We start from the raw sequence: 69,679 nt of genomic DNA on the forward strand, positions 1-69,679 counted from the left end.
TGGTCAAGATTTTGCCAGCATTTACAGAAATTCCAGTCAGTTCAGGTAATTTTTTGGGGTTGCTTTCTTTGTTTTGAAATAAGGTTGCTTCTTCCATATTTGTGTTCTCAATAACGTTTTTGTTTTATGTTCATTGTGTATCAACTACAGAGAGGTAGAAGCTCTCATAGAGCAAATGAGTATACCACCACCTGGATCAGAACCATTACGATTTGATACGACATTCTCTCAAGATATCATATCACAGTTTTGGCTTTGTCTTAAGAAGCAATTTCTTGTGTATTGGAGATCTCCTCAATATAATGCTGTGAGATTCCTATTCACTACATTTTGTGCCTTGGTACTTGGCTCTATATTTTGGGATGCTGGCTCAAAAAGGTAAGATACCTCTCTTGCTATAACATCTTTTCATAATAATAAATTTCCTCTTCTTGTATCTGATTTCTGCTGATTTTCTGATTCCAAAGAGTTCCTTATCCTTTATATAAACTACCAAAGTTTCTGTATCAGTAATGATGATTCCTTTTTCACGTGGAATAAATTCAATCTATTACATTGAACCAATTTTTTACAATATGGATACCTATGTTGATTCCTTTTGAACCTGTTCTAATTTTAAGGGATTCAATCATTAACCTGATTACAATCATGGGAGCCCTTCATTCTGCATGTTTGTTCTTGGGCGTCAGCAATGCTTCTTCTGTACAACCAGTAGTTTCCACTGAGAGAACAGTTTTCTACAGAGAAAAGGCAGCTGGAATGTACACTCCACTTGCTTATGCAGCTGCTCAGGTCACAATACTTTTCAATCATTATCTCTATTCTTTCATAAATGATATACTCATGTTCAGTCAGGTGCACAAGTATCAAACAACTGAACATTAGTATCAAACATATCAGGGAATATATCTATTTACATGTTGCTTCCATTTATTTCGAATCAGGCTCTTGTTGAAGTTCCATATATTGCTGCACAGACATTGGCGTATGGCATCATCACTTACTTCATGATTGGTTTTGAAAGGACATTAAGTAAGTTGACTGTTTTTGCATCATATAATTTTTTTTTTTTATTTTTTTTTTTAATTGTTCACTGAATTTTAGCATTTGGTAAATGGCCTAAATATGCAGAGATTTAATATTTTGGTGATGTCTTCCTATGAATCTGTTCCATCTTTTAACAACTCAGCTATTGCAATCTTATTAGCATTTATTTGGAACTATTATATTTCTTAACAACTGAAATCCTTCAGTTATAACTACAATTCATTGTTTGTTATGCAGGGAAATTTGTGCTCTATCTTCTCTTCACTTTCCTTACTTTCACTTACTTTACCTTTTATGGAATGATGTGTGTTGGCTTAACGCCAACACAGAGTATGTCAGCCGTCATATCTTCATCATTTTACTCACTTTGGAATCTGTATTCAGGATTCCTCATTCCCAAAAGAGTAAGTTCTGTTTCCCTTTTTTGCTTGAATCATAATGTTCATGGAATCTAGAAAAATTTCCCAGTCAAGCTGGTTAGACGGATTCTGTTAGTAAACTAAATACAACTTGCACTTACCGTCTTTTGTTTCTCTATCTGTAGTTTATCCCTGGGTGGTGGATTTGGTTTTATTACATCTGTCCTGTAGCGTGGACACTGCGTGGAATTATATCTTCACAGCTTGGTGATGTTGAGACTATCATTGTTGGAGATGGGTTTCAGGGTTCAATTAAGGAGTATTTGGATGTTCATTATGGCTATGGCCCTGGAATGATTGGTGTCTCAGCTGTTGTACTTCTTGGCTTTACGCTCCTGTTTGCTGGTGCCTTCATTGCTTCTATCAGATTCCTCAATTTTCAGAGAAGATGAGATGATAGTACTGGTATTTCTGGCAATCAGATATATATTAGAAAGAGATCTCTTCGAATTGATTATAGTTGGATTATGTAGGATCCAATTCCAATTTTGTTTTTTCAACTGTTGTATAGTTTAAGACTAGGAGCTTTTTTCTGAAATTATAAGTAAGCATTTTTAGGATTCAGGTGAATAATGTGATTATGAGAAGTGTACTGACAGTGTTCATTTCTTATGCACGACTCAGTTTTTCATCATTTCTTAAGCAAGTTAATCAATGCTAATTGCTAGCGTTTTCACTCTAAGTAGTCCAGATTGGACAGAAATAATGTTCTAATTTGAAGGACTTTGAAACCTAAGTTATTTCAAGACTTGAGCAATCATCCCTTTAAAAGAGTACTCCGTATGAAGTATCACCTGTTTTACCATCTCATATGTCAACTAGCTGTTTATTTTTCAATTACATTTCAGATCTTTAGCATTTGTTGCAATAAAACAAGATGATTTACGGAATTTGTTTGAATGCAAGTATGCTAAAGACATTTGGAGTCAATGTGATTTAACTGGGTGTCTCCTTGATGTTCCCTCTTCTTCTTTTGCCGAGAGATGGGTGTGGATGGCAAGAAAATTTTAAACACCAAGGGTCTGCGCAAGATTGTACCTTTGTTATGGGCTGCGTGGAGGTGTCGAAATCTATTTAACTGCTGGTTTTACCAGGTTCATGGAGGAACATAGCGAATACACAGAGCACGTCTTTGGCTCGGTAACAACAGCACCCAATCCATCCCCTGCATCATGGCTTTGTCCCACTGTGGGCGTGGTGAAATCAACACTGATGCCCACGTCCCTACTGGTGGCGTCGTCAGACTGGGAGCTGTGAATCTGTGATCAGGATCAGGATCAGTGGGTAAAGCTGCTTGTCAGCTTGTGGTTGCTGTAAGGGTTCACTTAAACGATATAGGTTGAAAGTACACTTGGCGAAAAGGCTCGGGAATGTTCGTATATAGGTTGAAAGTGATGCCTCCAATGCTGTCCAAGCAGTTAACAATCCGTGCAATGGAGTTACACCAACTCACTTAAACGATATTAGGAAAGATAGTTTATTGATAGTTATATTTTGATTTCTTTTAAGTTGTCGGGCTAATAAGTGGGAAATTAATGGAATTTCGGAGTTAGTTTATATTGGATCATTTCCGCTGAGTTTCTTGACATTACCGGAACTTAAATGCTCCTGCTATCTTGGACTAATGAAAAACAGGTTGCAGGTCACCTTGGCTGATAATCTGAGACACCCCCCAAGCTTGGATTATTGTAGAATAATCAAAAGGTTGGATTATTAAAAATAAATACGTCAAAGGTTGGATTATTTAAATCAAATTTTCCTATAAAATATTGCAAAGTTGAAACTAATATGAAACAGGTCAGGTAATAAGTAAATGAATAACTTTTGTATACATCCGATGTACAGTAATTTACTGTACACCGGGAGTCACTTTTTATCAGATTTAGGGTCACTTTTACAATTTTTTGGGTAACTTTTATCAATAAAGCATAAATACTTCGTAACTTTTATTTATGTCAAGGTAACTTTTATTCATATTAGGGTATAACTTCTGCTCATTTTAGGGGTACATCCGATTTATTTAGACGTTTGTCTTAATAAATTAACAGCAAAAAATTGCACATCAAAACTCTAAGAAATTCATACCCTAACTCAATTTTCGTAAATTAAAAGGGGCATACTGAAAAAATTAAAATTGAGGATAAATTTACCTTCACATGATGTTAGCTTTATCAGATTTTCCTTTCCTTTGATCAATGATCGTCCCAAATCCCACCATAACTTATCAATGGAGATCACTTTTTTTTTTTTTTTTTTTTTTTCGAGAGAGAGGGTGAATTGGTGAAAGGTTACTTAAGTTAAATAGTCCCAACTCCCAAATACTCCACTATTTCTCTCGTAAAAATAAGGATTTTTTTGAAAATAACACCACAAATTTTAGAAAATTTTGATTATAACACCACATTTTCTAAACTTTAATTATAACACCACAAAAAAATCAAAAAATTTGATTCCACCACCATCTAACGATTTTTTGGATAGAATCCGTTAAAGGGACCCACAATGGACACATGTCAATAAACAATTTGTTAAAAAAAATAAAAAAAATAAAAAACAAAAAATAAAAAAGAAAAAAGAAAAATAACACAAACCCTAACCCAACCCAGCCCACCACCAGAACCACCTGCCCCAGCGGCCGACAACCCAAACACACTGGCCAGAACCTTCTAACTCCACCAAAATCGCCGGAACCTTCTGAACCCACCGAAACGCCGGCTCCACCATCTTCCCTCCTCCTCGAAAACCACTCCAGTAGCCTCCGCAACAACCTCACGTCCGCACCAACGGAAAACAGCCGCCGAACCTACCTTATGCACCGCACTGACCCTAGTTAACTCACGTACTCTCTCCGTCCTTGAATCGGCAAATCTGGGTTTAAGTTTGTCGATTCCGGTCGTTTTACGTGTGGAGGTGGTGGCTAGGGTGGTTTTCGGGGAGGAAGAAATGGGTAGGATCGGGTTTTCGGTGGTTGCGGCGGCTGCTTTCTGTTGGTGGGTTGGTGCCGATGTAGGGCTGGGGTGGTTTTAGGGGAGGGGGAAGGGGGAAGGTGGTGGAGCCGGCGGTTTTGGTGGGGTCAGGATGTTCCGGCGGCTGGCAGGTGGTTCTGGTGGTGGGGCTGGGTTGGGTTAGAATTTTGGGTTTTTTTTTATTTTTTTATTTATTTAATTTTTTAAACAAATCGCTGAGTGACACGTGTCAATAGTAAGCCCCACTAACGGATTCCATCCGAGAATCCGTTAGGTTGGTGGTGAAATCAAATTTTTTGATTTTTTCGTGGTGTTATAATAAAATTTTGAGATTTTGTGGTGTTATAATCCATTTTTTTAAAAATTTGTGGTGTTATTTTCAAAAAAATCCTAAAAATAAGTTCAATTGTCTTTTTATTTTATTTTATTTTTATTTTATTTTATTTTTTATTTTTACAAGTCATTAAACTAGTATAATAAAATAATAATTAAATTTTGCCACTTTGTCAAAAAAATAATAAATAATTGCCACATAATTTTAAATAGTCCTAAACTATTGATGACTAGGCAAGGTACTTAAACTATTTGGTCGGATATAGTACTCCTCGATGGTTGAGAGACCAATTTACCTCACTCAATAATTGAAAGACTAAAATACTACAAATACGTAAGTTTAAGGACCGTATTACGTATTTGATCTTAACTCAAAAAAATAATAGAGCACACATCAACATCCCAAGAATTCATTTAACTCCATTTTTTTGTCTAAAAAAAAAAAATTGCATTTTCCGGTTTTTTCCCTATAAAACCCCGGTTTTTCATTTAATTCTCCTACTTATTTTACTACAGTATTTGTTTCCCACGTTTCTTCTTCAATATAATCGTCTCCTTCATCTCTTCACTCGTTCCTAATCTTCATCTCTCGCTCCATTTTTTCTCTTAAATTTAATCTTCATCTCTCACTCCATTTTTTTCTCTTAAATTTTCTTTTCTTGTTCTTTTCTTTTCTTTGATACTAATTTCTCTCTTTTAAAATGACAGGAATTGAAAATTATAGAGTAAATTTGATGATTTCGGTTGAAGAAATAAGTCAGACTATCGATTTGAGTTCAACCCTTACAAAGGTGGATTAATGTTGGATTTGTTGTGAAGGTCTGTTTAACTACAATTTTTTTTTCTGATTTGTTTATTTGATGCAAATTTTGATAAAGATTTTCTTTCTTACTTGTAGTTGAATTGTTCGATTTGCCGTAACTCAATTTATGGGATATTTAATCCAAATGCACCAGTTGTTCCAAGAGAAATTGGAATAAAATCTCCATTTTATATTGAATGTTCTTGTGGTGTAAACTCGGGTGCGGGAGCAATTGCAATGGATTCTGTGCATGAAGAGGGTGTTGGGTATGACTCAAATTTTATAAGCCCATTATTTTCCACTTGTTAGGGTTGGTGAGTGCACAGCGGAAGTGAAGATGTGTTTGATTAAGAAGTATAAATTGAATTGGTAATTGGCAAGATAATTAATGTTTGGGTCAAGTCCATTGTCCTAAGCCCATTGACCTAGAATTACGAAAATACCCCTCCATAATCTAGTCCATCATTAGTGAGAGAAAAGTACGGATTTACCCCTAATCTGTCCAACTAAGTACAACTTCTGCCACTTGAAATTCAACTATGAATAGCTCTCCAATCATTAATGATGGTAACTTTTTCCTAATTCTCTAACCTTCTCTCTCTACTTTCTCTCTCTAAAGTACTCTCTCTCTACTTTTTCTCTCTAGTAAGTACATTCGCTGACTTAAGCATCGGAGGGGCCTTCCCGGCTCACACCCCCGGGGCAGTTAACCTTCTCTCTTTTGCAGGCCGAGCTCTCGGACAGCAAGGCGGAGCCGAAGGACGTTTGAACAGTTATTGGACTTAGCCTTAGGACATCTTGATATTATTACCCTAACATCCCGAGGAGAGTTCTGTTTCCAGAAACAATTAATATAAATGAGCACACGATGTTATGTAACAACGAGCACTTTTATTCTACTATTTGAAATTAGGAGAGTACAAGTATCCCTTAAAGGGTTTATATTACAATATGAATCTCTCTATATTACTCTCTAAGGAGTATTATAAAATAGGAATAGTGGATTCGTAAAAAAAAGTAAATAGTACAAGGAGGTGTAGTATGTAGGAAGACTTGTGTATGGTATGGCTTCTTACGTTGTGTTGTATTCAATGATTGAATGCCCATGACCTATATTTATAGGTGTAGATGGAGCTTGGAAGAAAGGGCCGGAATATTCTAGAAATTCCTCCATCATTCTTGTATCCATAACGTTCTAGAAAATTCACGAACCATGTATTATATTCTAGCTAATAGCTTCCAATGTCAATAATGCTCTAGAACATTCAAGTAGAATATTATTCTAGAGATTCCGAAAGCCTCAAAAATACGCACAATACTCTACCAAAATAATGGGCTTATAAAATTTGGGTCATACCCAACAATCTCCACCTTGGACCAAATTTTATATGTGCGTTCATTGTATGTTACCCGATTGACATTAAGTGAATATGTCACATGCTAAACCCGATTGAAACTTAGTAAGAAAGTGACTTACTTGGACCCTTATTATGAGGGCATTGTTGTTGAGTCGGGATTGAGTATGATGAAGCCATAATTGAAGATCCTTGTAATACATAGAGATTTCTATGTTTGATGGCCTTCAATATTTCTTGAGCACCTTTGGAGACTTTGAATACTCCACCTTGAGCCGAAATCTTATATCCTTTTGAGTCCAGAATGCCAAGAGAGATGATATTTTTTTCAGATTAGGAACATGATGAACATTAGACAAAGTCCTGATCACACCATCTTGCATCTTGATCCGTATGGAGCCAAAACCACAAACTTTGCAATGATAACTGTTACCCATTGTAACAACTTTATTCTTCACCGGCTGATAGTCGGTAAAGTGAGGCTTTGAGAAAAAATATGGTTGGCAGAACTCGAATCAAGTCCCCAGTCAGAATTTTTATTTCTTCTTGGTGAAGAAGCTAAGAGAACTTCATCATCGGACTCTATTTCTCCAAATCGGCTTCTGCATAGATGTTCATATACATACCTTCATTGTATGCGTGGGTCATTTTATCTATTTCCTCAATTACCTTCTCTAAAGAAGCATATGTTTCACTGAGTTTTTCTTTACTTCTTTTTCCTTCTTATCCTTCACTTCCTTTGTCTGGCTGAGGTTTAAACTAGGCAGTTTCCCTTCCTTTGTTCTTCGGCAACAAGGTCAGCCAAAGTCTTGAGGTCTCCATTGTCACGCAGATGCTTCCCAATCAGATCAGTGTACCTATTTTGAATGCTGATTCTCCTATGAATGAATGATTTGCCCGGTTGAAAGGCTTGTTTCAAAAAAAATAAAAAAAAGGGGCTTGCCCAGTTAATCTTCATGATTGACATAATTTGTCAATCATATTTTCCACCTCAGCTTTTGTGAACCCCACTTGGATGAATCAGCAAGATGAAGCATCATTTTATTTGACGTAACTGCAATTGGGTTAATAGACATTAACCATTGAAACTTCCTACTCTTTCTTGCTCCATTAAAGCTTCACCAACCTCCATTCCACCATTGAAGCTAGCTTCCCCATCTCCACCACCATTGAAGCTTTCCCGACACCACCATTGAAGATTCCCCGAAATCCACCCACCTTCCCTAATCTAAACGAAAACCCTATGAATTAAGGGTGAAATTAATGGCATGAACAACCCCTAAGGGTAAGAGTGAGTCGGTGACCATGTCCTCCATTCAAGCTCCCTCCATTGAGCTTGATTTTCGAAGATGGGTCGTTAATGGTAGAAGTGAGGTCGTCGATGGCGAAGAGAGGAGATCAAATATATATGACGGTGGTTATGATGATGGTTGTGGTTGTGATGGTGGTGGAGTGTTTTCACGTTTTACATCAATCGCCGATTGAGTGACCTCTTCTCTTGGAAGTTACCTCCATTGTTGAGAGATTGAGAAGAGTGAGGAGAGAAAAAGTTAGATGGAAAATGTTTTGTTAACAGCGTGAATTGTGTAACTATGAGCTGGAGTAGTGATATGGCAAGAATGCCAATTGTCAATGGCAAGAATGCCAATTGTCAATGGCAAATTTACCATACCATCCCTAATTAAATGATGGAAATCTCATTTACACCCTTATGATTGACAATTTTTGTTGATCATGAAGATCAACTAGTATTTCCTCAAAAAAAAAAAATATCACACAAACTTAAAAATAAATATTGATAAGTTCGAGTAAGCAAACACATATAAACATAAAAGTTCGTAAAAAATAGTTGAAAGTTTCATATGTGGCTGGCCACACCATGTGGCCAGCCATAATTTTTTTAAATTCTTTTTCTCTCTCTTCTCTCTCCTCTTTTCTTCTTCTTCAAGCCAGACATCTCATTTTCTCAGAGAACACAAAGTTCACAACCGTCGTCAATAGTCGTCTTCGTGGTTCGTTCGTCGGTGGTTCGTTCGTTGGAGGTGGTGGTTTTGCTGGGAGAGTAGTGGTGGTTTGGTGACTCCGTCACCGGAAACGAAGAAGAGATTTAGCCGGAAGCCTTTCGAGAATGTTATATTCAAGCTCAAAAGGAAGGCGTCTAGTATTGCAATAAGATGTTACTGTATTCTTCTTCTTACTTTTCGATTTTAGCGGCTTAATTTTTGTGAATAATTTGAGGAACATTTGTGAACAGGATGATGATGCGCTTTTAGAAGATTTGTCGTCCACCATAATTTGTCAAATCAAGGAACAGAAAGAAACTTGGAAATAGATAAAACTGTGATTATTAAGTTTAATATAATATCAATTTCTTAGGGTTAGATGATGATGGTGGTGTTCTGGGTGGGTGGTAGTTTCCCGTTGGCGGTGGGTTAGGAATTACTAGATCCGGTCAAGGGTTACTTAAAAGGGTTACTTAAGTGGCATTACTTAAGGGGTTACTAGATGAGTTACTGGAGGGGTTACTTAAGTGGGGTTATTACTTACTAGAGGGGTTACTTGGGGGGGGGGGGGTACTAGATGGGTTATTGAGGGTTATTTGGGGGATTACTAGAGGGGTTACTTAAGTGGGGTTACTTGAGGGGTTATTAGAGAGGTTACTTGAGGGGTTATTGATGTGGCACATTGCCGCACCAGAAACGTGCTGAAGATATATATTCACCCATGTCATGATTTTTTTCACCGAGTTGTTGATATCATTATGTATCTTGCAATGTAAAAGATTGAATTAGAGGTAGTGATTTTTTTTTCTTAATTAGGTTATAAGGTAGTGATTACTAGATTCGGTCAAGGGTTACTTAAGTATTCATTTAACTCCATTGTTTTTTGGCTTGTTACAAAAAAAAGTTGCATTTTCCGGTTTTTTTCCCTATAAAACCCGTCTTTTATTACTCATTTTTGCTATTTTTTCCCACGTTTCTTCTCAATATAATAATCGTCTCCTTCATCTCTTCGTTCCTAAAATCTTCAATCTTCAATCTTCATCTCCTCGTTCCTAAAATCTTCAATCTTCATCTCTTCTTTTCTTGCTATTTTCTTTTTCTTTCATACTAATTTGTTTCTTGTAAAATGGCAGGAATTGTCGAATAATTACAGGGTGAATTTAATGGTTTTGGTGGATGAAATCAGTCAAACCATTGATATGTTGCAACCATTATTAGGATGACATAATCTTGAATTTGTGGTTAAGGTTTGATCTATTTATTTTTTTACCCTAAACCCTTAGTTAGCGTGAATTAACTACAATTTTTTTCTTTTTACAATATTTATTTTAATGCGAAATTTAATACGATTTTGTTTAAAAAAAATAAATTTAATACAGACTTTGTTTGTTAATACATCTGAGATGTTTGGTTTGTGGTAACAAGATTTTCGAAACATTTGATCCTAACGCACCAATTGTGCCCAGTCGGAATCAACTCTCCATTCTTTATTTGGTGTCCTTGCGGGGTTAACAGTGGTGCTGGAGCAATCACCGTGCATTCCGTACACGAAGAGGACTTATAAATATGACACAGGTAATTTCGTCGAGAAGATTTGTGTATAAATACACAAATCGCCAACAGAACGCTTGGATTAAGGGAATACAGGTTACTGAAGGGAAAAAAATCATGATGTAGGTTTTGGACTATTACATGTCACATGCTAACTCTTTGCCCCAAGTTCTTGCACGCGTCCTACTAAAATTACTCCTGCAACTCTAGTCAAGGATCCGCAAAGCACCTTAGCAAAGCTAAATACGATGCTCAAAGTTAAGTGAGTGAAGCTTGGAAATGGCTAAGTAAGCAAGCAATAGAGAGAACAAGGAAGATTGCTTAAGAATGCTTTGTATTGCTTGAGAGACTTTACAATTGTGTGGATGGATCTACAAACGAGGGGGAAGCTCCCTATTTATAGTGCTCCCCAAGACCTAGAGACTTCTACTCTAGAATGTTCTAACCTCCTCAAATGGAGGGTCCTAGAACAAGGTCAATCTAGAGAGTTCTACACGATTCTAATCTACTCCTCTCTATGTACACTGTCCTGGAATGATCTAGACTTCTCTAGTCTACAAAGAATATACAACAAGATTGCCCCAGTATACTGTCCTCGAAGGTGTTTTTTATTTTTTTCCAGAAAATGAAAAGGGACAATTTAATTCTGACACGTGTAATAGCGCCAGCTTTTAAATCACGTCCATTGTTCTAACCCACGCCCCCTTAAAGTGAATGTTGTGTGTGAGAATCGAATTTCCCGAATTGTATTCTACCTATTTTGAATGCTGATTCTCCTATGAATGAATGATTTGCCCGGTTGAGGGGCTTGTTTTTTGTTTTTTGTTTTTTTTTTTTAAACCAATATCACACAAACTTAAAAGTTTACTATTACATTTTCTTTAAAAAAAAAAAAAAAAGTAGTTCACTATTACATTTGAAATACAATTTCTAATTATTACGTGTACAATTTAAGTTTTATAATCCACATATCAATCTATATTCTATCATAGCCGGCATAAACATGATTAAGATCAATAAGACGAGCGAGCTGTGGTCAAAGCATTACAATGTTGATTTTCATTAAGAATTTATCTTTTTTTATTCAAATATTGAATTTTCTGTTTATTATATAATCAGAATCTTTGTTTGACACTCTCCAGAAAGTCTAAAGGACATACAAAACTTAAGACCAAAACTAAAGAAAATTATGCCATCCTGGAAACAAGGCTCGTAACAACGTGCACCACAGCTTATATCCTTTACAACTTACTCCTCGACAGCAAGAGGGACTGATTCCACCTGAAGAAGTGCAAAGAGAAAACATCAAAAAGTGTTCGGATCATGATGAAGGTAATTTAGGTGCTATTAGATACTAGAAATTGTAAGACACCCTGAAAATAAAACTAAAGAGTGCCATTACGATTTGCTATACTAGTGCTGAAAACGGATTATAACTGTCATTAATTCTAATTTGGTGTATGTTTGTACGGAGTAATAAAAATTAATGACAGGTTTAGATCCCATATAGATGAGCATAATCAACTTACCAACTTTTTATACCCAATGGCCATCAACATCTCAATGTAGCGATTAGCCTTGCTCTTATCAGGCTTAGAAGTATACTTCGAAAAGCCATAAACCCCAGCCAGTGTAAGCAGCTTCTTTGAGTAAATTTTCCATGTATATCTGCATAATTTCGAGCAAATTAGATGCAAAATGAAAGTAGGCATAGAACAATCAAAGTAGGGAACGAGAACAATTAACAAACTGCATTGTGCATAAATATTGGGCTTACTTCTCCTGGATTCGTTCTAGTCCACCCTTTGAGATAAGCTCCCAATGGGTAGGATCAACCTTGCACTTCTCAAAGAAATCAACTATTAGTTCAGCTGCTTTACCACCTTGGTATGGATCAATATGAAACCCGGACTTGCCATGAGTTATAATCTCGGCAGGACCGCCATTGCAAGTTGCAAAAGTTGGCAATCCTGAGGTCATTGCTTCAATGACAGTTAACCCAAAGGCTTCGTAGAGAGCAGGCTGAACAAACGCCCCCTTTGTATCTGCTACGTACCTGTAAAGTTCCCCATTTTTCTTCCTGCTCATCTGAACAGAAATCCACCTAAACTGCCCATTCAAGTTGTATTTTTCTATGAGTTCATTCATCTTCTTTAGCTCCTCCCTTTCCTCATGGTCCTGAGACTCTTTACTCCGGTCTCCAGCCACTATTACAAGGTTAACCAATTCCTGAAGCCTCTTGTTTTTTCCATACCACTCTACAAGTCCTGTGATGTTCTTCACTCGATCAAGTCTTGCCATAGAGAATATGATTGGCTTGTTTCGGTCCTTGAGCACACCCCTGTGTCAGATTATGACTGTTTCAGAATCTAAATACGTAATAAGATAAGTTTTGTTAAGTGTGGGGGGAAAGATTATTTTACATGTATTCCTTGTTCTCAACAGAGCCATATAGCATTTCTTCAAGTCCAGGGTGTAGTTGGGTAAATCTCAACTCCTTTTCTGTGTATGGAAAGTAAATTGACACATCAGCTCCTGGTGACACGATATTGAATTTGGGATCAAAGACATTAATTCCATTGACAACTCGGAACAATCCAGGAAGAGTGAACGCCATGTGAGACTCATACTGTCCTACTTTGTTCTTACTGCGAAATAAAGGGGCATAAATATTATGACATAGCTAGAGTAAAAAAAAAAATTGGTGCAGAAAAACTCAAAAAATTGCTTAGCAATGATAGAAATGAGGGCATTTACTTTCCAGCAATTTCTTGAAATGAACTAGTAATGATGAAATCTGTGTAGTTCATGGCTATAAGATCAGCTGTGAACTGACAGGAAAAGTGGTACTTGTCCTCGAATTCCTTCCAATACACGTCTGAATTTGGATACTTTGTCTTCTCCAGAGCATGAGCAATCGTGCACTTAAAAAATAACAATGATAGATGAGAGAAAATATTCCAACAATAAGTCTATAAACAAAGACGGGATTATATAATCAAGGGAACACACCATTGTAACTCCTAGTTTATGTGCCAAAAGCATGGCGACCATGTTCCCATCACTGTAGTTTCCAATTATCAAATCAGGCGTGGTTTGCAGCTCCTTGGAAAGTTCATCTGCCACTTCCTAAGGTTAAAAAATATGATTCTATCATTAAAGTTTCTAAATTTGTAGGGTGTAAAGAGTAAAAATAATATGAATGATTCATATATGCTATTTACCTCAGTAAATGTCTCTAGGTAAGGCCATACTTCAAATCTTGATATCCATTTCTTAACCATTCCTTTCTTGGTTCTGAATGGCACACGGATGATGTCAGAGTTCTGAGTTCCATAAACCCTCTCAAGGCGCTGCCCACAGGTGGTACCAGCCACATCTGGTAGCAGACGAGTGACCTTGTATATATGTAAAATTTAGCAGATAGGAAAAATGAGCAAGTAGTTGTATATATTAGGCCAAGAAATACAGGAAATAAAACATGAACGTACAATAAGGATTCGCGGGATTATGTCAAGTCCTTGCTGCTTAATACGTAGTATCATTTCAGCCTCTAATGCACGAACTTGATCCAAGATATATACCACCTACAGATCATACATAAGAAATACATGAACTGAATAAAAAGAAGAAAATGTAATACAAAGTATTTATCAGTTGCTTCTAAGTTATGATGATGAACCTGGCCACCAGTGTCAGGATAACCTAAGACGTTTTCCTGGGCAAAGTAACCATGAGGAGATAGAATTACGAGGTTGAAAACCAAAGGGATTCTGCTAAGAAACCTCTCGAGAGTGGATGGATCAGGAGCATTAATAAGGTCTAGAAGCAGGCTGATCATGCCCAAAGATCGCTCAGCATTGTTACCCCATCCTCTCTCAAATCCAATCTCCTGGAGCTTCCGCTCAAAGTCAGAGTATGGAGTAGAAGGAGGTCGGGCGAGTAGATATTCCTGTACGTTAAGTAATGCAGACTTAAGAGCATTCAGGTCCTCAATTTTGTCATTCAACATCAAAGACTGCACCCAAAAGAAGAAAAAATTAATCAAACTTTGAGTAGCCATTAATTAATGAAGTAGTGGGCTTCATTGTTACCTTCTCTTTGTAGTGATGAGCTCGGAGAAAATCAAGAAGATTAACCATGCCTTTTCCGCCTTGGGACATCTTAGCAGAAAGGTTGCAGTTGAGGAACTCAGCGCCATTCCCAATTGACTGGGGAAGAGAGGGAAGGTTTAATGATCCACAGGATGGTTCGAAATCCAGTTCGAGTACAAACTTTCCCTTCAAGCTGCATCATATTAAACCAAAATTAACAAAACAATCCTTGTTGAGGAGGAGGTTATAAATAGTGGGTGTATTTGTCTGTTAAAAATAATAATGTTTACTTCTCATCGATCACCATCTCTTTGAGTCTTAGAAACTCTGCCGTTGTCAGTTCCTTAAACACACGATTCTTGATGTCAAAAGAGATGTAGTTCCAGACACCCAGATTCTGACGAATAACAAGAGCAATTGATGGAAGGAAAATTATTGCTTCCTGCAAAGAAAAAAAAAAGAAGATCAGAAAAGCAGTATTGCTTTCAGCATGAAAAAAAAAAGGGATCAGTGAGGTTGTAGCACCTGAGTAGACCTAATAACTTCAGCAAAAAACCCATCAGCAAGATTCAGATCTTCAAATTCAGCAAGCAGTTGCTGACGCTGAAGGATTGCTTTTCCGTGGGTCTCAACTCTGCATCAAAGTTCATAGATTAATAAGCATTATTAAGCATCAAATTTAAACTCATATTATATGCATTAGCATCACAATTATGTAAGTACTAAGTTGATACAATGTATGCCACCAGTCTACCCCCTCATCCCCTTCCACCTCCGTAACAAGATGTGCAAAGCAAGGAAAAATCACCTCGAGAAGAACATGAGAATCTCATTTTGGTGAGTAGATAATGCTTCATCTAAACGAGCCTTAAGATTAGCAGCCATTTTATTGACTGAAGAAGGGAAAAATAATAGACAATTGAAATTATAAGCAGCTAAAAAATATGTATGAACAAGGATGAAAGATTCTAGAATTTATAGCTGATGAGTCCTTTGTCCGAAGAAAATCATCAGAAGTATTTTTGGTAAATTTCTTACCTTCATGCTGACATGCTCTGTATGTGATATTTTAAAGATATTTTATCTACACTGCAAGAAAACTATACGTGTAAATTTTCTACCAAAAAGCTAAATCCTAGTCGGATAATAATATGAAAGTTTCCATATATGCATATATTCCTTTGAATATATTGCCCAAGGAGGATTCACTGCTATAGTGCTATCCAAGAAAGAGATAATAAGTCGTGCAAATCTCAATAATTTTTCTATTATTTCTGTCAAAAACTACTTTCCTGTCGTGGAGATTTTGCCCTATGTTACTCGAACCAATCCTACACCTGAGTGTAATATCACACCTCTCACATTCTCAAGCTCACATGCATTGTACATGAGCAAGTGAGCTTTTTAGTTTGGACATACCTTTTGGGAGGGCCAAGGATTCAATGGTAATTTTGCCTTCACTGGTAAACTGCTTGGCTGCTCACAGATAGCTGACATGTTTTATAAAGTAACTTATCAAAAATGATCAGCATAAATTAGTAAATTTTGACTAAGAGAGGCGGTTTCAGATTTATACCAACAGCTTGACAGAGTTTTAGAAGCTAACCAATGATAAAACAGAATGCAACTTTTGACTCAGAAAATCAGTGCACTTCTGATTCATAGCAACTTTACATACCTGGAGAATCTATGCAATTGATCATTGTCATTTGCATTTTTCACGCAACTTCGAGCAAAATGCTTTCTACAAACGAGCTGCATTCTGAAATTGAAATATGAACATCCTGTCATAGGATTAGCACTGAAAGGTGCATATACTGCAATGGTGTACCACTAACTAGTAATCACATAGAATGTTTTAGCAGACTTATCAAAGATTTCATTACCTCACATAAAAAATGTGACATAAATGCCCAGAAAAATCTTTTCTGCTAGCTTGTCTTAGATCAGTTAGATATCGGCAGAACCACCAGGACTGAATGCACTCTGGAAGATCCACATAAGATGGCAGCGTCGGGAAACCAAAAGATAAAAAGATAAAAATTGATCTAGGCACAGGAATCACCAGGTACCTATCAAAGTCACCAATAATCCTATAAACCAAATAAAAAGACAGCATTGAATTGTCAACCATTTTGAAAGAGAAAAGCTGAAAAGGTCTGTATCTTATAGAATTGAATTTAGATTTACCAGCACCAATACATGACTTTGAAATTACTACAAAAAGTTTTGAGTAATTTTGATTTCAGCTACTACTCCTATATTCATTTCTGATGCAGCAGAATGATTAACATATTTTTGGCATTGAATCACAACAGAATAAAATAACATGTTAATGTTCACTTTGATCATTTAAGTAGGTTTCCAACAGGATATGGCAAACAAAATCCTTCCTTTCCAACCCTGAACCAACCAATGCCTGTCTTGCTCCACCATAAAATCCTTCTGGTAATTTGCTCTTACCATTGCCCTTGCTTTATTTACAATTCCTTGATCCAGTGATATCTGCATGAATCCAGCCCTCTTGTGGCGCACCTGCCACTGCTTGTAAGTCTCTGGTCTCTCAATTCTCTCACTCCCCTCGCACGCTACTATGTTCATGGCATCTTTACCATATAAGTAATTTTCGATCAGTTGCCTTTGCTGATCTTCACGAAGCATGGTAGCTTCAAACACATCGAACAAAGAAGAGTAGTGGTAAAGTGCTTCCCTGAACCGAGTGATGAAGAAGGGAGCATTGAATGTTCCATTGACAACACCATTGATGAATAGATCAGGATTTAAGCTCCTTACCAACTTCAAGAAAGTATCCCGCGGGCTGCCAGCATCAACAGTCTCATCAGGCAGCCTTCTTGACTTATAAAGACAGGAAACTACAACAAGCTCATCCTTTTCGATGTTGAAATCTTCTGGCTTTATGGTATGCCACCGCTGTGCAATGGCCTGAAACTCGAAAGGCACCCCAAATCTCTCACAGTAACCTGCTAATCTTCTACCTGTCTCTTCAACTGTCTGTGCAGGTTTGAAACCACTCTTGGGATTATCTACTCCCGTAATTTTTAGCCTTGGAGGGCCAAGAGGTCTTCTTGAGAGAGTTTGGATTAGGCAGGGCCATTGGAAGCCCATAAAGATGCCAAAATCAATAATGTGTATTTTCGGTGCTTTTTCAGCCAACTTTGCTATTGTCTGATTGGCTACATAATGAGTGGTCCGTTGGAAAGGGAGAGCAGAAACATATAATCTGTAGCCTCTCAAGATATCATAGGATGAAAATCGCTTCCAATCAGAAGCTTTGTATAGCTCTGAGCCTGTACCGGTCATACGTGCTTCAAGGCCATTTGCAAAATAATGTGCTATCCTCTGTACACTATCACCAAATGGCGTAGCATACTGCCTAATTTGCTTGAGTAGCTCATTTGCAGTTCTAAGCTCAGCGCATGATACAGCTTCTGCACACTGAATGAGGAGAGTCCTAAGATCCACTACTTCTGTACTAGTCTTTTTCTTACCACGCTTTGCTCTACGCTTACTCTTGGACCCTTTTGGTTCTTCGTCCTGCTCTGAATCCTGACTGGCATCCTTAACTGCGTTATTGCTGATACAGGTTAATATATCATTGTTTTCTTCCTTACTAATCATCAACGCGTCATCAAACTTCTCCATTTCCGAATATTCCTCATTATTAGTAGCTAGTTGTTTTGCACTCCTTTCTTCCACCTGACCAGTACTTTCTCTATGAAGATTCTTCCTTCCTCTAGATCCATAACCCAGTTCTTCCCTACTATCTCCAATACGCTCATAATTCTTCTCCTTATATGCCCGACTAATCCCGGAATTGACTACAGAACTCAACTCATTGACAAATAGTGTGCTGACAGGAGAGTCTGCAACCCCATCTTTCAAACAATTAAAGCTACTGCTAGAGCCAGATCCCTCTGAAGTTGACTCCAACACATGATGAGTATCATCAATGTGTTGAAATCCTTCTGACAGACTTTGATGGATCAGCCAGTTGGATTCGACACCGACACCATAGCAACCACTACTCCCTTGATTGCTGCAGTTTGTGTTGAGATCATCTGACAACGGCCTTTGATCGGGACAAAGCGGGTATGTCTCCCCTGCAAGAACATCATAGAATGACTTCTCAGTGGCTTGGAGTGCATGATAATCCTGCAAAGTAGCAGGGTTATCATCCATTTCCTCTTCCATGAGAATATCATTCATGTACTTAAGACATGCATCAGAAAAATCGGGTATCTCTGAATTTTTTTCATGGGTTTGATAGTATTGATCATATAGTGGGTCATTTACAGAGATGGGTTCTTCATATAAACCATAGTTTTGAAAAGACCCATTTCCATTGATACATCTTTCAGAGCTTGAAAAGCTTGGATACCCTTCTTCAGGAACAAAATACATTTTTTTAAAAAACCAAAAAAAAATCAATACTTTTCACAAAAACAGGGAGTTTCTTACAGACAAAATATCAAACAGTTGGTGTGCAATGAAATAACAAAACCAAAATCCAAACTAACATAAACATCAACAAGTAAAATCAATTAAGAAGATGTTTAAATCGATAAAAGGGGGGAAATTGAATAAAGTCAAAAGACTAACAACAAAAGATAAAGGTAGAAATCTCAACAGAAATTTGAAGAAAAGTCAAAGGATAGACATTTGTGGAAGTGTTGACTTTTAACTCATAGATTCAGGTATCTAAAATCTAATCATGCGAAAGAAATGTTGATGTGATTATATACATAGGATTAAAAATCCTTAAGGGTGGAAATTCAAGAATTCATAGTATGACATAATTTAATACAGAGTATTATTAATATTAACCAAATAACCAAGAAACTTCCTAGAACATGCTTACTTAAACAAGAACAACGACTCAACAACATTAAGTTGACTGCTACTCCGTACGCCACTTTTGGTTGCATGACATTTTTTAATGAGGAATTTAATTTGATTGATTTAGCTAAATTTGTGATCGATTTAGGGTATGTTCTGTTCAGTTTAGTTCAGCTCAGCTCCAATCAATTCAGATAAGTTTCTTATTTCCTTCTCTCATAAACAATTTAGTTTAGCTCATCTTAGTTCAGTTCAGTTCAGTTCAACTTCAATCAGTTTAGTCAGATTAATAAATCAGAACAGGCTCTTAGTCTTACATTTACGTTAATGTTAGTGATTCTGTTATACAAATGTAATATGAACAAAAGAAGCTAGAGATTAGGTATGATTCGAACAAAATAGGCTCTTAGTCTTACATTTACGTTAGAGTCATGTTTGTATTAATTATGGTTTAAAATGGATAGAATAATTTCAATTATTTGATTTAAGTCTGTGTTTTTAGATGTTTATTGAGTTTGGAGTTGCCTCCTACGGTTCCTATCAAGTTCATAATATAGATGATATGAAATTGCTAATACTCGGTAATATATTCGTCTTTGAATTTTGACTTTTTTCAAAGTTGTCAGTATCAAAATTGTTATAAACTTAGGAACAGTAACACGCATTTGATTATCCAAACCTTTTTACTAACATAATATACCACATTTCAAGTTTTTTTTTTTTTTTTTTTACTTATTTATTTATTTATTTTTATTTTTTTACCAAGTTAATCGACAATTAAATCATCGAGCTAATCTAATGTGGTTATATTTCATTCTAAAAAGTTAATCGACATGACCAAGTAGGATCAATCCTACTTAAATCAAACCAATTCCTACTTGAATTTGACATGACCGGATGACCCCTTTGCCAAATCTTCATTGTATATAGAAGGCTGTTATGTAATTTTGTTTGTTTTTAACAGTAATGTATTAGGACTTCCTCTCTATTATTCCAATAATAAGACATATCAATTATACTATTTTATATGAATAATCTCTTGATTGGCTAATGGCCGTCCTCGAAGTTAACGGAATAATTACCGCCGTGACCTCAAACAAGATACAGTACATGTGAAATGTCAAAATGTGCAAGATTCAAGGTTGATGTGTCGGAAACAAAATCTTAATATATGAGCCGCATAATATCTCTTAGGATCTCCATTGATTCAGATCATGTGCTCATTTGCCGTCCATTATGTACTTATCTCCTTTTAATATACCAAATATAATCATCTAGAAATGAAACGACTTCAACTTACCCACGGTATAGTTTCAAAGTACTAAAATGACGCAAAGTGATTGTTATGGGGTGCTATTTTTTCCAAGTATGGAGGTTGTTATGAGGCAGAGAGCGCAAGCAGACACACAATACAGGATTCGCAACGTTTTAGTAAGAACCCTGCGATGTCAATTTGGTGATTGGAACCATATCTTGCACTTTTTAAATATCAATACAACATTATTCAAAAATAACTCATTCTCGATACTTTATAGACATATTAGTAGGCTTATTATAATTCCAAACCAACTTATATAACCCCAAGCGATACCCTACATAATTACTTCAATTTTAGAAAAAGAAAAAAAAAATCCAAAATTGGTTCGAAAGTGTGTATAGTATTAAGTTTTGGACAATTTTGACTTTTTCAAACCTGAAATAATAAAAGGTATAGATGTTTTCCATAGACCTCAAGAGGTCATTTGAGTTGCTTAAAACGTCCACTTTACTTTATTAATTTAGCAATTACATATGCACCATGTTTCATTCACAATAAGGCCACCACGAGCCTTTATGTGATCGTCTAGTGGCTGTACATGGTTGCAGTTACGTATGTTTCTTACTCCGTAACAAGAAATAGCATCAACTTCTTAAAATTTTAGATTTACAAAAAAAATAGCTAACAAAGATGATTAATTTGTTTATTAACATTGACCAAACCTGCATAACCCACACCAATAATATAGCACTGACCACTCACTTGACTGAGTCTGAGACAAACGAAGAAACGTCAACAGTGACGCATTCTCATTCATCTGGCCGAGTTGACTCAACCACCTGAACAGTCAACTGCTTTGGCTTAACTCTCAAGCTTCCTTCCAAACATGGGCACCCACCACTACATTCTAGAATCTCCCCTTTATTTTATTTAAAAGCTTGCTAATCATGTTATCCTATTGTCATTTTAGGGTATCTTAATCATTGAAGTTTTCTTTGGGACACTAGTTTGATTTCTGTTAACAATGTTATTGACTGTAATGATTTGATGAGACTGTGAGCCTTTACAACTTGAGTAACCGTGTCAAAGGCCGAAACTAAAGTAGATGCAGCCACATTGCATGCCATGCCGCCCTTGAAAGGCACACGGAGCCTAAGCAAGCTGTGGAATAAGCACACGTCAGCATGTCAGGGCACCCTACATGGGCTACATCAGTAACAGCAAGTGCTCCTTCCAGTCTTGCTGCTTTATCTAGCCCATAGAGACATGAACAAAACAAGCACAACACATTCTCAAATTGGCATAAACTGCACCATAGTTGAATTTTAGAGACTTCAGAATATACAGCTGAAAATTTCACTGAATATCAGCAATTTCAATTGATTCTTGCGGAGTTGCAGGAAGGGCATAAATAATAAATCACAAATTTTTGGACAAGGAAAATGCTTTTTATGTATCATCCAATAAAAAGTTTCCTTGACAAACTAACTGGTAAAAATACACGGTGGTGGATAACAACAAAGTCAACAAACTTTTCTAAGTCATTTAAAAGAGATGTGACATCATTCTAAATGTCAATCCGTGAAAATGAGCCGACTAACCTCTCCTCTTGCTTTGAGACTTTGGGGGCACCAGTACGTTGTAGTCCAGTTTATCTTGCTTTGATTACGAGCTGACTAACCTCCCCTTCTTTTGCTTTGAGACTTAGGGGGCACCAGTACATTGTAGTCTAATTTATCTCGCTTTGATCGCTTGTGAGAACTGTTCTCACTTGGAGAAGGCTGCTTATTCCCTTGACCATCTTTCTGCAATTTCTTGGGCTTGTTTTTCTTTGACAATGTCTCAGGTTGTTTCCGTTTTAGTTCTTCATCAACATCAATGGTGCCCTTATTCATCTCAGTACGATCTGATGTGTCATTTTCCCTGTCAAGGCAGATATATGAAGGCTCACATTTTCTATGAAAAGCCAAATATGATACTTGCTTAAATTATAACTTTTAAGGTACAGGTCTAAAATATAGCTTCAAGTCTTTAAGGTACTTGTCTAAATTATTCATTGAGAATAGAGCTGCTTTTAACACACAACACAAACAATATTTTGGGTCTAATGGACTATAAGAGGAGTTTTTTCGGGTTTAAAAACAGATAAACACATGTCACAGTCATTAGTTATGAACATGTAGAAACAGTAATCAATCACAGTTTAATTACTCTCTATAATTTTGGATAACAAAGGGTCACCTCTAGTATAGGTCTATTTTCTAAGGCCCAACAATACAGCTACACTTCATGAAGGTCAGGTTTCAAGTTCTTGATATGTTTCATGTTTCAAAAAACTCAGGAGAATCCTCCTTTAGAGTTTATACACTATCACTAGGCAATTCCCACTCTAAGACCTCTGTTGCAGTCACCTTTAAGTTCTACCAATATAATCTTTTAAGTCAAAATATAACAAGGTGATTATCAACATTTTTTCTTATTCTAGTTCCCTATAACTTCAGGAAGTCACTTATCTCTTTCCATGCCATATCTACAATGCTACACAGATAGTTGACAGTGAAAAAAACAATATACCTGTCCAAATTTCTTCCTGTTTGAAAACTTGACGATGTTGATGCTTCTGCTTCATGACCGTTAGCCGCTTCATCTTTCAGTTTCTACCAATTCAAGCTTTAAAATGAGAGTAGAAGGCAGAAAACAAATGCAGGAGAACAAGAGGATGATAATTCTTGAGAAATATAAGACCACTCAACTATTATACTCACATCAATAGTGGGATTGAAGTTCTGAAATGACATGCGACCTTTTACAGTCCCTGGATGGGGGTCTCCTTCCATAATGACCACACTGCGAATTAAAGTGAAGTCAATGCTTCTGTATCAGCCACAAACAAAGGGCAAATCTAGATAAATGCTTTTAATCAAATCTTCATGCTCAAAACATCCAGGTCAACCAGTCTAAACTCTTAAAAATAAAAGATCACAGCCAAAATCTGTTCATCAAGCTATGATGACAGCTAAACCAAACTTCAAGTCTCGGCAGCAATCCCCTCAGCCACCAACAGCTCAACAACCCTTCCCCCCCCCCCCCCCCCTCTCTCACCCAACAAAAAAAAAATAAAAAATAAAACACTTAAAAGTCAAAACACTTCCCAAAATCTTTTATTCAATTTTACTCCATGTATTACATATTTTACTCTTATCACATACACATACACATACACATACACATATATGGTAGACAATATGCCATCCAAGTTGTTGATAGCCAAGACAAGCCACAACATTGACATGCATAGATAGCCTGAAATACTTCTAACCAAAGCAATCATGGGTGGAAAATATTAAACAGCCCAAAATAAATTGTCAATCAGGAAACAGACCCAATCAGCAACCAGGAAACAGACCCAAGCAGTAAAGGTTCTAGATCTTAATCATCTAAAGACTCTAAACATAAGAAGTTTAGCAAGACCCAAGAATGCGGGTAACAAGACCAGGCAAAAGTCAACATGTAATGGCTATAGACCCAAAATGCAAAAAATTGGGGTGGAACAATAACCCCCTTTGCTGGATCAAGATGCAGGAAGGGTGCAAGACAGAGCATGGAATTCAACTTAATCGATTCCAGACAAGACATAACAATTATAAAAGGGAAGCAAACACAAGGAGAGCATCAACACAAATCCCAGTCAAAAAGAAAGCGACAATCGAGTATTACAAGTAAAACGAAGAGCTATAATATCAATGCAAGATTATTAAAGAAAGACAAAAAGTAAGATGGAGTTGAGCAAAAACTGTACATGTATGCAACTCTTATTTTTCAAGATTAAGGGGAAGTGTTCAAAAAAAGTAGTCTAGAAGTACGTATGTAAGATTGTTTTCAATACAAATGAAAATGACTAGAAAAATCTAGCATAGGAAATGATATAGTAAGCCTAGAAAGAATTGAAGCGAGAAGGGTACAATTCACTAGAATTCAATACAGTTTACAACAAACACCACCACATAGTATTAACCATGTCATTACTCATTTAACAAGTTAGGGAGTTAAATAAAGATCTCTAGATGCAATTAATCAACCACCCTTACCCATTACCCTTACAACTTAACTGTTTGGACACAATCATAGGACCTTTCAGTTCCAACTTCCAAGGTCAAAAGAAAAAAATGCACGAATTGTTCAACCATCTTCCACAAAACTTGAAGTTCCCAAACTTGTTTCCTACAAAACTACAGAAGTAGCTTACCCAACAAAAGTTAGGAAAGTTGCACCAACATAGTTCATCTTTTGCCCAAGTTACATAGTGTCCTTAACTTGTTAACATGTTCTATTGACCCAAAAACAGTTGTTGAAAAAGTTCCGATGGCTAAAAACTGACAAGTAAACTAACTATTTAACACATAAGAAATTCACCCTTGTCGACTCAATGCCTAGAAAATATTATCCTATGGAGCAACTTCTCTCGACGAAGTCATTGCTGGATATGACCATAAAACCCAATAGACTTTACCTAAGATTAAGTTACCTCTCCCCCAATCAAACCTATTTCCAGCACTCTTCTCTAATAGAGGCAGCACTGCAAACCAAACCACAGTGGTGGTACCAACGATTAAATCTAACTGACTCTTCAGGATTATTCAACAATTAAAACTTAAAAAAAACATGCAGTGATAACGAAAACACAGTTCATCAGCTAAAAAATAAAACAATGTTGAAAGTTGTAATAAAATTAAATAAAAACACCCCTACCATTTTCTACTAACATTACTAGGGAAATTAAATTTCCCATCCGGCTTGGTTTCCTCCACTTCCTTCTTAGGTTTCTCCTCTTTCTGAGCTCCCCTTTGCATAAACTTTTACACAGCAAATTCCCAAGATAATCACACAAATTAGCAACCCAAAAAATACTGTTCACTTTATAACACCAATACAATAAAAATAAAAATTCAAGACTTAATCTTTACAATAAACCTCAACTGAAAACACTATAATAAGACATTCCCAGATGAAATCAAGAAAAAAAAACCCAGTTCAAATCTCAAACTAATATAGCAAATTTAAAAACAAAACACATAATTACATAATTATCAGTATAATTTTACCTTCAAGTTCTTCAAAGTAGCCGACATCTCCCTTTTGGCCATATTTAATCTCTCCTAAAGATGCAATCTTTCTCCCAAAACCTCTGATTTCTCTGGTTACAATCAAGGGTTTTGGGTTTTGGGATTGCAGAACCAAAAATAAGGGTTTGGTTGCCCAAAAATCCTCGAGGCAAAAACACTTCAAAGTTTCCTTATTTACCAAAATACCACCTTTTTATTTTCTGTTATGCGGCTTATTTTAAGAAATCTGGAAACACGATATTATTGGTTGATTTGGAATCCCAAGGATCACAATATAAAATCAACGGTTATAAAAGATATTTATACTAATTCCCTAGTTTAGGAAACACAGACAATAAAATTTTGAGAAACTATAAAATCCCTAACACCCTTATTTTCTCTCTCTACCTCTCATATAAAGGGATCTCTACTTCAAAATTTTCTTCTCACCGTCTTCTTCATCTTCATTAAGATTAATTTAAAAGAAATTTCTGGGTAATTTTTTTTTTTAATTCCCTCGTCATTATCTTATAAAGTTTAATTTTTGTGGGGTAATTTTTTTTTTTTCTTGTTTATAGTACTTCATGATAAATTATGATTGATTATTGGAAATTTTGATTTTAAGAATTGAACTTTATTGTAACTGTGTTTTTGTTGCAATCAACTCATTTGATTAAAGTTTTTCTGTGTTTTTGACAGGAATTGATTGGTGCAATTTTTGTGAATCTCGGAAATCATGGTATGTGAAGGTTTAAGGGTTGATAGTTGATTGTTCTTGTTGCTTAATTTTGATTGTTTTATGTTGCGAAATTTAGTACTTGTTGTTGATTGGTGATTTAATTGGAGTTAAGAATGAATTTACTTGTAATAAAGTACTGAAATTAGAGTTATGTTGTTGTAATCGGATATGATCTATGTAATCTGGATATTAGTTTCTGAAGCACTTACACTAGATGCCTGGTGACCAATTAAGTAAATCAATGACAAATTGTAGTTAGAATGCTTGAGATTTCACCGTTGATGACGGGTTTGTTTCGATTGTTGCAGTCTTATAATCAAGATTATGGTCGACACAATTCGACATTTACACAAAGTTACCGATGTTACCCTGCCTCTTTTATTGATAAGGTTTGTCAAATGAACAGAATTGCATTTTTGTAACTTCTCTTGTTGATGAAATTTTAGTCATACAGATGATTAATCAGCCTTGTTATATGATTCGTGATGTCGCCTTGACCCTATTTAAGTTGTTATGTGTTCTTTCGAATTGGTGAATATGGTTGAATTGACCCTTTACTAGACTAAAGAAAACTGAATACTTGTTTTCTTTCCCCTTTTACTTTCTTGTATCTAGTAATTACTTTGAATTAGTTCACTTGTACATTTAATGTGGTCAACAACGCTTTTCCTATATCATGATCAACTCATAGAAGTCTTCTTTTCTTGCAGCCGCAACTGGAGAAGGGCGATAAGAGTATGTATATACATGACAGATTTCATGACTTGCACATTTTGTTTATTTACTTGGATAAGATAGCATAGTTGTGACTTTTGCTGCATTTCTAGTTGATTTTTATGAAAATTCATTTTGTGAACTTATGACCTTCTCTACTGCAGTTATAATGCCTCCATCAGCTCTTGATCGACTTGGTAAAAACTGTTTTCAAGTACTTCCCTTTAAAATTGTGTACTAAATGTGCTTTCTGCTTGAATTAACATATGTTGTTCTTTAGCTTTTCTGCACATCGAGTATCCAATGTTGTTCGAGTTGAGCAATCCATCTGCTGATCGTGTCACTCATTGCGGGGTGCTGGAATTTGTAGCTGATGAAGGCCTAATTTATCTTCCATACTGGGTAATTCTTGCTTGATCTTGTTGACTTGAGCATGAAAGATAAATCAGGAGGGGATTGAGAGCTATAGAACAGTCTAATGTTGAGTGTTGTTTTTGCATAGAGTGTTTTATTGAAGCTTTAGCACTGAATGCCTTCTTGTCTTGCATCAGATGATGCAGAATATGCTTCTCCAGGAGGGAGACATTGTGCAAGTTAAGAATGCTAGTCTATCAAAGGGAAAATTTGTGAAACTCCAACCTCACACCAAGGACTTCCTTGATATATCCAACCCCAAAGTCGTGTAAGCTGCTAGCCTGAGCTCGATAGTTGATTGGAAGACAAGCTTTGGATCAGTTTTTCAGTGGTTGTTTATTTGTCTGCTTGCAGCTTAGAGACTAGTTTGAGGAGCTTCTCTTGTTTAACCACTGGAGACACAATCATGGTTGATTATAACAACAAAAGATTTTTCATTGATGTTGTGGAGACCAAACCCTCATCAGCTGTCAGTATTATTGAGACTGACTGTGAGGTCGACTTTGCACCACCCCTTGATTATAAAGAACCTGAGAAGCCATCACGTCCAACACCAACAAAGAGATCAAGGCCAGAAGGTTATTTTCCTGTTCATAAAATTGGGCACCCCCTGAAAAGATTTTCTTTTCGGGGTTTTCATGTCTACTGTCTAGAAACTAATTGTATGATATGTCTGTAGAGGAAGAAGAGCCAGATAAGAAAGTTGCCAAATTTAACCCATTCACGGGACCAGGGAGACGCTTGAATGGAAAACCTTCAACAACTACTGATGAAGCAGCTGAAAATCCAGAGTCAAGTAAAACTAAAGCAACAGAAACCCCTGCTTCTACCCAGTGCAACAAGAATGAAGCACCATCGAGCTCCACTAGTTCTACTCAAAGTTGTGGGAAGCTTGTTTTTGGTTCAAGGTCAGACCAACCTGCAAATGGGACGCCAAAAGTACGTATATATTATTTGGGCTATCTTGTTTCCATTGTGTGTATCATCTTTGCTTTGTTCTGTTTTGTGATTCTTTTGGCTGATCAAATTCATTTTCTGTTTTTTAGAGCAATCAGAATGTGAAAAAGGAAGAGCCACCTGTAAATGCAGAAGAACCTAAGTTCCAAGCATTCACCGGGAAGAAATATTCACTGAAAAGCTAAGCTTGGTAAGAGGAATTCTATATATAATTCAGTGTTGAGCATGAATCCCCCAACTTACTGATAGTTTGACTCCACCCCTTTTGTTATAATTTGGCTAGGTTCTAAGAACTTGATCTAAACCGATAATTTACATATGATAGGTTTATAACCATGTTGTTTCAATGACTGTAAAAAATCGTAATTCGTTAGAGCATTTGGCATACAGCAATTCGTAACTTTAATTTCTTTTTGGCTACAGCCTGCAACACCAAAGTCATGACTCGATCAGTTTACATTATAGTGCCAATGCATGTTTATATCAATATACTTGCCATCTCGCTGATAATTGCAGATTGTTCAGGCTGTTTTCTCCAGCCTAGGGATGTCCTCAGACATTTCCCATCCTTCACCAGAAACACAACTTCCCATTATTCATCTCACCTTCAACAATCATTATCTTGACTACAATATTACAACTATAGTATTTAATATACATAAGCCAAAAAGTTGAGCGAGAATGAACTTTTTCCAAAAAAACTTACTGTTAACTGATCATAAGTTGACAAAAATCAACCTAAAGTAGGTAAAGAATTAATGGATGTTGCCATCTCCAACTTTCCTATGATGACAGTGACAACTGTATAAGCGCCTAAGAATTCAACACCAAGGAAAGTGGATGTACAGAATATGTCAACAAAATCTCCTCCTGTCTAAACTATACAAGACAAACCAAGTAAAAGTCATTCATTCAAGAATGTTTCATAACTGAATTCCAACCTTAAACACAACACATCGAAATTTCAACTTCCTAAATCATGGTCGCAGTAAAATGTTTCCTACCACTAAAAATGTCAAGTCACTATCATCAATCTTTATCGTCTGTGAATGATAGTCTAACCATGAGCCAATTTTCGTTGAGACTTTTATACGAAGCACAAATTATGTGCAACTTCGACCTTACCAACATATACTTTGTAGAATGGAAATTTGCAATGTAAGTTGCTAAACTCGTGAGAATTTGAAAGTGAAGTGATACTACATTTCTTCACATGACATAAACCATTGATGTGCAGATCAGATAAAGAGCTACAACATAGAATGAGATACAATATGAGAGAACTTTCATTCTAATAACAAGGAATACATTGAGCCAAAAGGCAATAGTAGGTTTATATCGACACCAAATTCAAAGGCTACTCTACCTCCACATAATTATATTCTTTTTAGTTATATGATAAGACATTGCAGTTAGTAAAATCAGAAACGAAGGAGATGATCTAGTTCATCTTTAATTCTAAAAGTTAAACTACGCCTCCACTGCAATCTTCTGTGGGTAACTAACATTCTCCATTCGATCTTCAGCTACCAACAGCTCCGGGAATGCCTCTTTGATGTTGTGTATACTTTCTAAGGCATAATCTGCTCCTACAGATTTTTCAGATTTTCCAACCTGTGTTGAAAAAAAAAAAAAAAAAACAACAACATTAGCTATCATCAAATCAAACAAGACCTCAGCTACACCACATCTGCCAAATTCGGATGAAAAATCAAGCTTACCAAAACAGTATGAAGACCCAAATTTTTACCAGCGCTAATATTGCGAACACTGTCATCAAAGAACAACTGTAAACAATATCACTATGTTAATCCATCCAAATAACAGCTCAACAAAAAAAAAAAAAAAAAAATGCAGACAGTTGAACACCAGTTGAAAGTAAAAACTTACTGTTCTTTGAGGGTCAATTTCTGCTATCTTAAAGGATTGTTCAAATGCTGTTTCAAAGGGCTTACAGACAACTGGTGTTGGTGGAAGAGTTACACCAGAACTAGGCTGATATTCTAAGATGTCGAAAATTTCAGGGTTGGATACCGAGCTCTGCAGGTCTGAATCTCCAACAACAGGAGAATTCTCTTCAACTGCACTCACAGCCACAGGCACTTGACCCTTGTCAGTAGGATTAAGTGTCTCAAAACAGATAATCTTTTCGAAACAATCCTCTAAACCTAGCCTACGTAGAACCTCCGCAGCATGACGCTCATCAGAATTAGTGAGAATCTGTGCACACCACGCCACCATAATTAATACATCTAAACAGCTATATAAACACTTCATATTCCTAATTCTTCAGCTCAGATTAACAAAGGAAATTACCAGTTTGCGAATAGGGAGACTGAGTAATAGATTCCTCAAAACTGGATCAGGTTTCAACAAATCATAAGGTAACTTTCCATGAACCAAACTGCAAACCAAAAAATTGAATCAGACTGATATTCTGTTTCAGATAATCAATCTGTTTCTGAAAAACAGTCTAAAACAACGCTATCTATTACAATTATAGTGAATTAGTAAAGTTATACCTGTGGTAGTGATCATAGTCAAAGTTATACCCGACTGCCTGATGACAAGAAAAGTTTCAAATTAACGTGATCATTATACAAGTTTCCCGAAAATACTAAAAAAAAAAAAAAAAAATTGACATCCAACAAGAAGTTCAAAAGGCAGATTGAAATCATACCCTAAGACCAGCCATTGTAGTTCCATAATACTTGTACAGCACATAGCACATGTCAGGAACTTTACTCTCTTCTATCCCAAGCTGATGAATCATGTAATCTAAAAATATTATCAATAAGATTAATTATCAAATTCAATACTTAAAAAAAAAAAAAGGGAAACGAAAAATTAGAAAGATAATTCAAGAATAAAGTACCTTGGATATTTTTGGAACAATGACCAGCAATTCCAGAACTTAGGGGATAAAGGGTATCATCAAGATCTGAATATCAAACAGTATTTAAGTTTTCATTCTTATTTAAGTGAAATCAAAATAAAAGATTAAATGAAAAAAATGATTTACCAAATAAAAGGCAGTCATATTTGGCAGGCTGGTTTCTGTGCTCTAATTCGAATTCCATTTTAAACTAAAATCTGCATTCAAACCAAATTATTCCAGAATCAACTATCATTCCCCAAGAAAAATAGTGTCTTTTCTCATAAAAAAAATCCACACAAAATGGCAGCAAAACATTTTCTTTAAACGATCTTCAGAAAAACAAAACTTTGTAAACAGTGTATCGTATTCAAATAATACTGTATAAGAAGTCACCACACGCCATACTGACATTTTCCCATATGATTTAGGGTGATTAAACATGTTGTATAGTATACTCTACGTTTTGTAAGAAAAAAAATGCAATAAAAAACTTTAGACGCACAAAAAAAGTGCCAATAACAGAACTTTCCTAGATCAAACATACATTAATAAAAAAAAAAAAAAAAAAAACAAATTCATATTTCCATCAAATAACTATCAAAAAGAAAACCAAAAAAAACCCATATTCCCAAACTTAATATAATTCAAAACCAACATCATTGATTTTCATAGCAATTTGACAACAATAAATCAAAAAAAAAAAAAAATTAAAAAAAAGAAAAATAAATAAAGGGAATTAATTCAAAGAATTAAAAGGTAGAGTACATACCAGATCTGAAATGTCGGCAATGAAAAAGCAAGGAAGAAGAGAGAGAAACTTGAGATGATAAAAGAAGGAAGGCAGAAATTAAATGCCTTGAAAATAAGGGGTTTTAAATAGAGAAAATCAGAGAAATAGGAAAAATGGGGGTTTAGCCGTTAAACGTAAGAAAAGTTTCATGGATATAAATTTTTGTTCCCTCCTTTTTTAATTTATTTTATTTTAATTTGGGTATCAATACCGAAAATAAAAGAGAAATTATCAAATGGGTTATTTACATGTGTCACAGTCAAAGAATGGGTGCCTTACACGTGTATTATGTATGGTTGAGGTTTTATTCAGATTTGGATTTGATGACTGATCAATTTTTCAGAACTTGTGCATGGATGAATTTATTTATTATTTAAAAAATGGTGAATTTTATTAAAGATTTAGATTATGAAGAATTGATAAATCAAATTGTATGGTATGGGAATTCACATGGGAGGTTTGGACGGTGAGTTTAATTGTCTATAGTATAAAGTTAACATGTAAACATTTCGTATTACCGTATGTCCGTATATACGAATTTAAGTAATGTGTTTATAAGAATATTAGATTTGATTTCCGACTTTTACCATGTCTAGTTCTTGTTAAATTCATCATAAACTTTTTCACTGTTTCGGAATCCATGTAATTCAAAACGTTCTATCTATCTAGAAATAATAATTCTTGCAACAGAGTTCACAAAGGTGGACTACTATTTTCTGAAAAACTCAAGATGCATTTATTTGACGGTTATTAATGAAAAAATAAAAAATAAAGGGACTTTATAATAAATCAAGGAATTGTTGTCAACCTTCGTTCATCAATGATAATGATTATCTTCCTTGGCAATAAAATTTGATAGGATGCCAAAACCTGTTTTTTTTAATTCTGCTATTGCATTGGAAACCCAGAAACAAAGCATTATACAATACAATGACTATTCAATGATTCAATTTATTTTATTAGAGCAAAGAAATTTCAAGCACAAAGATATGCATCTCACGACCCTATAAGATGCAGTGATGCACCATCAAAGACAGTAATCTACACGGTCAGGGCAACCATTATTCCTTCGGCATAGAATTTGTCTTTCTATCCGAAAACATGAAGAAAGCAAGAATGGTGGAGAAGGTCAGCAGCAAACACCAAATTTATCTCATTGAAGAAATAAGATCTAAACAGTGTACAATGCGAAAAATTTCATTATACACCTTTTTAACGAAGAAGAGAAATATAACCCATATACAACACAAAAGAAAGCGTTTCTAACTACTATGTGGGGACCACATCTGGTATAAGAGGTGACGATCCCTCATCCTCTGGTGTCCGTTTCTCAGTTTCCTGGCTAGTTTTGTCACTTTCGTCCAGGAAACCTTGTTTGAACCTGTCATAGTTTGTGAGCTCCGCGGACTTGAAAGGACGTTCCCCTAAAACTTTAAGCAAGTCCTCTTGATGGAGGACTTCTTTTTCAAGCAACATTTCAGCAATTTTAGCAACAGATTCCTTGTGCTCCTCTATCAGTTCAACAGTCCGCTTGTATGCCTTGGAAACCCACTCTCTGACCTCTTCGTCGATGATTGCACCAGTCTTGTTACTGTAGGGCTTTGACATTTCAAAGCCATCCTCCTTTTGGGGGAAGGAGAGAAGACCCACTTTGTCACTGAAACCATAGACTGCAACTTGGGCATATGTCATTTTGGTCACCTTTTCCAAGTCATTCTGAGCTCCCGTTGATATTTTACCAATCAGAACCTAACAAACCAGAATTATAAAAATTCATGTCATATGCCCAGCAAACGATTTCATACCAACATTAGCTCATTTCCTCGTAACTAGGAGATTTATATCAAGTTCAGCTATCATCGTAAACCCCTTTGATAGGAATTGATAGTCACATATAAAAAGTGGAGTACTATTGTAGTTTAGAAACAGTTAGCAGCTTTCCTAATACAGTATTTTTAAATTATAGCCACAAAGTTTAAAAAGACGAGTGGAAAAAAAGACAACGTATTTCAAAATACTCCGTAATTCAATTAAATCTGCCAAAATCTATCATATAAGGGGTATCTAGGTAGGGGCAATGTGACAATGAATTCCAGATACAGGAAGTATAATTGTACTAAATGTAATTTAGCACAAGGGAAAGAGGTGCAAGTACCTGTTCAGCTGCTCGGCCACCCAGGGTCATGCATGTCATGTCAAAAAGCTGCTCTTTGGTCATAAGAAGATTTTCATTTGGAACATATTGTGCAAATCCTAAAGCAGCTGTTCCACGGGGAACTATTGTGACTTTCAACAACGGCTCTGCATGTTCTAGGAACCACCCAGCAACAGCATGACCTGATTCATGGTAAGCAACAGTCCGTCGTTCAAGCTTGCTTATTACCTGCACAGCCCAAAAAAAATAAAAAAAGATTAGGGATTCCCTCTCTTTCTGAAGTGAGCAAAGCTGCAATTCAGATAAACTCAAACTTTACCCTGTTTTTCTTCTCTAGGCCACCAATAACTCTATCTATAGCTGATTCAAAATGATCCATAGTAATCACTGTCTTCTCGTTCCTTGCAGCAATCAATGCAGCTTCATTAACAACATTTGCTATGTCTGCTCCAGCAAAGCCAGGCGTAAGTGCTGCAAGCCTTTGTGAGTAGTATGAAGGTTCATGATCAAGCTTAACCTTTTGCAAGTAAATCTGAAAGATTTGTTCCCGGCCTTTGATATCAGGTTTGTCAATGGAGATCTGGCGATCGAACCGACCAGGTCTCAACAAAGCTTTATCCAATATATCTGGCCTATTTGTTCCAGCAAGAACCACCACTCCAGTGGTAGTTCCAAAACCATCCATCTCAACAAGCAGCTGATTGAGAGTGCTTTCTCGCTCATCATTAGAACCAGAAAACCCTCCACGTCCTCTAGCCCGGCCAATAGCATCAATCTCATCAATGAAAATAATACTAGGTGCACATTGTCTTGCTTCCTGGAATAGGTTTCTTACCCTGGATGGTCCAACACCAACAAACATCTCCATGAAATCAGAACCAGATATGGAAAGAAAGGGCACACCAGATTCCCCAGCAGTTGCCTTAGCTAGAAGTGTTTTTCCTGTCCCTGGTGGGCCAACCAAGAGAGCACCTTTAGGAATTTTTGCACCCAAATCTTCATACTTCTTCGGATTCTGAAGGAAGTGCACAAACTCCATGATTTCTTGCTTTGCCTCATCACAACCAGCAACATCCTTGAAGTACACCTGAACAATGGCTAGTAACTTGTAAGCGTTGAAAAAAAATGCCAAAATGTAGAATTAGAAACTTCAACAGTCACAGGCCTTGCAGCTTCCCCATCAGTTGGGATAGTGTTCATATAATTAACAATCATACATCCAAATTCAAAATAAAAAAATAAATAAATAAATAAGAATCTAACCTTATTCTTGGCATTTTTATCCACTTTTGTAATTTGGGCTTTTCCAATATTAAAAATTCCACGAGCTCCTCTTCCACCAGTGCCACCAACACCTAGTCCGCCTTGCATCCTCCTACCCATGAATAAAAGTGATCCGAGAATTAAAAGTGTAGGTGCAAATCTCATCAATTCCTGATACCAGACCATTTCGTTCGTATACGTAACAGGCACATAATCATGGGGATCAATCCCCAAGGCCTCCTGGGCTTCCTCCAACTTTTCTTCAAAGTTTTCAACACTTCCAATGGTGAAATAGTACTTGTACTGGCCTGACTGACCTTTTGAAGGTGAATCACTGGTAGGCCCTTGCACTTCATCATTGCTCGTCTGATTCCGTGGTGAGCTCCTCACATAAACTTTAGCGACTGATTTATTGGCGACAACTATATGATCAACTAGACCAGGTTCCAGAACCTTATTTTTAAATTCTTGGAAACTAATCTGCAAGAAATAAACCAGTATTACCATCACACAAAAGTAAACTGAGAGTACAGACCACTTAATAAAAGCATACACGGAGGTGGGGACATAATAACAACAACAACAAAGCCTTAGTCCCAAAATGATTTGGGGTTGGCCAACATGAAACGTCGTAAGGAATCGTACGATATAAAGAAACTGACATAACAAAACTATCATTTAAAAGAGTTTGAAAAAAGGGGAGTAAAGTGAGTAAACTTTCTACCAAAAAAAAAGTGAGCAAACTTAAGAGCATTTTAAAACTATAAAGGAAGTTATAAAAGAGAATCAAGAATAAAATTCAATAAAGTTTTGAAAGAGTGGTTAAAACGTTCAAGTTGAAAACATAAAGGTTTGAGAAAACTTTAGCAAAGGAAAACAATACAGTTAATAAAACATTGGTGGGCTAAAAATACAATCAAACACGAAAATAAATTTAAAAACATTGGTGGGGACATAACAATATAACATAAATCAGGTGAAAAGCCGTCCATTAAATAGCAAAATTTTAATCAACCAGTCTCAGCAATAAGCACATAACAGGACAATTAAGCAGCATGGAATACATTGTATAAAGTAATACAAAATAAACAATATCATAAAATCAGCAGTTAGGATATTGACAAAACTAACGCTTTCTTCAAGAAATAGTAACATGTAAAAGGTTCTATATAGAGATAGAGCAGAAGAAACACTCAAAATGACTGAAAAATATCCTAAGCACACTGAATAACACTCTGTAGTCTGTACAAGAACTGGTGCCGAAAGAGATCAGTGCTCACATCAAATTGATCAGGGATAATAAATAAATAACAATGAATAAAAAAAGGAAACCACAACAGATAGATCAAGCAGAAAGTCGACTCCGGAAACTACATCAAAGAGCACTCTGAAAATGTAACTTGAAATCCCCTCTACTCCCAAACAAGTCAACGACTAATATCCGCGCCTTTCAGTTCCTCACATCTTCATAAGCCAAATCCAGGTGTATAGGAACTATAACATTGACAGAAAAACTCTACAAAGTTGCAGCTCTTGCAAGAGTACACCATACACTATTCTAGCAAACTGTCACCTTTCAACAACAACAGTTTGTACATATATGTAAGTTTTTAGGATGAAAAGAAATGCAATACTACATAGTCTGACAATAGTTCCATCTTTATCAAATGAACACTATGATAGTTTAAGCACTAACAAAACATTAATGTTTTTCTGACATGTAGCCCTACTAATTGCCTAATTAGTCCAGCAATACAGGTTAAAAAAAGGATTAAAGATGATATTCTGGCCTTGGTATCGCACAAAAGGGTCTAAATTGAATTTGTTTGGGGTTGAAGATTATAAGTTTAAAATCTATACACAGATAGCGACATGTCAGAATTTATCTGAGTCATTTCCTTCAAAAAAAAGAACTGCAGTTCTAGCCCTGAACTGCAAAATTGTTTTAGATCCAACAAAAAGCTAAAAGAATGGCTGCTCTATATGATCATATGCAAGATACTGCGAAAACAAAGTCAATAATATTTCTTACCTGCTGCTGCTCACGAGGACCAAAAGAGAATGTTGAGAGGAGAAGCCCGAGCATCAAAAGAGGAGTGAGCAAATTCTGAAACTGCTTCATAAATGCTTCTTGAAAATTTCCTTGATCATCGGTGTTTGAGTTTGATTCCTCTAAAAATATGAAATAATAGAGAAATCAAATTAATCAAATTAGAATGGATTGGTGATTGATAGATATTATATTATGATAATATTTGTCGCAGATTTAGGATGTATTTTGTATCCTTATTGTACTAGGTTTCCTAACGTGATTAGGACTAGTCTAGTAAACGCTATATATATTGATCAAAAGTACAAAATCCAATTTGAGGAGCTTTCCCGGAATCTAACATGGTATCACAACTTGGTTTTCCTATCCCAATAGAACACTGGGTCAATTAAAAATCATCTAGCTACTATCTTATCCTATCCAATTAGAACACTTTGACACATCACCTCCACCGGTCAACAAAAGCAATCAAACCCTGCCTAAAATTTTATGGAGCCACTATACCTAGCAAGCTACATAATTTTAATCCTATGTCCTTAAGTCTAATGTTTCAATCTTAAGATTCCTGTTCCCTTTATACATACAAGATAATCTACAAGGTTTCCATTTATTAGTTCAGCCTATCTAAGACAGCATCAAGTAATCAACTCATCCACATCCCTAACAGGAGCCAGATTATTACATAACACCTGGTTTTTCTTTTCTCTCGTGAGGCAAGCTTTTCAGACTACAACCATCTGATCTTTTATTCATCTCAATGATTCAGTTCATATAGGTAGGGGATAAAACATCCATTGTAACTGCTTTCACAGGAACCAGATGGTATACAATATAGTCGGCAAAACCTAAGATGGACTGCCAACAAACTGAAAGTAGATGAAATCTGCTTCGCTCCTTTGCCTAAACTCAAATTTCCAAAAGTGTATAATATCCCAACCCCTGGATTCTATATATCTTAATAGTTAACATAGGATGACATGAAATTTAAATACACTCCATCAAAAAGCTTTATGTAAATAAGTCTCATAATGTAACCTCTAGAGAAATAAAAAGATAAGTGACAAGAATGTAAACTACTTCAGGTCCCAAGTAGATTTTAACATAGTAGGAACTTGGAAATCCTAACAAATATGATAGAAATGATTTCATACCTACTAAGTTATATTATGAGCTCATATGATAGTGATTTGTGTTAAACAAAACCTGATTCCAAGAATAAATACAAACATCTTAGGAAAAGCCTATAAGAGCAAAGTGAGCGTACTATTTTTACATGACATCCAATTATATCTTTTCTTTCAAAATGGTAATCCATTCTAAGCACAATGTTATGGTATGTAAGCTAATTTAATCACTCCAAAATTCCAAGTGACATGAACCTAGAGGCTGGAGCCATCCAACCCACTAATGACACAATCTTATACAATACTGCTATAGAAGCAATAGAGTCATTAGCTGTCATTCATAACATACCAGACCTTCACAGCTAGTCAGTCTGAAGACTCTGAACAACTAAAGAATGAAACTCAAGTTCAACCCTAAAACTTTGCATGATAAAGCTAATAAACCCAAAAGGTATTGAACCTTGCTTCGGAAGCTCAGGTGCACAACTGTGTGTGAAGACTTGCTACTCCCCAAATTTATACCTCGAGCAAGAGTGATACTTAACTAATCAAAAGTGTTAATAGTTCGATACGCCAACAAGAGGGTAATCCATACAAGGTTTCTAGCTATCTTCTACTTGCATTACAATACCCCTAAATACAACTTTTTCTCCAATCAACTATCTTCGTATACAAGCAACATTATAGAGAAAGTGAGTATACCTTTAGACTCGGATTTCTGCTCATCCGTTTTCGGTATTTCCTTCTTATCCTTGGGATAAAAGTTTTCATAATCTGCAAACATTCAATTCAACAACAAGACTAAAACTTGACTACACAAACTAGAAAATAATCAGAACTTCCGAAATTAACCAAAAAAAATAACATACTCTTTTTCTTAGGGGCTTCGCTTGAGAAAAACCTACAGAGTCTAGGATTTGCAAGCATATATTTACTATCAGATAAATATTCTTTGTTTTGAGCTCCAATTGAAGCCAAATAACTCCTCAGGAACCCTAAATTAGGATCAAATCGATTTACAGAGGAATTAACATATGGAATTCTTAATACACTTTCATCAAGAATCGCTGGCCTCCCTTTGTAGCATCCATTGATAAGATTCTGCATTCAAACCAACAACCAAAAAATAATTTTTAAAAAACCCAAATCAATTCCATTCTAAAACCCACTTTTTTCAGCAAATTAATAGAAAAAGAAGAAAAATCAATACCCTTGATCGAGAAGAACGAGAAAAAGAACGACCCAACTTAGAAAATATCATAATTATTGTTTTTTGTTCTTGTTTTTTGGGATTGGGTTTGATATTTTGGGAGATACCCAGATGAAAAAAATAAACAGATCTGATTAAAAAAAACGGTAAGAAATGTGAATTTGGTTGAAATGAAGGAAGAAAGTATAGAAATTAACGGGTGAAGGATATTAATACAGAAAGGCCTGAAATTTCATGAAATCATGGCCATGGAGATTTTATTTTAAAGACGAATAGGGTTTCATGACTTCGGTAGTTCTACGCTTAAGAAGAGAATTGTGTTTTTGTTTTTTTTTTTTTGGGTTTTGAGAAAATTTTTAATGCCTTCTAAATAATTTAACTAAAAATAAATAAATTAAATTGGTAGTTTCTCCCAAAAAAAAAAAAATTGATTTTTTCTACTTAAGAACTTCGGTATTCATTTTGTCATACACTATACTCCGTAATCCGTACTAGACATTAGCTAGCTAAATAAAAGACAAATATTAATTGGCTTAATTGGCTAAGGGTTGTTCTCTTCAAATTAATTTCAATTCAGTTCAGTTTAATTCAGTTTATATCTAATGATATTGCTAATGATATAAAGCCAAATTTCATACTTTTAAGCTCATATTACAACAACAACAACAATAACAACAACAACAATAATAATAATAATAATGACTATTATACGATTATACCATATTTCACTTAACGACTATTATACCATATTTCACTTAACGACTATTATACCATATTTCATTATTTGACGAGCTAGGAGTAAAAATAGGATCAAGTTAGTTTTTAAATAAGACCGGCCCAACTCTTTGTTTTTTTTTCATTTTGAGAATTTTTTAAAAAGTATTTTGTGTTCTTTTGTCATTTTAATATTTTATTTTTTAATTATATAGTATATGTGTTTAAAATGTTTTGGGGTTCCATGTTTTTAATATATTTTTCATAAATATTTTAATTATGTAGTATATTTTTCTTAAATATTTTAATATGTATATTTGTATATACACATATATATAATAATAAATAATCAAATATCATTAATCCGTAGTTAAAAATCACTAATTAATAAGTTCAGTTCAGTTCAGCTCTAATAAGTTCAGTTCAGTTCATTTCAGTCAATGAGAACAGGTCCTAAAACGTTTGATCAGACCATTTGATAAGAGACCAACTATGAGCTATATCTACTTAATGAAACATTAAAAGGGAAAAAAAATTACTCTATATATGTTCTTTGTATTTGATTGTAAGATATGCATATTTGGATGTTATTTTGCACAATCAACTGACTTGATAGGGAAATTGTGAATTTAATTTATAGCCCTTTGAGGTTCTTTTAGGAGTTTAACACTAGATAAGTTAATATTTATATTGAAATAATTTAGATATTGAGCTAAAGATGTGCAATTTTAAAATGACCAAAATTGCCTGTGCAATTGTGCTAGTAATTAATATACGTTGTCAACATTGTTATGCCCAGTTTTTGATAAGAAGTGCTTTTTTTGGAACTTAGGTTGTAAACCAGTTGTGATTCTCGTGAATATATAGTGAGAATAATCCTTCACTTGTACACAATAATGAATGAACAAATAGGTTTAATTTTGTGCATTACAATTAAATATATAATTACGATAAAATGAACATATAATTTATCAATTATGAACAAACACCATATTTCTATGTATGAAATCTTAGAAAAATATTCATTTAATCAATGTTTCATTGCCAGGGTAATATGTTTGTGGCATACAATCAAAGTATATATATTTATAATGTATGTTCTTAATATTTTATGAACAATATATACTTGTACAAATTTAAAGTTTATAATATTGATTGTCATGTTTCTTGTAAAATCTCATATAAAATGCATGTAATTTTCACCATTATAAAAAAATTTACATCAACTATATACTTCTTCCATATTTTTTGATCGCAACTTTGAAGTTTTTAGCTTTACCAATGCACATTTTATATCAATGATATCATTTACGGAGTATTATACATTAGTGAATTTATAAAAAAAATTAATACTGAAAAAGTATTAATCAAGACGAATGTTACAAGATTTTACATGACAAATTAATAACAAAAAGATTTTAAAATAGCTTGTGTGAATATTGCAAGCTGAAACGTTGTTAAAAAAAAAAAAAAAAAAAAAAAAAAAAAAAAAAAAAAAAGAAGAAGAAGAAGATTAGAAGTACACCATACTTGTGTATAACTCTTTAGTTACAATATAATACATGCAAGACCCATTCCAATCGATTACAATCCCAAAAATTGTGTAATTAGAAAGTGTAAACTTTTAAGCAGACAATTGTGGACTAGTGATTAATTGATTATGTACTTGGTTTAGCTAGTAATTAAATAATTCAGTAAATAAACAAATACGGAGTAATAATATTTCTTGATGCCCAAGCCAAGCCAGCAGACCTGACGTGGCCCGTTTTAATGCTTCCTTTGAAATCAGATATTTGACATCCAAATTAAAGAAATAAATGCTGTCATTAAGAAAAAATAAATAAAAAAACATGTGCATCAAAGACACACTTTTTGTGCACTTCACAACTTCGTCAATCAGTTATAAAGAAATCATGCCAAATAAAAACTCTACTTACCCATTGCATGGAGTGCTTCATGTCAAACCTTACAATTATTGCATGCTTGCATCTACAATAGTACATTATCTCACCTTACAAATAAATATGCAGTATTAACAAAATTTGTTTTAATCAATAGTACTAATCTTCTATCAGTAAAATTTAATTAAATTAGTAAAAATCAATAATATTATTTCATCAAAAAATAAAATCAATAATTATAAACAGCAAACACAAATACACGAGAGCTTGTTATATACACCCGGGTTTCGTGAGTATTTTAAATCTCATTTAATTTTGATAATTGTTTTTTATTAAATCATCAAATAAAGAGCAAACACTAACCTTGAGTTAGTTGGGTGTACGGTACACCCGGATGTATTTAACTAATTCTACAAATGCACTACGGAGTATAGTGTATACTCCACCATTAATCATCTTAAAATTATCATTAATTCGACCTTCTTCTCTTCACCTTACGGTAAGTAAAAATAATTTTAGTTTAGTAAAATAAGTTTTGTTTAACAAATAAAATAAACTCATGTTTACAAAAATATTTTTAAATAGGACAAAATCTATGACTATTCAATGGCTACATAAAAATTGTGACCACTATATTAGTTTTTAATCTAGACCCTGTATTTTTTAGGAGGAGATCTTATTCATTCATTTATTTGACTTTTTATTTTTTAAATTCAAGGCAAATAACAATCTTATCCAAAACTGCTTCTCCATTGACATAGATGTTCCGACTTTCACAATTGTTTTCCCACAAACCTTTCAATAAGAGATTGGGAAATAATTTCCATTTACATAGTATAAATGTATAATAAATTTGGAGTTCTATTTATGTAATCAAATATGGGAGTAGCAAAAACGCTATACAATGGTACAAATAAAAGAGATGATTAATGATGGAACTCTGGCGCTCAAGTTCTTATCTCTGATTTGTTGTGTATGACCTTTGATTCTTTGAAAACAATAAATTCATGGTTTGATTCTATGATCAAGTAGTGTAGACTGTAGAGAAGAAGGAGATAAAGCCTAGTTTTTTAAAAATAGAATATTTTTGTCAAAGTCAACTAAATGAATGATGTTGATTTAGTATCGACAACTGTACGACCATGATTTAAAAATTACAATGGCTACAAAATTTGTGTAGCCATTGTAAATTTATCCCAAAATCTATACTTTTTTTTTAACAAAAAAAATAACAAAAAAAAAAAAAAGGGTTTATTAGTTTGGGCCAGACAACCTGCGAGTAGAATCTGGGCTTGTTCATTAGTCTATTGGACAGAAACAATAAACCATATTTCAGCAAACTTTTGCTTTCAGATGAGATCCAAAAAACAAACCTTTTCTTTCATGTCTATCGTTTTTCTGTCTTTCTCTCTCCTTCTTCCTCAGTGCGATTGCCACTGAACTTCTACTAACACTGGTAAAGATCATCACTTTACAGTATCAGAGTTATCTAACACACATACCCTTCAATGGGCACTCCATCAGCTGCCCTGTACTCTACTAAATACCCTCTCACTTTCCAATTCACCAGCAAAATTTCAGCTAGGCATTTCAACAAACACCTGGTGTGCCAAAGACAATCCTCCGTCTCCTTCCCCAGTAGCGCGGTAAATTTGTCTAATTTCTCTGCTTTTTCGTTAAATTCAGCTAATTTTGGGCGTGCCCGTGTACTTCAACCTGTTAAATCTGCTTATGCTGAGAACCCCAGTTCAAATTTACAGCCCCAGGTGATTTTACAAAACCTTAGGAACTTGTCTTTTGATTCAGTTAAAGAGGGGTTGTCTGAATTGACTCCAATTGGTGCTTGTAAATGGGTTGCGATTGCTGCAGTTGCTATTGCAGCGGTGAAATGGGCAGTTAATTTTGTATTCAACCCTTTTGTTTGGATGTACTTTAGTTGGTCATGGTTGTTTTGGCCATGGCTTGTGGCAATTGGGCTTGGGGTTTATGGTATTTATAGTTTCCGAAAGCATTGTCGTGGCGAAGCTAGTATTGTTGAGCAACTTGCCATTGTTACTTCTACATTCACTTGGCTTACACTAGTTCCACCAGCATTTTTCAATGGGTTTTTAGAAGGATGGCCGTTTGTGTTCTTCTTTGTTTATCACTATTTCTTCTTTCTCAATGTTAGCATTCGGAAGCGGCTTTATGGGGATTATTTTCTTAGGTCATATGATCCCAAGTGGGATGTGAATGTTCCTAGTTTGTACCGGGGTTTGTTCGGTGTAGGAGTTATGATTGGACATTGGCTTGCAGCATTTGAGGGGCCAGAATTGCATCTTATTCCGGGAGGATGGAGCAACATTGGGATATGGGGTCTCATAATGGCTACGGTTTTTATGCATTACCATGCCTCATTGTACCTGGCAAAGTACTCAGAGAAGATTGTAGAGCCGACTTCAGTTGTTCAATTTGGGCCATATAGATGGGTTCGTCATCCTATCTATGCGTCCACGATGCTTTTGTTCCTCGCGTATTTTGTGTCACTCCGGGCTCCACTGAGTTGCCTTTACACAATTGGTGTTTGTATACTGTATTATGATCAGAAAGCGAAGTTGGAGGAAGCATTGATGATAGACACATTCAGAGAGAGCTATCTTGAGTACATGAGCAAAGTTAGGTACAAATTTATTCCTTTTGTTTACTAGATACAGAATATGATTCAGTACAAGTATTAGGTGTTTGTGATAATTGATAGATGCAATGGAATATGAACAATTACAGCATTTCCTCAATATGCACTTACTTCTATGGTTATTGATTTGATGTTTTGTGGATCTACTTAATCAGTCCCATCTTTTCTATTCATCATATTCAGATAGATTTGTACAATATCATCTTCCCTTCCAATTCCTCTCATTTCATTGTTTATTTGACTGAGAGAAACATGATTTTCTATATTTATTTGCAATGATTATTATCTTAATCTGCTTGACTGCTTGTTACTGCAAATGTCCTGCAAAATATTTAACTGATTGAAAATATCAAAGTGTAGGGTCTATATTATGTACCAGTACATGCTGTACGATTATAGTTATTCACTGTTCTTCCAGAGTCTATATTGCATTAGCTTTGTCCAAATAGGTTTATTCTCAGATTTGTGTAATTTTTTGCTCGGGGTCGTTGGGGGTAAACCCACCTCACCCACACACACAACCCACCCACCCACCCACCCCCACATACACAACCCACACACACACACCCACCCACACACACACAACCCACACACACACACCCACCCACCCACCCACCCACACACACACACACACCCACCCACCCACCCACCCACACACACACACACACACACACACACACACACACACACACACCCACACACACACAACCCACCCACCCACACACACACACACACGAATATTTGGTGGAGATAACTGTTTATGGAAGACAATAAACCTAATACAATTACTAACGAGTGACCAAGGATTCAATTTATCAATTTCTTGTATTATATTGATAAATTGAGGGAAGATGGTCTATTGGCTTATTAGAAGATTATTATTTATTTTTTTTTTACTTATTGCAAGAAATCAAAGAGATCCATGTTAATGGTTTGAATAATTCTGTTTTCCTGTGCTGTGAAATACATTCTTATGAGGCTTTAAGTCAGGTCTGATTTCATTGTTCTTTTCTTGTGTACCTAAGCACCTTTGTGATAGTTTGATGAACCAATTGAAGCTTTTCTATATTGTCCATTTTTTATGGGTGTAGTGATTTATTTGTTTGATTGTTTTTATTGCTCTATAATCCATACAACCTGCAACAAAAATGAGAAAAACTCCATGGTTCTAAATGGCTATTCCATTACTACTATTGACTCTAAAACATTGGGTCAACCGGCCAACATTGAAACTAATGCTCCTTAACAATTACTTCTTAATTCTGATTACTCAATAAATTTAAACGTCCTCGATCCTATCCTAATTCCTCATTCAACGCAAGTTTTAAGCCATAAAACTCACAAAAGTCAATGACAAAGCTCTACTTAGAATAATAGCACAATTCACAATATAAATTTAGTGGTGTAACATTTCATAGGAATAATAGTGGTACAGAATGATCGAGGAAAAATTCTCATTAGAATAAAATAATGCCTCAAGTCTAGAACTTATCTCCTTAAGAATGCACACATCTCTAATTTTCTATGATTTAATCTCATCAGCAATCCTTTTTTTCCAATGAAGGTGTGTGATCATATCTGACTATAAGGAAAAGTATATCAGTTAAAGCACTATGAACCATCTTAATGGTAATCAGTAAAGTTCTTAAGCTTAATATGACTTTTTAATATCCTTCTTTGTGCCTCAATAATCAATTGAGGAAATGTATCATTGTGACGACATTGTGAGATGCACATATGATGCAATATTTAAGGATATTAAGACAAGTTAAACCCTATGATACTAATGCAATGCAGCATAAGACTCAAAATTAAATTAATTACTAACATTAACCATTCCATACACTATGAGTTTTGTTGAACTAATATACTAACACCTTACATGAATTCTATAATCAATTAAGTACATATAGACATTTAATCATTCAAAATCTGAAAGCCAATCTGCAGAAACATCCAAATTAAGTCTCTTAATTTCAGTTCCAGCCTTCCAGGTCTCAGCTGCGTGTTCAGCAATATTGTTTCTTGTATGTTGCTACAAATTGTTTGGTGTGTGTCTATCTCTTGAGCATCATCGAAATCTATTAGGATCAATACTTTGATTTGTTGATGAAAAAGGAATAGATGTAGGTTGAGTTTGACGTCCAAGTTTCAGTTGTTAAACTCTGTTAAATGGTTTTGCTGGTGTCTGATGAAAAAGTATCAAGACTGGGTCCAAAAATTCAAAAGTTTTGCAATGAGGATTAGGGGAGTCCCAGTTACATAACAAAAATAAAATAAAAAAAAATAAAAAATAAAAAAAAATAAAAAAAAAATAAAATAAATAAATTGACAAACCATTACAAAGTTTTATGATGAGATGCTCTTAATAAAAACCAATCAATTGAGGTGAGCGTGATCTGAAAATCATCAATTAATGTTATTACTTGGGATTGTATAACTAAGCACGTGATCAGTGTTCATTTTCAATGTACTGTTGATATTTGATCGAGTATGCCCTTGCAACAGTTGGTGATGGATATCTATGGATCCTGTGAAGATATCATGTTGATGTTGGCCTTTGTAGTTTAAACTGTTGTCCATATCCTGGATTGTCATATTGAGGTGATACAAGAGGCCTTTACCAAATCAATCCAAATTAAATCAAGTCTTTTTCCATTAGTTGTGGGCTTCATTGACCTCTAAATTGCTATTGGACTCCTTAATGTGTACCATCCTCCAATTCTCACCCTCAATAACTTGTATAACTGTTAAGTGTGTCGAATCCACATAAGAGGGAGCCCATAACCCTTTTTCTCTTAGAAGTCAATTGCTTTAACCTCCTTTGACCAGCCTCTAGACCAGCTAAGCTAAGAATTAATCGGTCATGGGGAATCGGTGAGGTCAAGCAATGCAGCCTTTTTCTTTATTTTTTGGGTGGGGGGATGATCTTAAAAAAGACAGTGATCCATCTCCAATGTGCTAGCAACTCTGAATAACAATCACCCCATAACTTTCTGACTGTGTAACATATTTAGAGCTTCTGGCACTAGCAGCCTGAATTCATGACACTAAAATGATGTAACATGGACTTTTCCTTGGGTGTAAGAAAGATAGACTTCTATTTATGTAGAATTTTCTCCCATTAAAATATAAAAAAAATAAAAATAAAAAATCCTTTTCTTCACATTTTCGCAAGCCTTTTTAAATTTTTTTTTAAAAAATAATTCTTTAATCACTTTAAACTTCAGCATCAAAATCTGTCTTCCAGCCCATTTTGGTAATAAATGATTACATATGGTTTGTGGGCAGCAGCTGGACCTTCTGTGTTTGGCAGGATTTTCAAGACTTAAAATTGTATGGCCTTCTTTCTTGTTTGTGAAACAGGAAATTGTAATGCTTAAGGTTGTTATTCTTGCTTGCATCATAGGGCTTTGGTTCTGATGTAGTGCCAATCTGTTTAGTTCTTTTTTCTTCTCTTACCGATTAGATAAATTGGCCAATGATTCTTAAACATAGTAAAAGAGACAATACTACTGAGCCTTTGCAAGGATGAGAAAACTCGTGAAAAGGTTTATGAACACTTTTACGATTGTTAGTGTGTACAGTAAGGTTCCCCCTCCCCCCCCCCCCCCCCCCTCCCTCTTTCTCCCAATAATTTTGTTAGAACGTACACTGTGGTGTAGAAGAAGTGAGAAAGACATTTTGTCGTTTTGTCAGATATTTGTCATTCATTACTTGTGATCCCCTTTTTCTTTAGACGTGTCTTTTACATTTTCCATACTTTGGGAGACGGAAACAGACGTTACCAAACTACTTATCATCTTGACATTGTAAGAACAAAGACTCTTTTTAGCAATATTTAAGGGCACTAATTAATTGTGGCAAGCTTTGGCACAATGATAGACGTTTGTCCATACCATTGTGGATGGAGACCAGTGATTCCAGCCTGGAATCAACAATTTGCTATGCTTGGTGGGCGATTTGCTTATAGTTAGGTGCTCGCTGATACTGAAATGTGGGGGCAGCTTTCAGGTTTGCATTTGTCCTGCATCTTTGTGGCTACCACTGGTCTTAAATTTGGTTTCCGTCCTGCATTCTGATATATATGCATTTATGTGTGTATATATATGTATACATCATTCACAAACAAACAATAGGTTTGTCCTGATTCCAAAGGGACTGTGTTTGGTTATGTGCTTAGTGGTTATTAAGCTACAAGTTTTCTTGATTTGAAAAATCTTATTTGCAATTCAACTGCATTGCAATCTTTAGATAAGAAGGTTCTCCTCTTGGATAACTGCATCTACTGTTATCTTATAGCGGACAACTTGTGTGTTATCAATGACAACTCATTGATGCTTTCTTAGCTGAGGTAAGCAGCAGTACGGAGTTATTCTGAAAGTGACTTTTTAGTATCTATGCATAATATGGTCACTGTACAACCTTTTGCTGCAGCTCTCTGAATTCGTGTTGTCGCTGCTGTTCATGTCGACTATAGGAACATAGATCATAAATTAGTTATGATTTGCTTTTTTCATATAAGCTTACAAAAAAGTTTTGTCAAACCATTGTATAATTGGGCGAGAATTTATGTTAAACAAGCAACTTATAAGCTGCCAAATCTCTTATGGTTTGTTGGCTTATAGTAATGTGATAATTAGAGCAATGATAACTACTTCACCTTGACTGTTAAGAGTGGAGGGTCACTATCTTTTTTTTACTGATAGTTCAAGGATGACGAACGTCATCCTAGAGTGGCTCGAGCTTCTCATTTTAGAGTTGTTACTGAAACTGCTTGCTGACCTGGGAACTGGATTTATGTCACGTTGTTTCGTTGTATATGAAATAGACATGTAGATATTGACTTAGCAGGAATGTTTTTCTGGGATGCACTATATTTCACTCTGATTGATGAAATAATCAGTCGGCAGACAGACTGTAGATGTACTGTGAATCTTACATAACTACTTGTTTTAGCTTGGCTATTTGATGTGCCATGAAACACTGAAGTTGTTTCAGCTGTGATGCAGCGGTAACATAACTGTTTGCAATCTTTATCTGAACGTATTAGTCCTTACCTGAACTTGTGTTTGTTATTCTTCATTATCTGAACTTATTAGCACGTATGAAGAACTATGTGAACTTGCTTTGCCTGATATCAAGTTATTTGTCACGGAAGCAAGAAGATTGGAGACAGAGCTGAAATACGAACGAAGACACACAATCCTACCCTGTACTCCACACAACTTGATCCCAATTTAAACCTTATTTATGAAAATACTGAAGTTGTGGAGCTATCTGAATTGACCATTTAGTGTTAAAATCGAAGGAATTTTCTGCAAAGATTCCATTCACATTAGGAGAAGCATTGTCATCCGCCACATTACACCTTGTCTTTATATGGTATTGATGCTTTATAATAGACAATTTGCAAAACTCCAAAAGCCTAGTTTTTGTAGGATCAGGTAATTTGAGGAAGCAGATAATCTTCGACACAGTGTATTCCTACAATTACGCAGTATCCGCATCTTTTGTTTTGTTTGTTTGTTTTTTTTTTTTTTTTTTTTTTTTTTTTTAAATTATGTACTAGTATTTTGAAAAATGATTCAACACTAATTTATGGATAGTCAAGATAAGAATATTGTAATTCTATAACTAGTTCCCGTTTAAGAATATCCAATTGTATTTCTTTGAGACACTAGAGAGTAGAGAGTATCTGTTTTTAACTACTTATATGTCACATTAGGTATTTTTTTATTAGGTCTTAGGGCCTGTTCACATTTACTGAGATGAGCTGAATTGAATTGAACTGAACTGATTGAAACTGAACTGAACTGAACTGATTGAAGCTGAACTGAACTGAATAGAGCTGAAATGAAAATTTTATAAGAGAAGGAAATTAGGAGCTGAATTGAACTAAACTGATTGGAGCTGAAATGAACCGAACTGAAATTAAGCTGAAGTGAAAAGGCCCTTAGACTCTTAGGCTCTGTTCTCTTCACCTTAAAAAAATAATATTAAGTAAAAATAATTTCAGTTCAGTAAAATTAATTTCAGTTCAGTAAAAATAAGTTCAGTTCAATAAAATTCAGTTTTTTTAAACAAGATTTATAATAAAAAATCAGTAAAAATAATTTCACTTCAGCAAAATTAAGGTGAAGAGAACGGGACCTTAGTCTTTAAAGAAGACACGCCTACTTGTACTTGTGTATTTTTCTTTCGAAAAAAAAAATAAAAAAAAATCGCGTTTTTAGAAGGATATGAAACTATCGTAAAATTGTTAACACACGCAAATCTACTAAATATTCGGTTGACAAACTATGTTCTCCATGGTTGTGGCTAAATCTAGATAGACTTAGAGAGTTATCAGTGTGTTTTATTCATCTAATTTATATCTCTTGTTTAATCATTATCAAAACTTATTTGATTTGATCTTATTATTCGTTATCTGTTACCCAACATATTTTTCATATCAGAAACTACAGTGAGGAACAAGAACAAGGATCCTTAATAAGTTGGGCCCTTGGCAATATGACTTCACAGACTTGGTTCTGAGTCTGGTGTCCCATGGGTCACATGCACATTTCTCATGGGTTTCAATATTGAAATATCCAATTCCAAATTGTGCTTAATTTTCACCCAACGTGGCAATCTTAGGTGCACTACCAAATTTGAAGATAATGTTACATTTTTTTTTTTAAGGATTAATAATAGAAATAAAAATGGTGTAAATATTTAACTTTGTGCACAATTAATAAAACAAAATTGAATACCATACCATAGAAATAGAATACAGATCGCTTATTTTCTTGCATCTTTTAAAGGCCACAAAGAATTTCAGCCCAAACTGAAATCATCTTTAATATCTCAACCTTTTGGATTTCATTTTCCCTCTTCACAGACTTACATTATTACTTACATTTACTACCATCTTAATGATAGTGATACTACTACTAATCTCAATGGAGGATACATAATTGGGCCCTCCCCCTAAAAATTAATTTTAAAAAATAAAATAAAATACATGTGGATTAAAACTTTCAAGACACATGTAAAAGGAATATTTCCCCCCCCCAAAAAAAAAAAAAAAAAAAAATCCGAAAAGGATTAGTAGGAATTAAAGAAGGGTTAAGAATTAAAATGGAGTACGCTGCCTTCTTTATTGGTGGCTTTTGGTCCCTCCATCAAACACTTTTTACATCTTCTTCTTCTCCTTGGTATTCTTGTTCATTATTGCTAAAACTTAAAAATGTTATAGCTAGATTTGCTTCAAATTTATTTCATTCACTTTCGTGGGTTCACCATTATGGGAAAACCATGCTTCGGAACAGGAAACGGTCCATATTGTATTCCATCTTCGTCTCCTATTGCTTTCCACCTGAAATAACATATCGTAACCACATTCAATTTATACTGTTTTCGAAATATGATTATGTAAATGCATACAGACGTAGTAACATCAATTCAATATTACTCTATCATGTCACGTGGCACACATTGTATCTAAATACTACCGTACACACATGACACATGTGGTGCACGCCCTGTACACAAAGTATGTACCGCTATAGTTTATATCAACTAGGGTTATGTTCATTTTGTAAGATTTGATGTGGAGAGTTTAGTTGATCATGTATGAAATCTGATAGATATTAAGTCTTAACAGCTGGCAATGAAGTTGTTTGGTAGCTATTTGTTTTGTAGAGTAACGCTAGCTGGCAAATATATACAGTATCCTAGTAGGATAAATAATCATTGGTAGATACTAACATCGTTTACAAGTCAAATAGGACCCAAACTCTCAAAGGTTATTCTGTGATTTTTGTCAAAACATTTAATTTGCTTTGATGTGGATGTAGAATATGCTCTTTTAGTGTTTTTAAACCGTTGGTTTATCTAAATTTGTTAGTTATATAATTTATATATTAAGTTATGAGATGAAATTATTAGTATATATAAATATCTGAATTATATCCTTGCTTGTATGTGTGTTGATATGCAAGTTTAAACTACCTAAGAAAGAAATCATGTGCACTCTCACTCACTGTTGGTTGTGTTTTGGATTTTGATATTGATGCTTCATTTCATATATCTTCACAAGTGTATGTTTTATGTGTGTATATAAGTCAAGGAGTACTTCCTACCGAGAAAAAGAAGGTGTATAACGAACTTCCATGAAAAATTGGCTACAAATTAAGCAACATCCATAAACCCTTTGATTATACAACGAGACAAATATCATTGTAGATTGATCACATTACTAACTGACTAACACATCACTATTAGATTGGTAGTTTCTTTGACTATTCTGATAAATTTGTTTTTGAATAATAATTAGAATGACTACTCGTATATCAACTTATATGAGGTTAAACTTAGTAGGATCTTATTCGGTACCATCACTCAATCATGTAATCTCATTGTTAAGGACCTTTCAACCCCAAAACTATGGAGTATAATGGACTACCCTAGCTTCTGAATAAGTACCATTACATTATTGAGGACCATATCTTACTATCTTAGGACCACTAAATACAATTTCAATTGAGCCTCAAAATTCTTAAGTACAATTATATCTTAAAACACAAAAGGTCAGATATTGCAAATTCAATTGAGTGTTTGACCCCATATAACTCCACAATGCATGACATTCACGTGATTAGATTCATAAATAGTAGACTAGCTTAGGCTAAGTATTAGTGTACCACTCCCCTCTTCCAAAGATTTAGGTCACATTCTTAAATAGGGAATTGGTGGGCCAGGACCAGGCCCACTGGGCCACAAAGTGTAGGTTACATGGACCATCTCCAAAGCTTAAGGAAACCATAAGGTCATGGTCCAATTTTGGTCCTAATATGTACAAATTAAAGTTTGCCCACTCACTCTAGCTTGATTGTTGTAATTTCTTTGGGGGGTTTTTCTTTTTTTTAACCCAATTATTGTACTTTACTCCACAAAAAAGATCCTTTTTTGTTCTCAAAGATTTTGTCCATGAGAAGGACCATGACACTCACTCACCTTCATAGCCTCATCAATTCCCTAATGTTTCCTTGCTCTTGCTTTGAGGTAAATAACACAAGATCCATGTTGCCAAAATATCCCCTAGTGAGACTTGACTCGTATTTTAAAGTAATTTTCGATACATCCAAAGACAATTGGGATGCGCCATATATAATTGAATAGGGAATAATATGATATTGATCTCATATTTAGGTTTCTCATATAAACATTAAACTACAAGTCACAAGTGGATTTAAAATCTAGAGTAACTTTCATAAACATATCTTGAATATATGGAATATGATATTACTATGATATGATGTTATTAGAATAATAGTGTTATCCTCTCATAATCTCATAAACCTATCTTGAAACTTGCAACACACCCTTTTTCACGGTATTTAAGAAAAGTGGGTCTCATGTGATTTAAAACACTTAAAATGGAGGAGAGAGATTGTTAAGAGTACAATTTAATGGGTCATGAGATTATAATAAGGGTGATAGTACAACTTTTGACATAAAATACTTTTCAATTATAGTGTGTTGCAACTATTATGACATTTCCATTTTAGGAAAGTGTTACAACTATAAAGAAACGGAGGAAGTAAATGATTAAGGAGACAATTTTAAACACTGCAATGATTTAGAGGGGAAGAGATTGACCTGTAGGTGGTGGTGAGATGGTGCACGAAAATTAGCATTTCAAGCTTGGCTAGCTCACTTCCTGGACAAGAGTGGACTCCATTACCAAATGGCATGTATGTGTTAGGTCTTGGTGGTACCTGCACCATTTTTTTCATAAGTTAGAAAACGAGATCACTTCTAAAGGGGCATAGTTATGTTCAAAGGAAAGGGGTCAATTGACCTCAATTAATTCGTCACATTTTAGTTAGTAAACAAGTATATGTGAAATGATAGCGCATTACAATTAAAATTGTGTAGAATAAAAGTTTCAAAGTACTTTGTTAACAAATCTTTAAAGCCTAACAATGAAGAATTTGGGAGATGAATCTATCTAATTAGACTTGAACCAGCTTGAATTGAAAAATACTCCAAACTTCTTTAGAACCCAAACATCATTGATTCTTTATAGATGATCTTCATGTATTCTATTATGTAATTATTGTACCCCAAGAACTTTGAGAACACAATAGCACATACAAAAATTATGCAGAAAAATTAAAATTAAAATTAAAAAATTCCAAGAGAAAGTCACGTGCTTTGATGCTAGTAGTCTAGTAGAGATCTTGTAGAGGGTCCCTAATCTTCCAATTTTCCAAAGGCCTGAAAACATGAAGATTCATATATTCCACTGATATTGACACTTACCCCAAGTCCCTACCATACATAATCTAGTCATTGCAAACCTTATATTTTCAATCCCCTTCATAGCCCAAACATTTCTATTTTTTTTTTTACTTTCTTTAGTAAAATTTCAAATTATATAATTTATTTTCTTTATTTTACTACTATTGATATCAATTATATAGAATCTTATAAAATATTTTCATCACAGCCAGTCATCTACTAGTCTCAACACTCGAGTAATATTCTATTTTAAATTAAAGTTGCATACATAGATACTATCAAAACAACATAATCGACCTTCTTATATTCAAATAAAAAAAAATAAAAATAAACTTTATATAGTGTAATTTGAATAGTTAGTATCACGACTAAGTATAGAAATACACCCTAGTCATACAATACATATATACGTACGGCCAAAAGACATAAGATATTATTTCGATACAATTACAAAAATTAAAATATCTTAGACATAATCTTTGACTAGAAGAGTAAGATTTCATTAGTGTTGTAATATATTTACTCATAGAAAATTGACATCGATCTACTTCATTCTAGAGTCTTTTTCATAGATTTAGATAAACTCGAAATAGGGGGGAAAATTACAAGTACCTCAAATCTTGAAGGGTCAAACTTTTCAGGTTGAGGGAAGAATTCAGCGCAATGGTGAATGCTTCTAAACAAGGGTAACACTTTCCACCCTTTTGGAATCAAATACCCTCCAAACTCAACATCATGGACTGCCTCTCTAAATGTAAATGATAGTATACTTGCTGTTCTCAACGTCTCTTGAATCACCTATATATACAACATTATAACTTTTAATTTCCGCGTAAAAAATTAAATAATTATATTTTCAAAGTGATACTAATTTGGCTTGGTATTTCACAATCTATGTACATTTTTTTTTACCATTAATACCTTAATTATGATTAAATAATAATTAAAACTAGGTATTTTAATTTTTAATTTGTATATCAAAAATGTACCTAACAAGAGTTTTAATTTACATGATGCATAACATTATCTAATTATATAATTAATTGAAAAATGGTAGTATTGAAATGGAAAAGACAAAGAGATGATGAATACCCGGCTAGTCAAAGGCATGTTTCTAGTGTCCTCCCACGTAAGACCACGGTTAGCCTCAATCAAACTTTGTCTAAGTCCTTGTTCTTTCTGCAACCCCAAATAAATAGATAAATTACTCCGTAATAAATATATACAAAGTACGGAAAATATACTAGTAGTAATATACATACAAAAATACATTATTAATAATGTCATACGTAGTATTTAAGGTTTTTTACCCTATTGTTTGAATAACTTTTGACAATTTCTTAAATTTATTAATTTTTATAAAATTAGATGACAGTCCCTAATAATGAACGTTTCTTAAATTTACTCCGAATATTAAAAGAATGACATGAATTTGAATGACCATTGAAATATGGATTTGTAAATAACAAATAAAATTAACAATTAAACTTTAGATTTGCTAGCTATTTGTAAACGTGAATTGTGACAGCTGATGAGATAACTTAAGTATAATTAAATCTCAAAAATTTCTCAACCAAGAAATCACCAAAAAATCAGGAGCATAATATTATTTTTATGACAGTATTGTTATTTTAATACATAGTGAATCTTTTGTTGCTTAGAAATGAACCAAAACAGGCAACTTTCATGGAAATCTAAGAAAAGACAAATCTCAAGTGTTTAAGCACGTAACTATAACAAGTATGGACTAATTGATACACATGTAACAAACTACAATTAATTTCCCCGTATCTACAATTCAGATTATATCATATGATCCGTAGAATAATTCAAATAATAAATTAATTAAAAGGATCAAACAATAGTATATACTAATAAAATCCGTATCCTAAAAATTAGATCTATGCCGGTATGTATGATACATATACATAGTCATCCGTTAATGAATCAATTACAAAGATACTCTCGTCATTATTAAATACTCATACCACTTCGCACATGAGTAATTAATAGTTGTCTTCCTATATATGATGTATGTAAATCATGTCACGTCTCACGTTAAATTAGTGCGATAACATAATTAAGAGATTAATGTAGGATAAAAAATTACCGTGACAGCTTGGAGAAGATGTTGATTATCATGTAAGTATTTGAGAACCCATGTGAGGACACTAGCAGTAGTATCATGAGCAGCGAAAATGACTCCAATAATATTATCAGCAATTTGTGAATCACTTAATTCATAATTACTTGATGTTTCTTGCTCTCTTGATTTAAGTAACACTCCTAATAATCCTCCATCTATGTTGTTATTCTCCTTTCGTTTTGCAATAAGCTTCCTTAATGTCCCATTTAGAAGCTTCCTTGCCTATAATTGACAATAAAACAATAATTAATTATATTATTATATAGTCACTAATTAATTATATTAATAAAAAAAAATAATGGGGGGTCGAGGGTAAAAGTTTGGCAAATTAAAGTATGATGAAAAAAAAAATGTCACATATCTTCGTCTTACATAAGAGTCTCAAAATTGATATGGACAAGCGTGAAAGAATTTAGGTAAGAACTATTTTCTTTTCAAGGGAATATGAAGAAAAAAAAAAGGATAATGTGGGGTTGAAAGAAAGTGAAATTAACCTTCATAGATTTGTGAAAAGGAGTTCCGGGGAAATTTAGGGGCATAGAATTGTATCCCTTCTCTAAGCATTGGTACAAATGCTTGATGCCTTCAACCTCCAACTCTTTTTTGTCACCAAAGGCCGAGATTATTGCCACGTTTAATGCATACTGGTAAAATTACCAACCAAGTTAGTTGATCATGATAAAGACGACTAAGGTCAAATAAAGTAACCATTCTTAACTCGCATATTTATATGAATCTTGAAAATTAAAACCATACGCGATTATTTAACATAGAGAGGGTAGTTTCATAACATAAACCGACCATATTATGTATATATACCTTCTTCATCTCAACTAGAGTGTTGATGGAGTTATTCTCCAAAGTAGGAAGAAAGTCGAGGACAATATTTTCAATTTGAGAGACGGCACCCTTAAGAGCACAAGGAAGAAAAGAAGCTTGAACAAGCTTCTTTAGCTTAGAATGGTAGGCTCCTTGGTGGAAAAACAAAGCCTCAGGACCAATCATCTTCTCCTTGCTAGGTGGATATGTTGGCTTAAAAAGATGAGCTTTACTTACTAAAACTATCTTTGCCGCTTCAGGACTTGATATCATTACACATGGACATCCCAATATATGAGTCTTAAATATATCACCATACCTACCCAACACAAAAACATTTAAGTTAGCAAAAAAATAATCCATGAACACAAACCGCACATATCCCTTGACATGACAGCTGTTAGCTATATCCAGAATTAACTGTCACGTTGACAATATAATATGAACTATTTGTGATAAATATAAGCTGGTTGTGACAATGTGACAACTTAATCTGAACATATAGGGTCTAATTCATAAATAGAAAATGTGCATTAATATGTATACCTTTTTTGTCTATTAGAGAAGAAAGAGTTGGGATTTTCAGTGTAGAGCTTAAGAGTTTCACCAAGATAAGGCCAACCCATAGAGCCAGGGGTAGAGGTCTTCTATCTTTGGGGTAAAAAAACCATAGTAATTGGAAAAGAGTAACAAGAAATAGGAGAGATAAAAAGAAGAGAAACAATGAAATTAAGAAAGAAGTAGAAGGAGAAATAACAAGAAGAAGAAGAGGAGAATGAAAGGAAAGGAGAGAAGAGTATTGCATGGTTGTTGTTGTTGATGTTGTTGGCTTTTGGGGAATAATAAGGGGGGGAAAACAAAGATAGGTGGCAAAATAAGCAAAGGTTTGATTTTGTGTTGTTGAAAATTTTTGTTGTTGTTGTAATTGTGTGGGAATAATGTTGTTCAAATTTGAGGTGAAGTGGGGGGGCCTTTATATAGAGAGGGAGATAGGTGAAGGCTAATTCTACATGACAAGCGTCACCCTTTCTTTGGCAACACTTTGCTTCACCCTGTTAGGGCAGTTTTTCCTCCCCCTCTCTTACTACTATTTCTCTATAATATGGTGGCCTTGAGTTCGTTTTCTATGCCTACCTTAATGATATAACATAATATTATAACACTAGAGTTAGCACTTAGTTACATCATAATTACACGGTACGTACAGTGGGGTCCCTTTATGGTTTTTGTATTTTTTTTAATTTTTTTATTTTAGAATGATTCTGACATTCTATGCTGTAATTTGAAGATTGAATTAGAGACCTGATGTGTGGAAGGCGAAATTTAGAATAATATATAACATTGAATTTATTTGTATAAAAATTAATTTGAAAAGTGAAAGTGACAATTTATTATCTTGAGTTGGTTCCATCCATATATTTCATATTCCTCAATAGTTAAAATTTGTGACATGCATGTTATGAATTGTCATAGTCATTTCTTCTTAAAAGTGTCCATCTACAAATGAGAGGTTGGATTAGTGACTAGAAAAAAATACATAGCTATAGAGTGAGGATGATTATATAGATTTCTTGCACTCATGGGACTTAAATATTTTGGTTTTACAACTTAAATGTATCTATTTATATTTTGTGATCATATGTATAATCATTTGTGGATTTCTTGTCTTACTATGATTTATATATCTTGAGTCAAATCAAGACTTACCTCAATTTAAATATAAATCACTATTTATTTATGAATAAACTATTAATTTATGCAAAAAATCATATAACACGTGTGAATGAAAATTGATTCTTTCATCAAGTTGCATTATATATATATATATATGCTTCCTCCGTTCTTTTTTTATTGCACCATGAGGGGTTTTACGCTTACCAATGCATTACTTTGGCTATTAATATCTTTAATTATACTTTTGTAAAAATTATAAAAAATTGATATTTAAAAAATAGATTTTGAGACGAATCTAACTAGATCCCACATGACTATGTTTTTCTTAATGAATAAATCACAAAAGACAATCAAAGAAGATTAGATAAATAGTGTAAAAGTCCTTATGGTGCAATAAAAGAATAACGGAAGAAGTATATATATATGTTTCGAGTTAATTAGAATTCTTTTATTGTCACTTTGATTCAAAGTCAATTTTAAGTACATAATGGATTTTTTGTGCTTAAATCACATATTGAATTTGTATTTTTTAGCTCATTTACACAAAAATAACTACATATATACATTTGAGAAAATTAATCATCTTTGATCAATTATTTATGAAAAAATATTTTCATAAATATTTCACTTTGCAGAAAATTAAATCATAGCAGGACACTGTATATTAACATAATTACATGTACATATATATACACAAAACCTTATTAAGTCCTTAATGTAAACTATTATTTAGTGCATGTATATTTTTACGTAAAGGCATATATAATTTGTCGGATGTGTTGTCAGTGATCAATTGTTTTTTTATTGTTAATATGATATTCCAACCTTTCATATAAATCGAGACAATCTCATCAAATGTCTTTTTTATAGATTAGTGGTATACATCTAGCTCAATCGTTAAATTAAGTTTTATAATGATAATTAAATATGTAGTGCAATCCACCTTATTGTATCTATTGCATGCTAAATTTGTAGCCTGATTACTTATTAATATACCTTTTAGCTCATAATGATGATGACAATTTTGCTACCATCAATTGACATTATTTTTATGATAAACCCCTTTTGTGGAGATATTAACTACTCGTACTTAACGATCTTCAATATACACATTTAACTATTGATATCTTTATTTAATTAGGTGCAAGTAAAAAATGAAAAAAAAAATATATATATTTTTTAAAATTTTATTATATTAAAATGAATCCAACAAGATTATACCACACACTAGTGTTTTTCTAAAATCTGAACTATAATTTACAATCATAGTTTGAAAACTTTAATTTGACCACATAAATAGTGCACATGGAGAACTTAATAGGATGGAGAAAGTGTAGTGCAAGATTGCATTTTAGTCGAGTTACACTCAACTGCATAGTTAAGTTGAGTTTTATATACCTATTTTTTACTAAACTAATAATTTAAACTTAAATAACTTGATTGAAATATTACTCCTTAAAACTTATTTTAGCTATATATTGAAACTAGTTTTGTGCCCGTGTGATGGCCGGGTTATTTATTGAATTTTAAGATAAATTTTTAATTTATATGTCAAATTTTAAAATATATCATTGATACAAAATTAGTTATGAATTGATGTGCTTTTGTGAAGATTTGTTATTTAGTAGGCATGTAATGACTAATAATAATGTTGGTGGAAATATTCGATTTAATACATTAAAAAAATAAAAAATTAGCAAAAAAATAAAATAAATGTTTAGTGTTATATGATAAATGGATGTTTTACACTTTAAACTATTTCCTTTGCTCCAAAAAATGTAATGACAAATTATATGATAATTTTTGAGAATTATAATCTAATAATGTTTTTGAATAAAATTATAATTCAATTTGTACATCTGAAATATTGGTATTTTATCGAAAATAAAACTCTAAACTAACAATTTTATTCTAAAATTTTATCCAAATAGAATTCTGAACGAACTTTTTTATCTTATGAAATCTATTTAAATCTATCCAACATGGCGCGACACTTGGCGAAAAGTTAGAACGCCAAGTGTCATTGCCTTGTGGCCTGACTAAAAGTTTAGCTTTATATATTAGTTATATGATAGGATAATCTTTATTTTCAAAAAGACTTGCGTGGACCTGGTCCACAATAATATTATTGTGGACCCGAGATTTATATACACGCAACTGACATTATATTAAACATGGTGACCCTTATATTTAACATAGTAACCTTATTTTTAACATAGTAACCTTTATTAAAACTTGTATAACGTTTAATATAATTGTGAACTTGAATACGACGTTATGACTCTAATTTTAACATAGTGATCTTTTTTATTCATATTGACCAGTATATAAAATATTTCATTAAAAAATTAACCTCTTATAGCCTATATAGTACTAAAATGAATTTTATTTCAACATAGTGACCTTATTTTTATTATAGTGACTTCTTTTTTTAATTAATAAAACAACTATAATTTCTCTAATATTAGTGGTCCACAATAAATTAGTGTGAACCAAGTTCATTTAAGAATTTGTGCTTTATTTTTCTTGCCGAACTTAATTTATCCAACTAACTTTATCTCTTTTGTCAAAAAGTAATATTTATTTTTTCTAAATTTATTATATTATAAAACATTATTTTACCCCTTATTTGAACTTAGCTAGTTTTTACAAATATTTATATATGGCTTGCTACACGGTCACGAGCGTTACTTCGTTAGTGTTATACGGGTTACAAGTTCATTGTTACAAGGGTTACTTTGTCAATATTATAGGGGTTACTCGGGGATTACTTGGTCAATATTACAGAAGTTATTCGTTCAGTATCATAGAGGTTACTTTGTTATTTTACAAGCAGCCACATAATATGGTCAGCCACACACAAAACGCACTGGCTAGTTTTTTTATAAATAAGTAGACAGAATAAGATGAATAGTATAATAAGATCTTACTACGTAGTATATGGAATTATAAAGTATGTTTTTCCTTAAATTTTTTTTTCAGACTGATAAACCGAAAATAAGGGATTACGGAGTATGTTTTGTCTATTTTGTTACGTATAAAGTCCCTCAAACGAAAGATGACTTAAAAATCTTATCTTTTTAACATAAAGATCGACGAGTCGGCGTTTAGAACGTTGAACGTAATAAGTGGCATCACACAAAATGTGTTATATGCAAAAGCTTGAGATATTAAACATCATGTTAGTTGAGTAACGTAGTAATCCCCCAAAAATGGGGGAGTGTAGAAGGTGTACGTGGGAATATGAGTTGCTCTTTGGGAGTTGGGATTTTATTTCTCATTCTTAATTAATTCTATCGTTATTCTTACTATTTTCAGTTTCTAACCGCCTTACAATTATCCATTTTTCAGACCTTCCAAACAATTGAGAGGCTTCATTTGTAGTTTTATACTTTGTGTTTGTCTACTACATAGTACTGTACATACACAGCCTATTATTTGTACTCCGTAATAAATTGTGTCTAACGGAGTAATAATAACAATCGTGAGTTACTTTTATTACCTGCTTTCTAAATTATGTCTCATAATCAATTAATGTTCTATTCATTTGAATTTTCAAAAAAATAAAATAAAATATGTTCTATTCATTTGAAATATGATGAGTATACACTATTACTCCGTGTAATATGTTTTTATTTTGAATTGATTAAATTTCAGCGCTCTTCATATTATGGTTTTTTAATAGTACACCACTAAGGGCTTGTTCCGATTTACTGAAAATAACTGAACTAAATTGATTGGGGCTGAACGAAATTGATTGAGAGTAGGTTGAATTGAACTCAACTCAACTAAACTAAACTGAATAGAGCTGAAATGAATTGTTTATAAAAGAAGGGAATTAGGAACTGAAATGAACTAAATTGAACAGACCCTAAGTAGAGATATAGAGTACATCAAATCACAAATTTGGCCGTGATCTGATGTCTTAATATCAACATAACATCTCAAAATGTCAGATTCCTTTTCTTTTCTACTCTCCAATAATCAATTTAATTAATTCAGACATTGAATAAAATTCAATTTAATTTTGTATGTAAAATTCAAAATTAAGGTTTTCCGTACCGTTCAATGTATGTATGTGGTGTCCAATGTCCTAGCCCTATTAACGATAAAGTTTGATTGTACATGATTGTTTAATCATTGTATACTCATACAGTGTATATAAAATGGTGTTTAAATCAAATAATGTCTCATAAAATTAGTACTGTATGAAAATTCAATGATTGGAATAAGATTGAATATAATTAATGCAGATCGATCAAAAAACATACGAATAACTTAGTGAGATTGGAATGAAGGGTCCACTCACAGAGTTCCAAATGCATATTTGCCTATTTGGTGTATAAGTGTATAACCATGTGAGTATGTGGCCTTTCTTTTTTGGTGGGTGGCCCAATCACTACATAGTGTATATGCTTGTGCAAATATTATATGAGTTCAACCTTTGGAACGACATTTTGAGCTACTTACATTAAAATGTGATTTGATTTGTACGTGGAGTCACCTCTCTTCTTAGCTTCATTCAATTCAATGACGTTTGATGCATCATTTGAATCTTTGATTGCGGTTTAGTACCTTCATTCTGAACCACGGATAGGTTTTTTTGGGAATGACTGAACTTAATTAATCGCTTACACCATACAATACAATAATCAAATGTACAACGAAAGGATTTCATGTGTACTAGGAAAAATAGTCATGTCTCATGTGAGTTGTTCATATTGATAATCGAATAGGATTGAGAGAAGAGAACTAACATACAAGAATATGATTATATGAGTAAGTATAATTAGAAAGTGAGATACTCCGCCGACCTAATCCCAATAGAGTTACATGTTTGGTCTTCTCTCCAATCTACAATGTTTACTTTTGTGATCAAATTAATTAAAATAAAATCGATCATAAATCAAAATCAAAATGTGTCAATGTTTGAAAGATTGATTGAGGTCATCAACACGCATTTCTAAACTTAACTAGTGTGTGGTCCGGTCGATGCCCCGGGTTGCTAATTTGTACTTGTTTAGTTTGCTAATGTAGTTTGATTGTTTAGATAGTAAGACTTGTTAGTTTCGAGTTTAAGTCTTGCTATAAACATTTTTTAGTTGTCAAACTCAATCATTACATAATGGAAACAAATAGTATAATAAGCCATAGATTAACTTATCTAAGTTTACTATAATTTTGTTGGATAAAAAACACAATTAATAAATGGCTAATGTGGTAAGACTTGTAACTTAAGACTTGTTGGTCTTGAGTTCAACTCTTGTTATAAGTATTTTTTAGATGCAAACCTAATACATGTTGTGAGGGTGACATGCCATGTTTATAGTGACATGTAGCACATATTGCTGACATGTCGAACTTAATAAAAGTGACACGTAAAACATATTCTGTTTTAGGAACGGTTTTTAATATATAAGTATAGATATAGATTTCAATCTAAAAGGGATCAAATTATCATCAAGATGAATGTACATTACACATAACCCTAGGAACCCGATTCTTTGGAACATTCTCTTCCCCTTTCATTCTTGGACGGTATAACTCTTGAACTCACTTCCTACATAAGTTCCAAAGTTTGCACAATAATAACAAGTTAACTACAAGTACATTACTACAATTGTGATTAAGTGTAGATTTTTTGTACATATGTTTTCCTCTGACTATAGTTTATTATTTACGAAACTTTCATTCAAAATGATCATGAATAGTTGAGTAAGACACTTTGAATTAAACTTTGCTACTCGTTGTTTATTAATAATAATATTAATATAATACAGTATGATTAGTGTATTACACTACTTGTATTATTTATATTAAGAAATAAAGATGACTGACAAAAGTTACTTAAATTAGTAGCTTTATGCAGCTGCCGGAGAATCTTGACACACTCTTAATCCAAAGACGGAAAGTAATGAATCAAAGTGACACGTGGATAAACAGTATTAAGTCCACGTAAACTAAATGAATCTCTAAGAGATCACCAGATCATAGAAGAAGTATACGTGTAAGCAGATAATTGGAAGTTGCATGGTAAAAGAGTGAGGTTTTGATTAATAATAACGGGCAATCTTGTCCTTTGAACACGTTCTTTTAAGTGACTTCCATGTGTGATTATGTAGTTGAGATCATCATTGTTGTTGTTGTTGTGAAAGTACGACTACAACACACTTTCAAAATTTTAAAGGACTACCAATCATACATCGTCTGCCCTTTTGTTTTTCTTTTCATTCTCTCCATCAATTAATGTACTCTATAGTTTTATTTATTTTTGTTCACTTCTTCTCATATTGGCTTATTTTAGAATTGTTCGGATTTGATCATATTGAAGCAAATTTCAACATTTATAAATTAATATGAATCAAACAATATCCTGTTTGTTTAAGATTTAATGAACAATAAAGTCATAAATTCTTCAAATTAGGAAATTAAATTAGATCAGACTTCGTCAAATTAAATCAAATAAGAAAAAGTAATAAGATTAAATCAAGTGAATTGAACATTACCTTAGTTTAGTCATGGCCTCATGGCTATATGTTTGATTATTTTTCCATCATATATATATTTGATCGGTCAAAAACCTTATATTTTAATATAATCTGATAATTAACAATGTACAGTATAAGAGAAAACATAGACATGTACTATGACTCTATGAGTCTATGAGTGATCAAGTCATTATGTTTTGTGCTGATGTGAAATTTTATAAAAAAAATTCATTTTTTTTTTTTATATATATGATAGATTCTAATCTCTTAATTAAGCATGACATAGGAATAATGATGGGTAGTACTCATGGAATGAAGTCAAACATTATTGTGAATTAGCACAAATTTGAAGTACTAAGAAATGAGCAATATCATGCTAATAATAACGACTTCCTCCGTTTTTTTTGGATACGTTTCTTTAGTCACGTTTGCCAATGTACGATTTCAACCGTTAATATCTTTAATTATCGATAAGTAAAAATTATAAAAAGTTAATATTATGAAAATATATACTGTGACAAATCTAACAAGATCCTACATGATTATATTTTTCATTACGTATAAATTACAAAACATGGTCAAAGGAAAGTGTGTGAATAGTGTTAAAATCAAAACGTGTCAACTAATAAAAAACGGAGGTAGTATAACAGAACAATACTTGTAAAGGCAAGAAATGCAGAGTGTGAAGACTTATAAGGTATAGTACAGGTAAAAGAAAAAAAAAAGAGAGAAAAGGATAAAAGGATTGAAGCTAAGTATGCCCATGGGCGGCGGAGGCCCGGTGCAGGTTGAGCGACCACACAGGGACCCCATAAAAAAGGGGCCCCAAAATTATTTATAATGTTTTTACTTGATTAATATTGGTTAGAATGCTCCGTGACTCAACGGTTAAACTCGAGGCCCTCAACATGAAGGTCTGGAGTTTGAAACTCCCTAGCCTAATTTTGGAACTAAATACTAGTAGTATAAGTATTTGGCCGCTAGTTGTACCCCACTACATTAACTTTTTGGTTACATGATCTGACAAAAGGTAGTCTAAAATAATCAAAAAGTCAAGTAAGAATTTTTTTTTCTTTTTTTTAATTGTTACACTCATTCTTTCTCAAAGTTACATATCCACCTTTTGCTTTCTCTCTCTAAATTTTATCTGAATATCCTAATTTGAGTAATTTCTATGGACTCTTGGTCTTAATATTTGTGTTTGTTACTTTATCATGTACGTTTGTATTTAAAAAAAGACTTATCTATAAATGATCTTGATTTGATATTATTAGAAAGTAAATTTTATATATTAAGAAAATTAAGAGTAAATTTTTTTTTTTTTTAATTCCAATTATGAGTAAACTTTTGGAATAAGTAGAAGTTACGAGTTACGAGTTACGAGTAAACTTTTGGAATAACTCAAGTTTAATTTTTTTTAGAACTTTGGGTTAGGAGCCCAATTTTAAGAGGTCGCACAGGGCCCGTTTAGTTTGCCCTGCCCCTGAGTATGCCTACAAAGGAGAAAGTGATTTTGAAATATAAAAACAAAGGAAAAAGTAATTTCAATGGTGTATGTTCAAAATTCAGTTTCGATCTTATCTCTCTCATTCAAATGTCTATTCTCAATGAATAATTTTCAATGATCAAGTTTACAATGCATGTTACAACTTTACCAAATTACCTATAGATAAGATATACTTCCTATATGATAGAGAAATTATGAATATAATTTCCATCAACCAAGTGTAATGATTTTTGACTTCTTAAGTAGTTAAGTGTAAATACCTTTCTATCCTTTTAATTTTTTTGTAGGAATATATAAGTACAAAAAAACTAATTCAACATATTTCAATCTATTAGTTTGATCAGATCAAACTGAAGTAAGTAGTATACTATGTATTAAATATTAAGAGCAGAATTATGTCCATGTTTCCTATAGTAAAATCAATCTTAATTGTGTCAAAAAAAAAAACAAAAAAACAATCTTTATTACTCCAATTGCTCTATTTCTATACCCATTGGACTATCGATCTTGATTTTTTCTTTATGATAATAAAGCTAACATCTTAATTTATGTATGTGCATCTTAATGCGCACTAGTAGTGTAAGAGTACTTGTGAATAAACTCACCAGCATGTGATCTGATGTGTAAATCCTATATTACATACTAATTTAGCACGTGTGTATTATAAACACGTCGGGAAATAAGAACCGATCAACATGGCACAAATGTTAACAAAAATAATGTGACTGGTAACAATTGGTTTCATCAATGGAGACTACCTTACCATTAAAAGTTTGCAATCTAAGATGGATAATAGCCGCAAGCTAATAATAAGTAGATATGGAAGGTATATATGGAGATATGCGATAATAGGGAAAGATATAGGTTGTTAACAAAAAAAGAGTGTTATAAATCTCTTTCTCGATGTAGACATTTTTAATTTATATCGGAAGTCATATACGAGACATAGACCATATAGCAAGATCACATCATATATTCATATCATATACAATAAGATCCAAAATTAAATATTACAACTACTTGATTATTTATTTATATATATATTTTTTAATTTTCTTTGGAAATATATGAGATGATATGCCGTAGGCCAATTGAACTACTACATCTGTTACAGGTTATGTACAACGATTAGACATTTTCCTTCTCTGCTTTATGTCAAATCGTTGTAAATAACCTGTAATGGAGGTTGTAGATAAATAATTGGATGATTGGTTGATGTTGTCTAGAAATATTTTATCATCGTGAATTATGATATGATCATATCATATATTATATATTAAATGTAAAAAGGCAAGAGTATAAATAAAGATAACAAGAAAAGTGACTTTTTTCCGTACGTGTTTTAAGATCAATGAAGAAGAATATTTTAGGAATTTATAGTATGT

At 33.8% G+C, this 69,679-nt stretch overlaps 8 protein-coding genes and 1 pseudogene across 8 annotated transcripts in view; 3 read left to right on the forward strand and 6 right to left on the reverse strand.

The window, feature by feature from the left end:
• LOC145571605 (ABC transporter G family member 31-like) overlaps positions 1-2,063 on the forward strand; it is a 9,034-nt gene extending 6,971 nt beyond the window's left edge. The window contains exons 19-24 of the mRNA XM_081630637.1: positions 1-45; positions 151-378; positions 621-792; positions 945-1,032; positions 1,285-1,451; positions 1,592-2,063. The exon at positions 1-45 is cut by the window's left edge and continues 89 nt beyond it. Of these exons, the coding sequence (XP_081486763.1) occupies positions 1-45; positions 151-378; positions 621-792; positions 945-1,032; positions 1,285-1,451; positions 1,592-1,858 (967 nt within the window). The 3' untranslated portion in view covers positions 1,859-2,063. The remainder of the gene's footprint in view (positions 46-150; positions 379-620; positions 793-944; positions 1,033-1,284; positions 1,452-1,591) is intronic.
• A 9,661-nt stretch (positions 2,064-11,724) lies between these two features.
• Positions 11,725-15,455, reverse strand: LOC145571606 (sucrose synthase-like). The gene is made up of 13 exons (XM_081630638.1): positions 15,379-15,455; positions 15,096-15,204; positions 14,861-15,012; positions 14,571-14,763; positions 14,159-14,494; positions 13,968-14,063; positions 13,701-13,874; positions 13,489-13,605; positions 13,234-13,400; positions 12,900-13,124; positions 12,254-12,817; positions 12,006-12,144; positions 11,725-11,757 (listed from the first exon to the last, which is right to left on the reverse strand). The coding sequence occupies exons 1-13, from the start codon at positions 15,453-15,455 to the stop codon at positions 11,725-11,727; spliced, it is 2,382 nt and encodes a 793-aa protein (XP_081486764.1).
• Positions 15,456-16,831: 1,376 nt separating this feature from the next.
• On the reverse strand, positions 16,832-18,992 carry LOC145571607 (scarecrow-like protein 30 pseudogene; annotated as a pseudogene).
• A 2,673-nt stretch (positions 18,993-21,665) lies between these two features.
• Positions 21,666-25,962, reverse strand: LOC145571608 (uncharacterized). The gene is made up of 5 exons (XM_081630640.1): positions 25,788-25,962; positions 25,435-25,538; positions 23,451-23,532; positions 23,260-23,342; positions 21,666-22,608 (listed from the first exon to the last, which is right to left on the reverse strand). Exons 1-5 carry the CDS (start codon positions 25,827-25,829, stop codon positions 22,362-22,364), a joined length of 558 nt encoding a protein of 185 aa, XP_081486766.1. The 5' UTR covers positions 25,830-25,962; the 3' UTR covers positions 21,666-22,361.
• Positions 25,963-26,168: 206 nt separating this feature from the next.
• LOC145571609 (ubiquitin fusion degradation protein 1 B-like) lies at positions 26,169-29,036 on the forward strand. Its single transcript, XM_081630641.1, has 10 exons — positions 26,169-26,282; positions 26,487-26,526; positions 26,835-26,915; positions 27,237-27,261; positions 27,405-27,437; positions 27,521-27,642; positions 27,792-27,922; positions 28,009-28,232; positions 28,334-28,593; positions 28,701-29,036. Exons 2-10 carry the CDS (start codon positions 26,524-26,526, stop codon positions 28,794-28,796), a joined length of 975 nt encoding a protein of 324 aa, XP_081486767.1. The 5' UTR covers positions 26,169-26,282; positions 26,487-26,523; the 3' UTR covers positions 28,797-29,036.
• An 830-nt stretch (positions 29,037-29,866) lies between these two features.
• LOC145571610 (suppressor of disruption of TFIIS-like) lies at positions 29,867-32,413 on the reverse strand. Its single transcript, XM_081630642.1, has 9 exons — positions 32,259-32,413; positions 31,634-31,704; positions 31,487-31,552; positions 31,292-31,389; positions 31,134-31,171; positions 30,928-31,015; positions 30,502-30,831; positions 30,333-30,398; positions 29,867-30,225 (listed from the first exon to the last, which is right to left on the reverse strand). The coding sequence occupies exons 2-9, from the start codon at positions 31,689-31,691 to the stop codon at positions 30,082-30,084; spliced, it is 888 nt and encodes a 295-aa protein (XP_081486768.1). The 5' UTR covers positions 31,692-31,704; positions 32,259-32,413; the 3' UTR covers positions 29,867-30,081.
• Positions 32,414-33,408: 995 nt separating this feature from the next.
• LOC145570029 (ATP-dependent zinc metalloprotease FTSH 10, mitochondrial-like) lies at positions 33,409-40,424 on the reverse strand. Its single transcript, XM_081629010.1, has 8 exons — positions 40,082-40,424; positions 39,741-39,972; positions 39,574-39,645; positions 37,730-37,869; positions 35,698-36,177; positions 34,754-35,521; positions 34,435-34,662; positions 33,409-34,028 (listed from the first exon to the last, which is right to left on the reverse strand). The coding sequence occupies exons 1-8, from the start codon at positions 40,130-40,132 to the stop codon at positions 33,549-33,551; spliced, it is 2,451 nt and encodes an 816-aa protein (XP_081485136.1). The 5' UTR covers positions 40,133-40,424; the 3' UTR covers positions 33,409-33,548.
• A 3,629-nt stretch (positions 40,425-44,053) lies between these two features.
• On the forward strand, positions 44,054-45,512 carry LOC145571611 (uncharacterized). The gene has a single exon (XM_081630643.1). It carries the CDS (start codon positions 44,205-44,207, stop codon positions 45,381-45,383), a length of 1,179 nt encoding a protein of 392 aa, XP_081486769.1. The 5' UTR covers positions 44,054-44,204; the 3' UTR covers positions 45,384-45,512.
• A 6,687-nt stretch (positions 45,513-52,199) lies between these two features.
• On the reverse strand, positions 52,200-59,413 carry LOC145571612 (abscisic acid 8'-hydroxylase 2-like). The gene is made up of 8 exons (XM_081630644.1): positions 59,172-59,413; positions 58,626-58,944; positions 58,301-58,450; positions 57,771-58,028; positions 56,753-56,839; positions 56,273-56,458; positions 55,016-55,134; positions 52,200-52,730 (listed from the first exon to the last, which is right to left on the reverse strand). The coding sequence occupies exons 1-8, from the start codon at positions 59,249-59,251 to the stop codon at positions 52,637-52,639; spliced, it is 1,293 nt and encodes a 430-aa protein (XP_081486770.1). The 5' UTR covers positions 59,252-59,413; the 3' UTR covers positions 52,200-52,636.
• Positions 59,414-69,679: the final 10,266 nt, after the last annotated feature.

The sequence above is a fragment of the Chenopodium album genome, chromosome 12 (assembly GCF_948465745.1).
Source record: "Chenopodium album chromosome 12, dcCheAlbu1.1, whole genome shotgun sequence".
Lineage (NCBI taxonomy): Eukaryota > Viridiplantae > Streptophyta > Magnoliopsida > Caryophyllales > Amaranthaceae > Chenopodium > Chenopodium album.

Coding starts and splice junctions, on each gene's coding strand:
- LOC145571606 (XM_081630638.1), bottom strand. CDS start 15,455: ATGGCTGCTAATCTTAAGGCTCGTTTAGATGAAGCATTATCTACTCAC. Junction 13,606..13,700: donor ACCTAGAGACATTTACTGAG/GTAAATAGCATA, acceptor TTTTAACCTTAG/GAAGTGGCAGATGAACTTTC. Junction 11,758..12,005: donor CCATTGGGTATAAAAAGTTG/GTAAGTTGATTA, acceptor GCACTTCTTCAG/GTGGAATCAGTCCCTCTTGC.
- LOC145571608 (XM_081630640.1), bottom strand. CDS start 25,829: ATGGCCAAAAGGGAGATGTCGGCTACTTTGAAGAACTTGAAG. Junction 23,533..25,434: donor AGTAATGTTAGTAGAAAATG/GTAGGGGTGTTT, acceptor TTTAATTCGCAG/TGTGGTCATTATGGAAGGAG. Junction 23,343..23,450: donor ACTTCAATCCCACTATTGAT/GTGAGTATAATA, acceptor TTGAATTGGTAG/AAACTGAAAGATGAAGCGGC.
- LOC145571609 (XM_081630641.1), top strand. Junction 26,916..27,236: donor CTGCCTCTTTTATTGATAAG/GTTTGTCAAATG, acceptor CTTTTCTTGCAG/CCGCAACTGGAGAAGGGCGA. Junction 28,594..28,700: donor CTGCAAATGGGACGCCAAAA/GTACGTATATAT, acceptor TCTGTTTTTTAG/AGCAATCAGAATGTGAAAAA.
- LOC145571610 (XM_081630642.1), bottom strand. CDS start 31,691: ATGGAATTCGAATTAGAGCACAGAAACCAGCCTGCCAAATATGACTGC. Junction 31,390..31,486: donor TTGTTCCAAAAATATCCAAG/GTACTTTATTCT, acceptor TAATATTTTTAG/ATTACATGATTCATCAGCTT. Junction 30,832..30,927: donor GTCTCCCTATTCGCAAACTG/GTAATTTCCTTT, acceptor TGGTGTGCACAG/ATTCTCACTAATTCTGATGA.
- LOC145570029 (XM_081629010.1), bottom strand. CDS start 40,132: ATGATATTTTCTAAGTTGGGTCGTTCTTTTTCTCGTTCTTCTCGATCA. Junction 37,870..39,573: donor GCAGAAATCCGAGTCTAAAG/GTATACTCACTT, acceptor TCATATTTTTAG/AGGAATCAAACTCAAACACC. Junction 36,178..37,729: donor GTCCTCGTGAGCAGCAGCAG/GTAAGAAATATT, acceptor TATTTCTTGCAG/ATTAGTTTCCAAGAATTTAA.
- LOC145571611 (XM_081630643.1), top strand. CDS start 44,205: ATGGGCACTCCATCAGCTGCCCTGTACTCTACTAAATACCCTCTCACT.
- LOC145571612 (XM_081630644.1), bottom strand. CDS start 59,251: ATGGGTTGGCCTTATCTTGGTGAAACTCTTAAGCTCTACACTGAAAAT. Junction 58,451..58,625: donor CTCTAGTTGAGATGAAGAAG/GTATATATACAT, acceptor TAATTTTACCAG/TATGCATTAAACGTGGCAAT. Junction 55,135..56,272: donor TTGACCCTTCAAGATTTGAG/GTACTTGTAATT, acceptor AAAATGGTGCAG/GTACCACCAAGACCTAACAC.